At 44.8% G+C, this 60,948-nt stretch overlaps 1 protein-coding gene across 1 annotated transcript; it reads left to right on the top strand.

Annotated features, from left to right (window-relative positions):
• The first annotated feature begins 1,114 nt into the window (after positions 1-1,114).
• On the top strand, positions 1,115-49,123 carry Cfap91 (cilia and flagella associated protein 91). Its single transcript, XM_059277113.1, has 17 exons — positions 1,115-1,321; positions 5,053-5,129; positions 6,062-6,219; positions 7,119-7,202; positions 8,218-8,274; positions 13,287-13,468; positions 18,015-18,192; positions 22,789-22,946; positions 24,483-24,665; positions 25,522-25,664; positions 35,177-35,293; positions 36,995-37,063; positions 38,429-38,575; positions 41,328-41,549; positions 44,122-44,270; positions 44,885-44,976; positions 48,511-49,123. Exons 1-17 carry the CDS (start codon positions 1,204-1,206, stop codon positions 48,804-48,806), a joined length of 2,430 nt encoding a protein of 809 aa, XP_059133096.1. The 5' UTR covers positions 1,115-1,203; the 3' UTR covers positions 48,807-49,123.
• Positions 49,124-60,948: the final 11,825 nt, after the last annotated feature.

A 60,948-nucleotide genomic window follows, 5' to 3' on the forward strand; every position in this document is an offset into this window, starting at 1 on the left:
AGAACAAAATGAGGACTTAAAAATCTTTAATGGGACAAACCAACAATAACATCTTTCTTTGAGTCAACCACGTAAATTTGAATGTGTACTACATGATTAAACAAAAGAATTAGTATTAACTTTGTTATCTGTGATAATAGTAATTATTTTTTTAATCTATTATTTGGGCTAGAGAATATCTCAGTAGGGGAATGCTTGTAGCATATGTGAGACCCTAAATTCAATTCGCAACATACCGCCTTTAATCCCAGCACTCGGGAGGCAGAGCCAGGTGGATCTCTGTGAGTTCGAGGCCAGCCTGGGCTACAGAGTGAGTTCCAGGAAAGGCGCAAAGCTACACAGAAACCCTGTCTCAAAAAAAAACAACAACAAAACAACAAAAACAAAAACAAAAACAATTCGCAACACACAAAAATAATGAATTAATGAGTAAACAACATTATTAATTTGAGATGCTGGTTACTTTTAAGGTAAAGTGATAAATGAAATTTCTTTTAAAAAGAAGAATGGACCGTGGACAAAAGGTTCTGAGGACTCTGAATAGCTGACCCATTTTTGCCTCTTTAGGGCAGCAGCCTGGAGACAGATTTTTAATTACTGATGTCCTGGCCGACTCTGAAGCTGATATGCTTTTGGTTACTGAACCAAGGCCCAGCATTTAGGAGCTTGGATTCCTCGATCCTGTGGAAAGGGGCTTTCAGAAGGTTACGAGACCTCCCAGGGATCTCCGAAAAGAGACTGGTGGCTAAGGCCGTCAGTAGCAAATTGGTCTTGGTTTTCTAGAGTAGCCCTTTTCCCAGCACTTGACGTGGACCCTTTGCTGGGCGCAAGCGAGGCCAACCTCCCCCTCTTCCTAGCCCCACTTCTTTCCACGCCCGCGTTTCCCCTTTCTTTCGCTTCCTTCTTCCCAGTTCCCAGTTCCTCAGGTCGCCCTGCATCCCGCCTCTTCATCCTGCCAGGTCTGTCCGCCTTGCATCCCTACATCCATCCATTCTGCCCCTGCAACCTGCCTCTTCAAACTGCCCTTCTAGACCCCGCCCTCATCCCCACCCCACCCCTCCCAGCCCTGCCGCCCCGCCTCCTGAAACTCGCCCCGCCCCTTATCCCCGCGTGTGCATCTGAGGTTGCCATAGCTACGGCGCACCCAAGCTCCCAAGCCTCCCGTAGCTGGTGTTCTGCTGGCGGGAGGAAAGAGGCAGCACCATGAGCCGCACAGTGACCACCCAGGAGCCCAAGACCAAGCTTCAGGGGTTTCGGTACCGGTGCGAGGGGTCGAGGGCCAAGGGCAGCACCGCCAGTCGAGCGTACGATTTCCTGTACGGTAAGGGCTAGCCACTCCTCCGGGGAGGCTACAGTGACATGGTGGGGGTGTGGTGAGTGAAACAACAACAAGCAAGCAAACAAACAAACAAACAAAAACCTAGCTCCAGGACAAACCCTCTGTCCCCCACCCCATAGTTGCACGCAGGTGGCCGCACGATCTGCAGCGCCACAGATGCGCTCACCTTCTCCAAGCGACAGGAGGGGTCACCTTTGTTCTCCTGATAATTTATCCTCCTGAAACCTGGTCTGAGGTTTTGGATGCTCATTCAGAAAAGTATGAAATGACTTACAGAGCTAGAAAGTCAGGCAGCGTGCCCGCATTCAAACTGCATAAAATGTGCAGTGGAAATGATCTTCCTGCCTGGACAGCTCCAAATTCAGTGTTCTTGTTAAAGAGGTGCCAGTTTCTCCCCTGTTTGTTTTCAGAGGCCTTTTGTTTTCTTTCAACCTTTTTATCTATCAAAACATTGTTAATAGACCTGGTGAACTGATTCCCCCTGGGCTAATTAAGCTCCAGTTTATGTTCATGCCCTGATTTTCCACTTGTGGTCTATTTCTCCCGGCCTTAAGTTCTGGTCCATTCATGTTTGTAGGCTTCTCGAACCTATTCCTAGTGCTGGTACACAATGTTAGGTATGCAAGTGTTAACTAAATTATTGGATTTACTGCTACAATGATTGGAACCATGTAAGCACGATGTTTTCTTTTTCTGATTTTGCTCGCTGTACAACAAAGCTGTCGCCCGAACCTAACATTCTTTTCAACTATGTCCCTTTGGATTCCCATAAAACATCCATAAGACCCATTTTCCTTGGCCTGGGCTGTGTAGTGACTGCTCACATGATCTGCCCAGTGATCTACTCTGTCACACCTGGTTTCATCTCAGGAAATAAATCTAATAAATGTTTGGCCCAGGGTATTTGTTTCCCTTAGGGAAAAATCTACTTGGGAAATCAAATGTCTCTCTGAAAGCTGCTTATGAATTTAGTGTCATGTTGTTTGATTTCTTCTTAAAAAATAGGTTTTATTTGTTTATTTATTTATTTATTTAATGTGTATGAGTGTTTGCCTGCATGTATGTATGTGTACCACGTGTGTGCCTGATACTCTTAGAGGTCAGAAAAGGGCATCAGATCCCCTAGAACTGGAGTTACAGATGTGAGCCACCTCACGGGTGCTGGAATGGGAACTGAGCCTTCTGCTAGACTCCAGACTTGCAGCTAGACTAGCAACAAGTGCTCTTAATAGCTGAGCCATCTCTCAGGCCTCCCATGGCTTGATTTTAATAAATAATACACTCAGTCTCCAGTGCCCTTCATCATTAAAGATATACCCGGTGGTATATCTTTATACACTTATAGTATCAGGTTAATCAGTTATTGACCTTTGGAGAGATAACTTGGGTCCACCATCGACCCAGAGTCTTTATAAATCTAAGGGATAAATTCTAAAGATGACTGATATTATTTATTTCTTATTAGAGAGCGATATTTTCTTGCCATGTCTATAATTCTCAAGAGGGCATGCTGTTTGCATCCTTCCAGTATACTGAACAAGGAAAATGGTTCTTAATTTATCTATCCTCCGTGTGTGTGTGTGTGTGTGTGTGTGTGTGTGTGTGTGTGTGTGTGTGTTGGGAGAGAGGTAGAAATCAAGACTGGAAGCCTTCCTCAGTTGATCTCCACCTTATTTTTTAAGGCAAGGTCTCACGGGACCTAGAGCTCACAGATTCTGCTGGGTTGCCCCGGGGATCCTCCCGGCCCCACCTCCCCAGTTCTGGGTTACAAGCACACAGGCTACTGTGCTGGCTTTTTATGTGAGTGCTGGGATCTGAACTCGCATCCTCATGCTTGTGCCCTAAGCACTTTGCTGAGTGAACTGTCTTCTCTGCATGGCTAAATTTGTTCTTTTGACTGGAAATGGGAATAGTGTTCATATACAAGATTCCTCCTCTTGAAGTATTTTTTAGGTGACCCAGACCCCAAAAGAAATCCATTCAGAGGAGAAAAAAAAGGAGTATGTAGGGTATTGTGTTTGAAATATGATCGGCTTTTTTGTTTGCATTCCAATTCCATAACCTGAATTGGAATTCCCAGGAAAGAAACACATGAAACAGATTCCCTGCTAGATGGGAGAGGGTAACAGGACCATCAGCTGCTACAGTTAAGTGATGTCTAAACTCTCTAATTTGCTTTCCAGTGAAGAAATTACAAGCCAGGCATACTGGCACTTTCCTCCAGCCCTTCCTTCCTGCTCAGAAGGCAGAGACAGGAAGATCTCCTGCATCCAGGAGTTCAAGGCTAGCCTGGACAGCATAGCAAGACTCGGTATTGAAAATGAGAGAGGGCCAGTGAGATAGCTCAGTATGTAAGGGTCTGATGACCTGGGTTTCCTTCATAGAAACTACACGGTTCAAGGAGAGAACTGGTTCCTGCAAGTTGTCCTTTTGTGTCTGCACATGAGCAGTGGCAAATAAACAAATGCAAAACAAATCATTTTCAAAATGTACAGCAGTGGCCCAAAGCTCAGGGAGCGACCCAACAGTATCTGATCGGATTGAGGCTCGCTCCCTGAGCGGGAACCTATCTCAGACGCTGCTCGGGCAGCCAAGACCCTGAGACCAGACAGGTCGTGAACCTAGGGGAAAATAAAATACTGCTGTTCTGCTAAAGGAATGTAGCAAATTACTCTTAATGACATTCTGCTATCCTCACATATCAGTGTTTTGTCCAACCATCATCAGAGACGTTACCTCCTGCAGCAGAAGGAAATAAACACAGAGACCCACAAAGGGACAATATGCAGAGAATAAGAGACCTTGGAACACTCCGTCCTACATGGGATGTCTGCATCCAATCCCTCTCCTCAGGGAATTCTGAGGAAGAGGAGGTAGAAAGATTGTGAGAGCCAGAGGGGATGGAGGACACCAAGAAAACACAGCAGGACTGACACTCACATGAAACCACAAGGACTGTGGTAGCATGTACAAGCATGCCTGGGTCCAAGCCAGACGGGGTCCCAGTGCTGAGAAGGGAAGTGGACACAAGCCCCCAACCCTCGCCCAGAAGCTGTCTCCACCTGATAACCACTCACAAAGGAAAAATTAGTTCTCGCCAACAGAGTCTCACTGGATATATAAACCACACCTAAGGGCAGGCCCCATGCCCAGCCGTAGATGGCCAACAAAAAATAAGTACAGTGGCATTTTTGGAAGTCCTTTGTCCCATAATGCTTTGGTAGGGCTTTTTGTTTTCCCTTACAGATCTTTTGCATATATATCATGGTTTCCATTTTTGTGTTTTTAATGGGATTTCTATGTAGTAAACAAATGTGTGTGTGTGTGTGTGTGTGCCTTTATATGTGTTTTTTGTGCTTTTTCTTTGGGTCTTTTTCTTCCATTTGTTTCATCTTATTCCAATTTGTTTGCTTTTATTTTATCTTATTTTACTCTATTATTATTTTTCAGATGCCTGTTTGTTTTCTAAAGAGAAAGAGAGAGAGAGAAAGAAAGGGTGTGGGTTTGAGTGGAAAGGGAGGAGGATCTGGAGGAGTTGGAAGAGGGAAAACCATAATCAGAATATATCGTATAAATAATCTATTTTCAATTAAAAATAGAAAAAAATAAATAAAAACGAGAGAGATACAAGGGAGAAATTCGCCTTCTTTCCTGGTATTCTCACTGGAGATGTAAACATGCTTTATTCTTCATCTCACTTTACTGCTTTACAGACCCGTTATTTATTGTGTCCAGTGAGCGAGACCATGCACAGGCGAATATCCAAGCCACCCTGGTTCGAAGCAGACTGGTAAGTCTAGTTTATCTACTAGCACAACCCGATCAATCTGAATCGTCTGGTTTGACTTCTGTACTAACCAGATGGATCCGTCAGGACTTTGGGTACTGTAGGAGTTACTGCACTATGATTACAGGGACCAGGCATGTTAATACATGTAGCTCATTGCCAGGCTTAAAAGTAAGAGTGAACAAAGAACCCATAAGCTGGGCTGGAGAGATGGTTCAGAGGTTAACAGTGCTTGCTGCCCTTGCAAGAGGATGGGAGTTCAGTTCCCAACAACCACGTGTGGTGACTCAACCACCTGTAACTGAGTGGCCCTGTAACTCCATTTCTGTGGGATAGGATGGTCATCTGGCCTCTGTGGACATCTGGATTCATGTACACACACACACACACACACACACACACACACCGAGAGAGAGAGAGAGAGAGAGAGAGAGAGAGAGAGAGAGAGAGACCCATAAGCTAAGTCAATGGAAATGAGGTATGCACCCATGTTAGGAAATTTAAGTAGCCGGGCGGTGGTGCTTTAATCCCAGCACTCGGGAGGCAGAGGCAGGTGGATCTCTATGAGTTCGAGGCCAGCCTGGACTACAGAGTGAGTTCCAGGAAAGGCGCAAAGCTACACAGAGAAACCCTGTCTCAAAAACCAAAAAAAAAAAAAAAAAAAAAAGAAAAGAAAGAAAGAAAGAAAATTTAAGTAGTGGTAAAGCATACACAGTACAGAATAATATAGTCCTGCACCCGCCACATAACTATTGTCGCCAGCTTTTTGGGTATCCTCTTAGAGATAGTCTGTGCAAGTACAAGTTACTCCTCCTCTCACGCTAGAGACATTGTTGTGTACTTTTGAAAAAGCCTACGACATAATTAAGTTGTATTAGAAAAGCTGACCATATAATTTTGACCTTTTCCTCTCTGCCTCACTTTCCTAACATTAGAGGAAAATTCCCAACTTTAGGTTCATGTTCAGTAACCTGTATCACTATCCACGATGTTCTATGTACTGGAGCAAGTCAGATCCCGTCCCATCGTTTATCAATCGAGAATGGAGGGGACAAGAAGCCAAACACAGAGACGTCCTCTGGCTCCATGCTGCGTAAGTACCAGGGGGTCCTGCTCCAAAACATATGCAGGTTTTTAATGAACATATTGATATTTTTAGAAATTGTAATTACTCTGCATGATTTGAAAACTTCTAGCTGTGATGTAAATCCCTCTTTCTAAAACAGGGCTGGTTAAGAAGCAAAAGCCATACATTTTATCCATATAAGTGTTATATTTATTAACCATATATTATTATATATTAATTTTATAATTATTTATAAAACATATACATATATTAAATAAATAAATTATAAGATATATGTTTATATGATAATATATATTATTAACCATATATGGGTATATTGTTTTATGTTTATATCTTTATTTACAAATGTTTATATTTATATAAATATGTATGTAAATATATTTACAATTAAACAATATTTATACATGTTATATATGTAGGCATGTGTGTTTATGGTATGTTAAAGGACAGCTCTCCATCAAAGACACGAATGGTCCAGTCTATTGTTCCTTTGGCTCACTTCAGAAATTACAAGTGATCTTTTTTGATGGAACCTAAACTATGGTTGTTTTTTTTTTCTTGTTTTTTGTTTTTGAGACTTACGAGTAAAGCACCTTCAAGAATAAATCTCTTGAAATCTTGATTATGTAAATGACTTGCAAGTAAGTCATGGTAAGTTAATAAATAATAATGTGTCCCAGACAGGGCATAGAATTAGTCTCTGAAACTCTGCTATTTCCATTAAAAGTGACTATTTTTGTATTTGGAATTTTATAAATCTACTCATTTCCCAACTCTGATTTCTTCTTCTTACCAGATCCAGTACTTCTCTCTGGTCTAAGACGACAGCTAGGTGCACTCTCTGTCACAACACCCAGAAACACGGCATGTAGAGACGATGAATGTATTTCTCTGCTTCATTTTAGAATGGATGCTTCTTTCCAGATGCCCAAGGAAGAGTACAAAGATCCAGAAGTTTCTGGAAGGAATCGCTATAAATTCTTTGACAGGTAGAAAGCAAAGGGTAATAAATGTTAGAGCCCGGAGGCTATTAGGAGCCGTCCTTAGGGTGGTGGCAGCAGTTACATTCTTAGATGGGTGCAGCCCACCAGCCATTGTGTTCAGTTCCTTACTTAAATGTTATCTAATCTTCACAACAGACATAAAGGGAGGACATATGAGTTACCCATGGCAACAAAGGATGTATAGTTGATACCAAAACATAGTCATCAAATGAAGTCAAATATAACATATATCTTGAAATCACAGTGTAGGAGAAATTGCTAAATGTGTCCAAATGGACACTACTTGTGAATGTTGCTCAAACCCAGTTAAAAGATTTTCTTTATTTCATTTGTAACTCCTACTCCTGTGACAATCATATACTCAAGGTGGACTAATCTAATCTAAAATGAGGATATCCTTGCCAATCTTGGGTTGGGAAATAATCTTGATACCACATCTGAATAAGCTTCCTTTCAAAGGTGAATTCCTGATCTACAGTGTCATATGTAAACATTTCCTGATGAAGATGTTCTGATACTGACTGGTTGGGCTGTTTTTTTGTTTGTTTGTTTGTTTTTGTTTTTTGAGAAATTTAATTTCTTATCTAAAATAGATGCAAATTCTTAGGCTCTTGGGAGGAGGGGGAAGCTTTAAATGAGGGCCTTGGTCATTTCAGAAGGTCTCAAGAGCTTGAGAAGTTGCCGGAGACTGATAGGTACTTGAGGCCCAAGTGCAGACATGTTTCTGAGCGCGTGGCTGCAGAGGAGATGGCAGCATTCAGACTGAGGATGCAGTCCCCAGCTGTACTCGATATTGCCTGGATCTCCTGGGCCAGATCTGCGAATTTGCATTTTAAATAAGAACATCTCCAGTGGTTTCCTATACACAAAACTTGGAATATTGCTAACTTCCTTTTAGTTTAGTCAAACTCATTGATTTTTTTAGGGAAGAAATATTAAAGTAAGAAGAAAGCTTGAGCCAGTATGAAACTCTCACGTGTGTTCCCCCTTTTTCTCCCAGGCCCTTCCTTCCATTTCTTCAACAGATGCCACTCAATGTTGTCTTAGCAACATCCAAGTAAGTGACTTTATTTCAAAACTCTCTCACCTCATCATTCACTTCATGTTTACTTCAGGAAGACAGTTCTCTAGATCAATACTTTGCAACCTATGAACCACTGACCACCATAGACAGGAGCCTTCCTGGTCCCGCCGGTGACTTTCTGGGTGCAAAGGTCTGAGCAATACTGTTCTATGACTTTTCTAGTGAGTCCTAGGTAACACTTAAAAAGAATAGAAATAGCCAAGCATCAGACATAGGCTGCTGTTTTATATACCCTCTGTTTAATAAAGATGAATGGCTATGTCTGTATGGATATAATGGTTATGACATAAAATATGTTTCTGATAATGAGTTATCTGTGCTGCTATAACCAATTGTCATAAACTAAGGAGTGAGTGATTTATAAGTAATAGAGATTCATTTCTCATGTTTTTGGAGGCTAGGAAGTCTAAGACCGGAGAACCAGCATTGAGTGTCTGGTGGAGCTCTGTGGTATGTCTTCCTATGGTGAAGGGGGGAAAGGCCATGCTCATACATACTGAGAAGCGGGAGGACAAAGGGCCCTAAGTCATTAACTCTAGTACATGGATAAGATTCCAATCCATCTGTGAAGGCTTACACTTCCCAAGAGACTCCACCTTTGAGTACCATCAAAACTGGAATTAAATTTTTCATCCGTAACACACACACACACACACACACACACACACACACACACACACACACGTGTCCTTTTTTGCTTCCCTGGAATACACACTTGTTGGTGTACAAAGGTTTATTTCACATAAAGGAGCGAGACACATTGAGAGCACAGCGCAAGGAACAAATGGCATTAATTTCAGGGCAAAACTGTGCCTACCAACACTGTCCCTCTCGCCTACGATGGCTACAGCGGTGTCAGCTCTTGTTGCCTGGAACTGGTACAGGAGAAGTGCAGGACAAGAAACAGCCACAGCGGCTCCTCTAAGATTCCAACACCAGAGCATCCAACCCTGAAGACCAGCCAGGACACAGCAAGGGCCAACCGGGGAGCCATGAGGAGTTGGGGGTGGGGGGAACGGTCTGAGTCCTGGTCAAGGCTGAGGAAGAGGTAGGAAGAGGCCACTCTTGTTTTACCTTCCCCTAAAGCCAACAGAAATGGCGGGAGACCATAGTTTGAAGAAAATCAGCAAGGAAATTGCACAGGAAGTTACTACAGGTGTTCTGTCTGAGAAGACTTCCTCTTTTGCATCCCTTTCCCGGACTCTCCTAAGAACAGCCTAGGCATCAGAAACCGTCCTCTGAAGAACTGAGACAGCCTTATCATACTCTAACCACATTGGATCAGATAGTTCAGATGTGCGGTTGTAACTCTCTTGTGATTGGGATAACATAAAGACACTTGGGCATGCTAGGAAAGCACGCTATTGCTGAGCTGTATCCCCATTTCCCCATTTAAGATAGTTTTGACACGTAGCTCTGGGTGTCCTTGAACTCATGAATCTCCTGCCTCAGCCTTCTGAGTGCCAGGATGACAGATAGGCACCATTACATAAAAATGAGAGGGGGGAAGGTGGGGAGGTGGAGTGGGAGGAGGGATGAGAGGGGGATCTGTGGTTGGTATGTAAAATGAATTTTAAAAAAAGAGTGGAAAAAATAGAAAACAGCACTCTGAGCACTGTTAAAAAAAAACAGAAAAAACAAAGGAAAGAAAAAGAGATTTTATGAGTCTCAGAAGAGGCTTTGGCCCTTTAAACAAGTTTGAGACTGTTACAGACTATGGGGACTTTTGAATTGGACCAAATGCATTCTGCATTATGTTATGGCTACAAGCCTAAGGGAGCCAGAAAGTGGAGTGAAGGTTTGAATAAAAAATGGCCCCCACAGGCCCATAGGGAGTGGCAAAAAAAAAAAAGAAAGAAAACATCAAAAAGTAATCTTACTGTTTATACCATTTAGTAGTGAGAGTGCCTTCTCATTTTCAATGAATCATGACATTTTGGGGTTGCTTTTGTATAAACTTCCATATACTTTGGGATGGTATAATACTTGTGTCCAGTTATTTTTGAAATAGACGTTAATAGAATAATTTTTGATGAAAACAGAAGAAGCTATAAACAGTATTAGATTACTATTTGAATAGCTACATAAATTCCATTAAATATATGTATTTATTTTTACATTTTAGACAGATAGTTTCTTAAGGCAATGTAGATCAGGCTGCCCCATGCTATGAACCCCAGCTCAGGACTAAGGCTAGCCTCAAACTCGTATTAATCATCATCACTCTGGAGGTTGAGGCAGAAAGATTGCCATAAGTTCAAGGCCAACCTGGGCTATATGAGACCTTGTCTCAAAAAAAAAAAATCCAAAACAAAAATCCAAAACAAATAAACTAGCCATTTTTGTTGGAATCTGTTTCCTTCTAACTTGTGAAGCTGGACCCTCTCCATCCTTTAAACCTTTACGTATGAGGAAGTTGTATTAAACAGTGTCTATTTCACCTTCCTCTGCTTTCTGTTGGGTGCATTATCTCTTCATGCATCTGATAGAAGTTCTCCTTTCTGATTTGTGGTCGTCCTTTACTTTTCTGTGGAACTGTTAATTGACTTATTGATTTCTAGGGGCTTCTTATATAGAGAGGATATCTAACATTCTATCATAAATGTTGCACATCCTATTTTCAAGTTTGCTATTTATATTTTAAAACTACGATATTTCAAGTCTGGAAGTTTGAGCTTATCCCTTATTTCTTTTACAAGCCATACATTGAAAGGCCTTGAACAAGGATGGTACACTTTTCAGACCTTTTTTGAAGTTTAACATCTACTTATCTGTCTGTTTCTCTGTCTATGTATGTGCGTGAGTGTGGGCACACGGGTGCCATGCCTGTCCGTGGATGTCAGAGGACAACTTCTGAGAGTCAGGTTCTCATTCTCTCTTGTTGAGGGGGGGTCTCTGTGCAGTGTGTTCCAGGAAATCCGAGGGAGGGTCTCTGTGTGCAGTGTGTTCCAGGCAATCCGAGAGAGGGTCTCTGTGCAGTGTGTTCCAGGAAATCCGAGGGAGGGTCTCTGTGCAGTGTGTTCCAGGAAATCCGAGAGAGGGTCTCTGTGTGCAGTGTGTTCCAGGAAATACGAGGGAGGGTGTCTGTGTGCAGTGTGTTCCAGGCTACCCGAGAGAGGGTCTCTGTGTGCAGTGTGTTCCAGGCTGTCCGAGGGAGGGTCTCTGTGCAGTGTGTTCCAGGCAATCTGAGAGAGGGTCTCTGTGTGCAGTGTGTTCCAGGCTGTCCGAGGGAGGGTCTCTGTGCAGTGTGTTCCAGGCTACCCGAGGGAGGGTCTCTGTACAGTGTGTTCCAGGCTACCCGAGGGAGGGTCTCTGTGCAGTGTGTTCCAGGCTACCCGAGGGAGGGTCTCTGTGCAGTGTGTTCCAGGCTACCCGAGGGAGGGTCTCTGTGCAGTGTGTTCCAGGCTACCCGAGAGAGGGTCTCTGTGCAGTGTGTTCCAGGCTACCCGAGGGAGGGTCTCTGTGTGCAGTGTGTTCCAGGCTACCCGAGAGAGGGTCTCTGTGCAGTGTGTTCCAGGCTACCCGAGGGAGGGTCTCTGTGTGCAGTGTGTTCCAGGCTACCCGAGGGAGGGTCTCTGTGTGCAGTGTGTTCCAGGCTACCCGAGGGAGGGTCTCTGTGTGCAGTGTGTTCCAGGCTACCCGAGGGAGGGTCTCTGTGTGCAGTGTGTTCCAGGCTAGCTGGCCCTTGAGCTCCCTGCTGCTCCTTTCTCTGTCTCTTATCTTACACTAGGAGTGCTGGGGTTACAGACACATGCCCCTGCAGTGGGCTCCAGGCATCAAATTCAAGTCATCAGACTTGCCCAGCGAACACTCTTATCCCCAAGCCACCTCCCTGACCCCAATATAAATATTTTTACTTGTGCAATTTTTTTGAGACAGCTTCTTACTATATAGCCAGATTTGGCCTCTAACTCATTATGTCCCTATCTCCCTAGTCCTGGATTATAGGTGTGTGCACCATACCTGGCTATGTATGCTAACAAAACAAAAGAAAAACACTTTTACTTATTTATTTTGAGTTTTTTGTTTTATTTTTGTTTTGTTTTGTTTTGAGACAGGGTTTCTCTGTGTAGTTTTGGTGTCTGTCCTGGATCTTGCCCTGTAGACCAGGCTGGCCTTGAACTCACAGAGATCCACCTGCCTCTGCCTCCTGAGTGCTGGGATTAAAGGCGTGCGCCACTGCCGCTCAGTGGGTGGCAGGGAGTGTTTTTATGTGAGTGTGGGAGCACACGTGTGACACTGGACAACATGTGGGAATCAGTTCTGCCCTTCCATCATGTGAGTTCCAGAGATCATACTCAGGTTATCAAGCTTGTTGGCACGCTCCTTTTCCCACTGAACTATCTCACTGGCCCCTCCTTATACTCTCTATCTAATACACACACACACACACACACACACACACACACGCACGCACGCACGCACGCACGCACGCACGCACGCGCGCTTTTGCAGTCTCGTTTTGGCAGTGTTGAAACAAAATCTGGAGTTGCCTGTTGTGGAAGGCATTTGCTCACCGCTGCACATGCTCACCCTGTTACTCCAGCCTTCATTCAGGAGTCACCGTCCACAAAGGCAAGTGGCTTCCAGTGCTCGCTTCCTTCCACGAGCATTCTCTCCTCCACGTGTCTATAGGGAAACAGCTAAGTCGGGATACACCTAAGAGCAGAGATGAAGCAGGGACGGTAGCAATGCTGAACAGGTCCAGGAGTGTGGATACAAGACCCCCACCCCAAAGCCATTTCTAGCTGTTTCCCACACAACCGCTTTCATGAGGAGATCCAGGTGTTTCTGTCCACTCACTGCCAACCAGGTTATTCTCTAAGAATTGTGGGGCACACTTAGTCATACTGGACTCTGTGCCTGTGAGCATTTATGGGGGGGGGGGGGATGGGCTTAATAAAGCTCAAAGACTTGTTTTTACCTGGTTCTGTAGTATTTCAGATGTTCACGTTGAGTTTCTGCCTTTAATTTTACCCTCCTAGGCTAGAACCATTTGTTTTTTCTCCTGAATCTTCCAAGTATGCCATCATCCCTTCAAAGTCTACTGTGGGCACTCAGACCGATTACCGGGATTCAGATGTGCAAACAGATCCGTACACTCCAGAATATGTCGTGTGTCAAGACACTATTCCTGAGCTCTTGACCCTGGCTAGCCTGACTTGGGGTGAGTTGGTAATTGTCACTGAATATTGCAGAGAGTAGTACATGACACTGTGTTCCTGGGAATGACGCATATTCAGGCAGTTCTGGTTTATACGGTGAAGTGATAACTCAAGTACTGGGAGAAAATATTTGCATATAAAATATTAGGGAGGGGCTGGTCTCCGTCTTCAGACTATACAGGACTGCAAACTATTCAACAGCAAGAAAACATAATCTTATTTAAAAAAGGGCAAGGAGCCCAAATAGACATTTCTCAAAAGAAAACAAGTGGCCAGAGATTTATTGAAAAACAAAGGTGGGTTCCAGAATGCAACCAGGTAGAAGAGAAAATGGGATAAGGGTCATCCAGCAGCAGCAAAACTGTTTTTATTTACAGACAGTGTTCATTCTGGCTCAGTGGTTACGAACACTGATCTTCCAAAGGACCTGGGTTCCACTCCCAAGACCTACACGGTATCTCACAATCATCTGTACCTTCAATTTCAGGGAACAGGACACCTTCTTCTGGCCACGCATGCAAGTGATGCATAGTCACACATGCAGGCAAAACGATACCCATGCACATAAAATAAAATGTGACATATTAAAAAAGAAAACTAATAAAAGGCCACTGTGGCAGTGCACACCTTTAATCTCAGCACTCAAAAAGCAGAGATAAGTAGACCTCTGTGAATTCCGGGCTAGCCAGTGTTACATAGTGAGACCCTGTCTCAAAACAACTCACTAAATATCAGAACTAAAAAGAATGATCCACAAGAGAGCTGATCATGAAATCAATGTGCAAAAAAGACCAGTAACGTCACTGCATGATCAGCATGTAATCAGAAAAGTTCTTGGGAAAGGTCACAGCATAACTGTAACTTGATCACTTAATGACTAGACATGCAAAGACTTTATTGAAAAAAATTAAAAATGGTCCTTTAGGCCTACAGAGGTGTGATTAAGGCAGAAGCAGACCACGCTTGTGAGTGGGAAACTCATGCTCAAACGGATATGATTTTCTTCCTTAATGAGCTATACCTTCAGGTAACTCTGACTGAGATCCCTGCTCCTACTCTAACTGTCCCTGTGGAAGTTAGCTCTCTGTATTCGTAAAGCCTGCAGGGGGTAACTGAGGTTGACTACAAGCCCTTTGGGAGAGAGTGGACCCAGCAGGAATACCCGGGAGGGTAGATTTAGCAGTTTCCAGGATTAAAGCAATCCTATTTTATGCTCTAGCTTCCAGATTGGAGCATTTCTTCTAAGAATCCTAGAGACGCTCACACTGGGCACAGTGAGAACTGATCAGGGGTGAGCTCACACTGGGCACACACAGTGAGACAGAGCAGGGGTGAGCTCACCCTGGGCACACACAGTGAGACAAGCAGGGGTGAGCTCACCCTGGGCACACACAGTGAGACCTGAGCAGGGGTGAGCTCACACTGGGCACACACAGTGAGACAGAGCAGGGGTGAGCTCACACTGGGCACAGTGAGACAGAGCAGGGGTGTTCATTGCAGCCTTGTGTAGATGTAGATGTAGACAATCCAGGTGTCCATCAGAGACGTACACTTAAACCGGATGAAGTCCTAGATCTGTGAGTGCAGTCAAGTGCCCTCACCACGGAGCTGAGTAAAGACAAGTTTCAGAATAATACATGTGTAATGGCTTTTCAGCCTTTGGCTAAGAGCAACCCTAGACTAACCCATGGATCATGCTTTGCATGTGACTGTTTTTAAAACCAGTTCATTTGTTTTCATGTAGTTCTTTTTGTTTCATCTCTGAATCAAATCTGGTCTCTGATTCCTGCCCTATCAGGGGAATAAACGTCAATCATAAGAACACAAAATAGACTACTGTCCTTGACCCCGACCTCCACTTCAGGCGACTTACTTCACCTTCTAGCCCCTTGGTTTCTTTATTTGCAAAACAGGAATCATTATACTTCTGTGATAGAGGTTTATTGAAGAGTAAATAAATTTGAACAGTTCTTGCTATATTGTAAGTGATTTAAAAGTGTAATTTATCACCGGGAGGTGGTAGTGCATGCCTTCAATCCCAGCACTCGGGAGGCAGAGGTAGGTTGATCTCTGTGAGTTTGAGGCCAGCCTGGTCTACAGAGTGAGTTCCAGGACAGCCAGGGTTATACAGTGAAGCCCTGTCTGGAAACAAAACAAAACAAGAAAATGTAACTTATCATTCCCTACAAAGATTCACAAAATGCCAAGATTGGGAAGAATACTCTAAAATTCCTTCTGTGTTTTTTTTGGGAGAGGGAAGTGGAGAACAGGGCTCGCTACGGTGATTAAAGAAATATTTAACTTTATTTTTAATTTTTTAATTTCTTCCATTATGAAAGGCAAAGATATTTGATATATACTACAGCTGCCTAATATGAATATGGCATTTTCATACTTTTTGTTTAAATTACTAAACAAAATCCTACGGAAATACTATATATATATATATATATATATATTATATGTTAAACATGGGACTATCCATTTCTTTTTTAAGCTGTTACCTTCTAAGAACATATTTTCCTTAGATTAAAAATTATAGTTATGTGGTTGTGGGAGGGCATGGGGGAGGGTGTGTGCATATGAGTGCAGGGGCCTGTGGAGCCAAAAGAGAGCATTGGATCCCTTGGAGCTGGAGTTAGAGGCTGTTGTGAGCTGCCTGATTTAGGTGCTGGGAGCCAGACTCTGGTCATCTGCAAGAACAGTGTGTACTCCTAACTGCTGAGCCTTCTTTCCAGGTCCTACTCATTTCTTTAAACGTATATATTTCTTCATACATTAAATGAATTGAAAGTATTTCCACTGATTAGTAAACAAGACTTGAAAGAAATAGAACAGAAAATTAAGAAGTAACTCATTGTATGTGGTAGAAACATATTTTTTCTTTAGACTTTTCTGGATAATTTTTTTTTTTTTTTTTTTTTTGGTTTTTCGAGACAGGGTTTCTCTGTGTAGCTTTGCGCCTTTCCTGGATCTCGCTCTGTAGACCAGGCTGGCCTTGAACTCACAGAGATCCACCTGCCTCTGCCTCCCGAGTGCTGGGATTAAAGGTGTGCGCCACCACTGCCCGGCTGGATAATTATTTTTAAAATGAAAAAAATATTAAACAGGAAACTCACTCGACACCTATTTCCTTTGGTAGTTTTTGGTCTTATGAAGGTAATGCACCAAGTCACAGCTGTGTTTAGATCCGCTAGCCACAGAATGTGCAACTGTATACCCAAAACCTGTGCCAGAGAAGGGTAGGTTGAGCTAGGTCTTGGCTTGTGTTTCTGAGCTGCTCAGGAGCTATAAATGCCTCCATTGGCCTTTGAACCCTTAAAGGTGGAGGTGAGGCATAGTCCTAGACTGTATATTCACGATAGGGGACAAAATGCAAGGAATCATATCAGCTAATGGTCATTTCTTCATCTGTTCTTTTTAAAAAGTATGTTTTTTTTTAACTTTCATTTAACAAATTCCCGGTCTCTGATCTATTTCCCCCTCTGCATTTAACATTTCCTAGAAATTGTATGTATTTTTATTTTAAATATGTGGATGTTTTGTCTGCATATATGTCTGTGCACCACGTGTGTACAGTGCCCGCAGAGGTGCCAGACCCTCTGGAACTGGAGTTACAGATGGTTTTGAGATGGATGCTGAGAACTGAACCTGTATCCTTTAGAAGATCAGCCAGTGTTCCTAACCACTGAGCCATCTCCCCAGCCCCCTCTGCATTTTAAAACATGGACTTGTCTAGTACAGGACATTCTAAGGTCTGATCATTTGTAGGCATCGACCATTCCCCCAGTGCTTTCCCTGAACATGTGCAGCCCACGCAATATTGCTGCTTGTTTTTACTCTTAGCCCTTTTACACTTTGGGGGCGCCACCCAGCTCCCCAGTAAATACACACGGAGCCTTATTATTACTTATAAATGCCCGACATTAGCTTGGCTTTTTTCTAGCCAGCTTTTCTTGAATTATCCCATCCACCTTTTGCCTCTGGGCTTTTATCTTTCTCTATTCTCTATACCTTTCATTCTTTCTTACTCCGTTGCTGGTTTTGTAGCTGGGTAGCTGGCCCCTTGAGTCCTCTCCTCCTTTTCTCATTCCTTGATCTTTTCTTCCCAAATTTCTCCTCCTATTTATTCTCTCTGCCTGCCAGCCCTGCCTATTCTTTCTCCTGCTTACCTATTGGCCGTTCAGCTCTTTATTGGACCAATCAGGTGTTTTAGACAGGCACAGTAACACAGCTTCACAGAGTTAAACAAATGCAACATAAAAGAATGCAACACATCTTTGCACCATTAAACAAATGTTCCATAGCATAAACAAAAGTAACACATCTTAAGATAATATTCGACAACCAAACAACTTCTGCCTCAGTAAGAGGAGGTATGGAAGGCACAGGTCACACAAGTTTTGAGGCACCCCCGGGAGCCTTTCCCAGTGACGTCATGCTGGAGCCTAGCCTTTGGATTCAGAGCAGGGCAGGAGGAAGGCAGACAGTGGTGGCTTGTGGGTGTGCCCTGTGTTCCTGAGCTGTGACACCCACCCTCCTCCGCAGGCCGAGGTCTCCCAGCGGGACAAGCCGAGGTGGAGATGATAGAACGGGCCCGGGAGAAGCGTGTGTGGGAAGCCACTCTGCCCCCACTCAACGACAGCTTCCAGATTGAGAAGAGGAGGAAGATGATGAACGCCATGGAGAGGAAGGAGTGGGCCTTCAGAGAGGGAGAGATTGAAAAGTAGGTTCTCTGGCTCCTGGACATTGGTGAGAGCAATGTTCTACACTTTATTATATTATTGTTGTTGTTATGATCATCATCATCATCATCATTATTATTATTTTGGTTTTTTGAGACAAGGTTTCTCTGCGTAGCCCTGGCTGACCTGGATCTCGCTCTGTAGACCAGGCTGTCCTTGAACCTGGAGATCTGCCTGCCTCTGCATCCCAAGTGCTGGGTGGCCACTTTACTTATTTATTTATTTTTAGCCTGGAAGCGTTTCCCCCAAATACCTGTTTAAAAATAATCCTCAACCTGTGCAGACAGGAAATGGGGCTTCTTGTTCTTTTGGGAGCAGTCACCCACTCATGGCGTGGCGCTCAGGCCTCTCCGTGTCCCACCAAACATCCTCCTAGCCGGCCCTCTCATTCCCACCCTCCAAGGTTTCATAGGATGCCTGAGTTCTAGCGGGAGCTGATTCCCACTGGAAAGGCAAATTGTGGAGACTTTGTCCATGAAGAGAAGAGCTTGTGTGGTGATGTACATCAATGACACTATGTCTAGGAACTTTTTCAGTTCTCAATCATTTTATGTTATGGTAGTGCTGCTGCTTGTAGCTAGAGTTTTCCTGCCCGGCCCACAGTCAGGACAAATTTCTCTCACCTGCCAGTCCCACAGCCTCTCAGACCCGACCAAGTAAACACAGAGACTTATATTGGTTACAAACTGTATGGCCGTGGCAGGCTTCTTACTAACTGTTTTTACAGCTTAAATTAATCCATTTCTATAAATCTATACCTTGCCACATGGCTCGTGGCTTACCGGCATCTTCACATGCTGTTTGTCATTGTGGCAGCTGGCAGTGTCTCTCTGACTCAGCCTTTCTCTTCCCAGCTTTATTCTCCTTGTCCCGCCTATACTTCCTGCCTGGCCACTGGCCAATCAGTGTTTTATTTATTGACCAATCAGCAACACACTTGACAAACAGACCACCCCACAGCAGCTGCTGCTGTTGATGATGATGAAGACGATGGTGATTGTTGTTATAATGCATCACATAAGGCCATTTCAACACATATATAATGTGCTTTGAGCACATTCTCTGGATGTGTTTTTGGCAGTGAGGTTGTGGTTGATGTCTAGAAACGATGAGAAATTATTAGGAACAAAGACTCCTTACCAAGCACGCAGGGAAAGCCCTTGCTGAGGCTGGCAAGCTGTTTCAGTTTATACTGAGGCCTGTACTACTCAACAGCAGAGCTATCAAAGCCCCTAACATACAAGAGCAGGGCCAAGAGAGGACTCAGTCTATTGCTGAATTTTTTTCTTCCAATTCCTTTTTTTTTTTTTTTTTCCTTTTTTGGTTTTTCGAGACAGGGTTTCTCTGTGTAGCTTTGCGCCTTTTCCTGGAACTCACTTGGTAGCCCAAGCTGGCCTCGAACTCACAGAGATCCGCCTGGCTCTGCCTCCCGAGTGCTGAGATTAAAGGCGTGCGCCACCACCGCCCGGCCCAATTCCTTTTTGATCAAGCCTGAATCAAGACTATGTGAAGTTTTGGTAAAAGCTGACAATTCATTGGAAGACAGTATGCGTGGCAGGCGTACTCAGCGTACTCTGTGGTCTGTAGACATCTAAATTGGTTGTTGGTCTTTGGAGAGGAATGTATCTTGTAAGAAGGCACATATTTAGAATATTTCTGGCCAGGGTGATCGATCACCTCAGAAGGCAATTTAAAACTGAGTCCAATTTTAATAAACGTGCTCCCCCCCCCCACACACCTCCCGTGTGCAGGGGCTCTGCCCTATGAGATGGTGAAGCCGGGTAAATGCATGGTTTCTGGGCCCCGGCGGAGCTGCTTGTGGCCTGTTGGGGCTGAGGGTGAAGAGGGGCCAGAGGATGAGGTAAGAGTCTGTTCCCGTGTCCCCCTCCCCTAGGCAGGCACTAGGCAATGTGCTGGGCTGTGTGCTAATGCTTGTAGAACCCAGCCGAGGGAAGAGCTCTTGGAGATGGGAGACTTGGGAGAGGAGGCATCTGAGAATGTTGTAGGGAGAGCAAGAAGCCATTAATGTCCATGATGATGAAGAGGAAAGGTGTGCAAACTTTGTGGAGACCTCCAGATCCCCATAGTGACTCGGACACTTAATATTAATTATGAAAGCTTAGCCTTAGCTTAGGCTTTCCCCCACTAGTTCTTATAGCTTCAATTAACCTGTCCTTTGTAATCTACATTCTCCCATGTGGCTTGGTTACCTCCGTTCTGTACCGTATGTCTGACATCTTCAGAGTCTGTGGCAAAATCCATGCCTAGATTCCTCCTCCTCTTCCTCTCTCGCCTGGAAATCCTGCCTAGCCTCTTCTGCCCAGCTATTGGCCATTCAGCTCTTTATTAAACCAATCAGAAGGCTCATCCAAAGCCTACTCAATCAGGAGGTTAGACTCATCAGTCCATGTTGGAGCAAACCTCCCAGATAGTTGTGTTTCACACTTAAGCTTGAGAAGCTAGCGGGCACTTACTCATTTAGCGCCCACAACAACCTCGTGGGGGAGGTACTATTATCTCCATTTTGCAACGGAAGAAATCGAAGAAAGAGGAAAATGGAGAGGTGACTCTGGTACCACCTGGTGCAGCCACTGCCTGCTTCACAGTGGGATGTGTTCTGAGAGATGTGCCGCTAAGTGAGCCCATTGCTCGTGAATCTCAGAGTGCACTTTGTTAACCTGGGCAGTTATTGCTCACTCAGTGCGGCCCTTCGATGCGATTAAAGACGTGATATGTATGAGGTGTACGAGGCTTGCTGCCAGCATAACATGGCATAAAGTCTTACACTAAACTTTCCAAATAACACAGTAAAAATAATAATAAAAGCCCAGTCTGGAGGTTTAGGCCTGTAATGTCAGCAGTCAGCATGCTGTGAGGCAGGGAGAATCAGGAGTTCAAGACCACCTGGGATGGCGTATTGAGTTTGAGGTCATCCTGGGCTACATGAGGCCCTGTCTCTAAATAAATTAATTAATTAAATAACAATAAACAAGCAGAGTACATCTGCCAGCCTCCATAGTGGATTGTTAACCATTACCAAGTGCTGTACCTTATTGTATTTGCTGCGCTTTCACGGGGCTGGCTGCCCAGGACGTCTGTTTACAGTAGCATCACCATAAATGGGAACAGCATGTTCAGCTATGGCGTCTCAGCAACTACACACACATCACTAGGTGATGTGACTTGTGCAGCTTCTTTACAATGTTATGGGACCCAGTATATAAGACCCACTGTTGGTCCCAGTTCATCGTGTAGCCTGTGACTATATATCCTTCGCTCTAGGAAGCAGGGAGACTGTTCCCGGGTGGCTTCACGTTAAAAGCATCTGCCTCTCTAAAACCATGTGTCACCTGGCTCCACCCTCCTCCTTGCACTTAGAGAAGGTCTGACACGTGCCTGTCCTCTCTCTGCCCTTGGCCTTTTCTGAGATGGAATTTCCCTATGTAGTCCAGGCTGGCTTTGAACTTGTGTCCTCCTGCTCAGCCTTCCACATGCTGGTGTGCATACCACTCCAGGCTCCCCAAGGCCTTTTGAACCGTTTCAGCTCCCTGGTTGAGGCTGGACCTCCCCTTTCTCAGTGTGGCAAACCCCACACCAGCTTCCCCCCCCCCCCCACTTCTCCCCTGCTTGTCCCCCGCCCGGCCTGGAACTGATCTTGTGTGGTAGCGTTGGCTTGTGAGCCTGTCTGCCAGCAGTGTGTCTTGTCTGTCTGTCGTTGTCCTCCTACCTGGCACACGGTGGGCACCTCATAAACACTGGACAGATGAGTGCGCAATTAAGTGAATGGATTTCCAAGTGGGAGTGAGACGTGTGCAGAGCTCAGTTTGGACCAGGAAAAGCTTGACAGCCATTTGGAGCAGAGACCGGAAGGAGGGAGACCATCAGCTGGGAGGGCAGGTTAGGAGAGAGAGGTGGAATGAAGCAAGAAGCTTCTAGAAGAGGAAAGATCTGCAGAGGGGAGGCCGGTGGGAGGCAGGGGTAGATGGAATGAGCCGGGTTTGTTGTTTGGTTTGTTTTGAGATCAGCGGAGACAGCAGGGGGTCTAAGTAGGCCAATGGTGGTTCTGAAGTAGCTGGGGCACAGACTTCACCATCACCTGCACGGGGTTGGATTTGTAAGCAAGGTAGCCAGAGAACACGCGAGCAGAGAACACGGATTTTAAAAGGTCAATGGCGGAGTTCCACTATGTGGGGGGACCAGCCCTGTCTCAAGATCGCTTACTACCCCAGCTTCCTTCACTCCCTCTCTTAACTCTTAGCCTAGAACCGTCGACAAATGTCGTGTTCTGTAGGTTCGGCTGTCTAGAGAGCCAGTCTCTCACCCCATCGGCCTGCTCTGCTCTTTGTGTGCTTTTCATCTTCCGGATTGTGCACATGCACGCACCCCCTTCCCCGCGCTCCCACTGCGTAGAGATCTGCCGCGGGAGTGTCTGCCCCTGGATTTCAACTCACTTGTCCCATTTTGGCCACAGTGGTCTTTTTAAAGCACATGGATATGATGCTCACAGGAAGGGCCTGCTGTGGCCCTCAACTAGACCTCCCGGTTTGAGACGGTAATACTCTACAACCCACCCCAAGATTGCAGGAGCTGCGTCTGGAGGTTCTGAAGCAGCTGCTGAAGAGGCGTGAGGAGAACCAGAATGAGGTGGACCTGAGGCACCTGAACGCCCAGTGGTGTAAACTGCAGGAGGCGAAGGAGGCCAGGGTGGCGCAGATCCGGCGCACACACGTATCAAGTAACACGTGGCGCGAGCCGGCCAGGGTGGGGACTAGGCTTTGGGGCTTCGACCGAGTCTCACTGAGCTATGATGGGGTTCTGATTTGGTCCTAGTGTATCACATAGGCAAGGGAGAGAGAGGAGTTACTTTTGAAAGGTGGGCAATGGACAACCGCTAAGAAAGTCAGGTGACCGTGTTCTAACAAGTAGTTGAGTATGGCACACGTACATACGCCAGTGTTGATCTTAGGTTCCTACATTCCTAGCCCAAGTCTCTGCTTAGAAAGTCTATGGATTGACTGGTTGTTTTTTAAATTCTTGCCCCCTAAGATATTTTAGTCTTCCTTCTTCCTAATTGCTTCTCTCCAAGAAATTTTTAATGCCACAGATATATTTATGCTTCTATGTCCACTAATTATACATTTTCATTTTGTGCGTAAAAACAAGAAATATTCACTTTATTATTTGTTCAGGGCAAGATTAAGGATGACTACACAAGAGGCCGAGGAGATGGCTCAGTGACTAAGCACACTTGCTGTGCAAACACAAAGACATGAGTTCAGATCCCCAGCACCCCTGTGAAAAATTAGGTGTGGCCATGTGTTCAGATGTTGACATTTTTTCTTTTCAATACATGACCTAGTTAGTGATGGACTCGAGTACGTTTTAAAGATAAATAGTCGAATGCAAACTATTTCACAAATTCTAGCACTCCACGTCACATAAAAAGCCCTGCGGATGAACCCTAAGCAGCAGGTAACAGGTGCAAGGCAGCAGTGGGCCTGGGCCCTCCTGCAGTATAACCCTTCACTCTTGTAACAGGGCTTCCTTGTTAGCACTGGCCTAGGAAGAGCTGGGAAGGGGATGGCTCTATGGGGAGACGTGAAGGAAGAGCACATGAATGTGAACATGTGACTCCCCAGATGAGTGTTTGGATATGCACAAACGCACCTTCTCCCTCGTGTGACTCCCCAGATGAGTGTTTGGATATGCACAAACACACCTTCTCCCTCGTGTGACTCCCCAGATGAGTGTTTGGATATGCACAAACGCACCTTCTCCCTCCACCCACCAAGCACATGGATATGATGCTCACAGGAAGGGCCTGCTTCTGAAACTCTAGTGTTAGCCAGCGTGAACCTGCAATACTCCCTCTGCTAAGAGTTGGGCTGATCTAGCAGTCCACATAACACTTATTTTCTATTTACTTTGGGTTACTTTCAGTTACTGCAACTTCTATTGACTGCTTCTTCTTAGCCCAGAGCTTGTCATCATCAAAGGGATGTGTGGGGGGCGGGAGGGGGGTGCATGTGCACATGCGTGACTCCACGTTGAGGACACTAGCTGCTGATTAAGCTTCTGCCACCCTTGCCTGTCCGAGCCACACAGGTGGCAGACCTGTTTCTACCGCTGCATTCTGGCTGTCCTGGGCCATGGTAAAATTCCGTCAGCTCCATATCCTCCTGGTGAATCAACCTAGAGTTGCTTTACTCTTCGGCATTTATAATTCAGAGCAGGATCTGGGAGAGAATCGTGACAGTGTTTTTTATTTCAGCCCTGAGGAAACTTGCAGGAAGAGGAAGGAACATAGAAGGGAAGCTGAAGAGGAGAGACATCATTAGAGAGTATTCTGATTTTGCGTCTCAGGTCTACGGACCTTTGTCTCGCCTTGGCCGTTTCCCAGACAACAACTCGGAGGACTTTGTAGTCAGAAACCACTACCTCAACACCTATGAAGGTAAACAAACCTATGAAGGTAAACAATAGAATACTTTAAAAAGCACCAACAAACAGGCTTCATCTGCTTGTCAACATAGCTTCAGAGGAGGTAATAAAAACTCAGACTCAAAGAAAAGAAAATCCCTGTAGAATGATTTAACAAAGAGCAAATTCAGTTAGCCCCTGAACATGGTAGCTAGGGGTAGTAGCAAATGTCTGTGGTTCCAACCCCTCAGAGCTGGAGACAGACAGACTTTCTTAGCAAGATTTCTACCTAAAAGCAAATGCCAGCAATCAAGTTTTAAATTTTTTTTATTTAAAAACAAACCTTTACACCAGGTTTATGAAACAAACAAGATATTTATAATGAGATTAAATATGTCAAAAATCTAAAAGACAGGGCAGAGTCACCAGATAGTTAATTCATAAAGAATTCTGTGCCTCTTATGAAGCCCAAGAGACTTGTTTAAATTTTTATAAGTTCAGCTCACAAACCAACACACCATCTAGCCAAGATCATGAGTTAGAAGTCAAACTCTTGAACCTAGAGCCCTGGTTGGTGTCTCCAGAGCAAAATACCATGGGTTGGTGAACATCCACTGTAGAATGGGGGTATCATCGCTCATAAAGCTGTATAGACTTGCTGCTGGCAACTGGTTACACTTTCTATAGGATACATTTTTATTTCAGAATAGTTTCTCACTGTACCATCCAAGTCACTGAGAATAGGCGCTAACTCCACATACTTCACACTTTAGAAATAGTTCATCCTCTTAAGAGAGACGGCACCTTCCAAAGCTCCCAGACCTCACAGGACACTCTCAGCACATTAAATGTAAGCACTGGACACTAATACCCCACGCTTCCTGCCGCAGGGTTAATGGAACTTGAATCATGTCTCCCCGATTTTGTGACACAACCAAGATTCAAAGCTCCAAAGCCCAGAGTCATTACCACCAAGGCCGGCTTTCTGAAGAGGACCGCGCGGATGGACTACGAGCTGGCAGAGGTTCACAAGGTATAGTGGGACTCTGAAGACCAGACGTTTCCACTCACTCCGACTTCTGCAGAGGAATGCTGCACCCTGAATTGCCTCTCGTCATGGGCAGCAGTGACTATGCATCCGAAACACAACCCGCATTCTTTCTCCTCTCTAGACTTCCTCTCTCAGAGGTCCCCCGCGGTGGCCTGATCTAATGTGCAAGTCCACCTTCACTTCAAACTGTGACAGGCCTTTCTAGGGGTCAGCTTCCTCTATCCAGAAGTTCTTACTTTCTAAAAGGGTTTCCACTTGGGCTCTGTATAGGGTAAAATCTGAAACCATGAAGGCTAGCAAATTCTAGTATTAGGAATTACTTTGTTAAGAGCCTTAACAGGCTCTGTTTTCTTCCTTTTATGTTTGCTGTGAGGGCACCATGAAGAAGAGGAGATGTGACTGATTTCTTTTCCATCTAGTTTAAAAGTCAACTAAGCAAGAAAGTTTGATGGCCATCAAATGCCAGCATCAGAATCCCATGGAGAGCTTGTTAAAATGTGCTGCTAGGCTCTAGGGTCCTCTCAACATCTGCTCCCCCCCCCCCCCAAGCCCGCAAGAGTTTCTGCTCAGTAGATCTGGGCGAGGCTGTGGAGATGGGCGGTCTTCACAAGTCTCCTGGTGATGCTTTGCTGTTGCTGTAGACCCAGGAGCCGCACTTTGGAATCCCAGGTTTATGACATCCTCCTGTCCACAGACCTTTGCTTGCTCCATTGATTCCTGTACCACATAACAATCTATGGGAATCCAAACTCAACAGGAAAAAAAATAGGACCTTGAGGACTGGGGGGATGGCTCAGTTTGTAAAGAACTTGCTGGGCAAGCATGAGAACCGAAGTTCAACCCCCAGCACCCAGGTAAGAAAGCTGGGTGTGGTCACGCGTAGTTAGTTATAATCCCATCCCTGAGAAAACAGACCCGGCATCCCTGGCACTCATTGGCCAGCTAGCCTGGTGTAATCAGCAAGCTCCAGGTCCCACTGAGAGATCATGAAAAAACCAAGGAGGAACCTCTCAAGGAACAACACTTGAGTTTGACCTCTGATCTCCACACACATGAGCATGCACATCTACCCACACATACACATAAGAACACAAACACATGTGAACACACTCACATGCACTTTGAAAGAGCTTAGGACCTTGATAATGATCGCATATACTTCTTCCCCTACCACCTCCATCTGCGTTCGCCTTTCCTGAACACTGTGCTCGCCAGTCTCATTTTCTGTGAGAATTTCTTCCCTGTACTTTGTATTGTGTTACAGAAATTCTCTTTCCCTCCTGATTGGCTAAAGCTTTTGATCATGTGCTTACGTTACTTTATCCGATACTCAACGATGTTTTCAGAGCAATGTTTTACATATCCTAATCTGTCCTGCATCAATGGCTGACCTTGCTTTGATCAAGACACATCGCTCATTTTAACACATTGTTGGATCTGGTTTAATGTTGTGCTTCTCTACTGGAGGGTGAGATGGCTCCCTTATTCTTCCTTCCAACTTGTCCACATGTGGCACCAGAGTTGAACAGGTCTCCTGAAGTGACCTGGGAGCATCCTTTCTTCCTTCTCCTCTGAGAAGAATTTAAACAAGACTGAGATGATCTGTCCCATCAGTGTGGAAGGATGTACGAACACAGCCATGTAGGAGTGGTATCTTCATGGAAAAGAACTTGACCTGGGCTTCAATCTCTTGACAGAATGTACAGCTCCTTTGCATCATTGTGGTGAATTATATTATTCAGAATCTCATTTTATCTGTTCAACTTTTTGACACGATCACTGCTCATATTGCTTTTATAATATTTTGTTTTATATATAACCATGTCCATTTTTTCATTCGTAACATTGTTTTATCTTAACTCTTTTTTCTTAATCTTTTTAACTGGAGTGGGACTCATTTTCTCGGAACTATTTTTCCAAACAATGAATTCTCAGGTTTAGATAGATATTCACACCGCTTTCTCCTCTCGTATTTATTATATTTCTTTCTCTTTGAGTTGTTCTGTGATTATTTTCCTACACTAGGAGAACTGAATGTGTAGATTATCAATTTCAATAATTCAACAATTTATGTAAGTAATTATGTAATAATTCAACAATTTATGTAACTAAACATTTCCCTTCAAAATACTGGGGTTTTTTTTTTACATCTCATTAGTTTTGATATGTGATGTCTGCCATTCTTAATTTCTAGTATCCAATGTGTCTCTGATCCTGTATTCGATGTGTTATAAAATTTCCCAGTATGTAGGAATTTTAACTGAGTTTCTGGTAAGCTTCTAGCTTACGGGCACTGTGGTTAGAGTCCAGAGTCACTTTGGTACCGACACTTTGAAGTTAGTGAGGCTTTGGGACTGAAGGTGTGTGAGTCAGGGCACATAACATCCAGCATGGACAAGGCCCTGCTTGTCCTCAGCGGTGCCCAGAGGGTGAGGCAGAGAGCGAGGAGAAGGGCAGGGAAAGGAGGGAGAGACTAGAATGTCATCATTCTTATAAATCGATACATGCCCATCTTCAGATAACATCTGTTTTTATACTGTGCCTCTCCGATGTGTGGGACAGATTGTTTCCAAGGCCCCCTCCATCCCTGGGACATAACTGTCATTCAGCTCACTGGCACTGTGCTTTAAACACACAATACAATTTCACTCTCTTGATTTCTTTGATACGAGGCTCACGCAGCCCAGGTAGGCCTTGAATAACTGTGTAGCTGAGGAAGAACTTGAACTCTTGATTCTCCTGCCTCCACTTTCCAAGTTCAGGGATTATAGGTGTATGCCAACACACTTGCCACGTTTTTACCTTTTTTGCTTTAAAAAAAAAGTTTTCTCTTTGATTGATGAAAAAGAAAACACAAACAAACAAACAAACAACAACAACAACAACAAAAACAGGGACCCAGGAGATGGCTCAGCAGATGAAGGTACTTGCTGAGGAATCCTGGTAGCCTGAGTTCAATCCTCAGAAAGGCTGAAGGAGAGAACTGATTCCACAAAGTAGTCCTCTGACCTCCACATGTGCACATGGCACACACACACACACACACACACACACACACACACACACACACGTGCACACCATGATGACGCCGAATATTTTAAAAATTAAGAAAGAACAAAACAAAAGATTTTCTTTTTATTTTACCTTTGTTTGTTCCTCCTTTGCCACACTTCCTATCTTTTATAGATGTGTAAGTCTCTGACACCTGTCATGTTTTCCTGCCTTAAGAATTTGATCGTTTTAGGCGTGGTCTGCCAGCAGTGAGCTCCAGGGTTTGTGTCCAAGGTCTTTCTCCTCTGCTTTCAGCTGGGGGAGGCAGGTAAAAATTCACGCACAATAAAGTCCACCCTTTAAAGTGTACAGTTCAGTGGCTGTTAGCGCGTCCACAAGGTTGTGTCTGTCATCACTATCCATCATCCCCCAGAAACAAACCCCATACCTCTTAGCAGTCACTGCCAGTCCTTCTCTCTCACTCCCTGGCCATCTCTGTTCTTCTTTCTCTTTATGAAGTGTCTGTTCTGAATATACCGTACAAAGAGAGTCCCACAGTAAATAGCATCTCTTGACTAGCTCCATTCATCTAGCCTTGTGTTCTTGAGGTCCACTCATACCTAGCACAGTTCCAGGTCCTCATTCTTTTTTATGACTGCATAATATTCCATTGTGTGGATATGCCACATTCTACTTCTCCACTCTTAAGCTGATAAACATTTTATTCTTTCTACTATTCATACTGTAGACTTCTGTGTTCTAGTTTTAGATAGACATGCTGTTTTTGGTTCTTTTGGATGTATCTCTAGGAGTAGGATCATAGGTCAACAGCAATTGTTTTACTTTTTGAGGAACTTCTTGATTTTTCTTTTTTCTTTCTTTCTTTCTTTCTTTCTTTCTTTCTTTCTTTCTTTCTTTTTTTTTTTTTTTTTTCCGAGACAGGGTTTCTCTGTGTAGTTTTGGAGCCTGTTTTGGATCTCGCTCTGTAGATCAGGGTGGCCTTGAACTCACAGAGATCCACCTGCCTCTGCCTCCCGAGTGCTGTGATTAAAGCCGCCCGGCCAACTACACTATTTTTATCTCAGTGGCAGTGTGTGCGGGATCATTTCTGTACATCCTTCCTGCCTCTTGTTGCCTGTTTTTTTCTAGCCATTTCAATAGGAGGGAGATGGTGTCTCCGTGTGGTCTTGGTTTGCATTTCCCTGACAATTGATGGCACTAAGGATCTTTTAAGGCACCTGTTGGTAATTTGTATGTCTTTTTAAATCATGTCTGTTTGAATATCTTGTCCACTTTAACGGCTAGTTGTCCTTTTATTACTGAATTTAAAAATATTCTAGAGACTAGACCTTCATCATTTTGAAATTGTCCTCCCATTCTGTGGGTTATCTTTTCACCTCCAGACAGTGTCCTTCAAAGCGCAAAGGTTGTTTGGTTGGTTGTTCGGCCTTTTCACTTTTAAAAGAAATTTATCTTATTGTTTTAAGAGAGTGTGTGGCGTGGTTTGTATGTGTGTGTGTGTGTGTGTGTGTGTGTGTGTGTGTGTGTGTGTGTGTATGTGTGCATCAATGCAGGTGCTCAAGGCGGCCAGAAGAGGGTATTAGACACCCTGGAGCTGGAGTTACACGTGGTTGTGAGCCGCCTAATGTGGGTGCTGGGAACCAAACTCTGGTCCTCTGCCAAGAACAGCACATGGGCTTAACTCCTGGGCCAAGTTTCCAGCCTGAATCTCATCCCACCCTGTACAGAACTCCACCTTCGGCCTTTGTCTCTCCTTCACCATCTGATCGATTGCAACTTCTAGCTGGAAATCTGCGGTCATCTCGTCATTGGAGGAAAGGTGGTGATTCCCATACCCTCCGGTGTCTTTCAGGGGCTTCTCTGTTTGGGGCTTTCTTCAATTTAAGGAGGCTATGTCTGCACTTTTGTTTTTATTTGAGGTGTTTATCTTATTTGCTGTTCCTTAAGTTTCCTAGCTCCCTAGCAGGGTCCTTAGAATAATTCTGGAAAGTTTCAGCCAGTACTGCTTAAAATATTTCTTTTGTTCCTCCCTCCCTCCCTCCGTCCCTCCCTCCCTCTCTCCCTCCCTCCCTCCGTCCCTCTCTTTTTTCCTCTTTGCTCTCCTCTCCTCTTCCTCCCTTTTCTTCATCTTCCTTTCCTTTTTCAGACAGGGCCCATGTAGCCCAGGCTGGCCTCAAACTCACTGTGTCGCTGAGAATGAGTTTAAACGTCAGATCTCCCTGTCTCTACCTCCTGTGAGCTGCGTCATGGCCGTGAGCCACACTGCTGCTTCTGTGTAGTGCTGGAATTGAACCACCCGGAGCTTCAGCAAGCCCTCTGTCAAGGAATGCCCAGCTCCTCCACTCTTTTCTTAGGATCTGGTATAACATTTGTTATGCATTTTGCTCTTATCTCACAATTCCTAGATGTTCTCTTCTGTTGGTTTTCTTATTACAGTTCACACTGGGATACTTCTGTTGAACACTTTCAAGTTATTCGATTCTTTGGCTGTGTTAAGTTAGTTTAGAGCCTGTTAAAAGCATTTTCCATTCTGTTACTGCATTTTGCTCTTCTAACTATGCACTGTGGTTCCGTTTTAACGTTTCCCTCTCTCTTGGCATTGCTTTTCTGTCCTTGTGAGTTGTCTTTTTCCCACATAAGTTTCCTTAGCAAATGAATCAGAGATATTTGTAAATCTCTGATGATTCCAACATGTGCATGCATGAGTCTTGTTGGTTTGTCCATTTGGATAGACTGTGTTCTTTCTTGCTTTTTAGTATACTTTCTAGGATACAGCCTAAAAGTGACAGCCTAACATCTGGCACCAGATAATAAGAACTAAAAAAGTAGGTCCCATTGTAGCGTTCTATTAATCCTGCTGGGAGGAGCTGGACCATGTTTCCTGTCTGATGGATCTGCAGGTATTGGAAGGGTTGCATTATTGTGGTATCCTTGTTTCTGTTTTTCCTCTTGGGTTTGGAGTGAGGTGCATTTACATGGAACCTCCTGGTTTGGAATATCGGGTTCTAGAGACTCATCAACATCAGGTTGTCAGGGAAGCATCTTCCCAAGGCTAAACTATTTGGAGAATCCAGGATTATATGAAGGAGGGGTGATGAACATCTTTCAAAGGTTCTTTGTGAGCTATGCCAGAGGATCCATGGAGGAGAAATGCCCAGAATGGCCTGAAATAATTGCTACAGTATATTTTCAAGCCATTCTTGGTTAAAAAAAAAAAATTAAGTTGGAGAAGCACATGTAGGTGGACAGATGAGTTGGCTCAGCAAGTAAAGGCACTTACTACCGGATCTGACCCGAGTCCCATCCCCAAGACCCACAGGGTGGAAGCAGAGAGCCAACTCCTGAAAGTTGTCATTTGATCTGCACATACACGTGTACACGTACACGCTCACACACTAACACTAGACAAACAATTTTTAAATATATCTGTAGTGAGATAAAGTTTCCCTGTGTGGCTCAGGCTAGTGTGGGCCTCATGACTCTCCTACTTCAGCCTCCCAAGCACTGAGATTGCAGGAATGAGCCGCCATGCCCAGTCTCATTGGAGTGTGGTGTAGGCCCAAGGTAGATGTTGGGTATCTTTCTCAGTTGCTCACCACCTTGTTGAGTTTTGAGATAGTGTCCTTCACTGGACCTAAGCCCCAGGCATCCTCCTGTCTCTGCCTCCCCAGGGTTAGGCTTACAGGCACACGCTGCTATGTTAGCCTGCTTAAATAGATTCTTAGAAGTCAGAAGAGGGTCCTCGTACTTGCTCAACAAGGACGTCACTGACTGAGCCACTTCCCCAGCCCCGTATAGGCATCTTTTAAAGCTTTTGTTTCTTTTTGGTGCTGGAGGTCGAACTTAGGCCTCAAGCATGCCAGACTAACATCTATCACCGAGCTCAGCCCCAGCCCTGAACATCCTTATAGAAGTTATAAATACATAAAACATCCTTATAGAAATTATAAAAGGGTCAGGTGATGGTGGCTCATGCCTTTAATCCCAGCACTTAGGAGGCAGAGCCAGGTGGATCTCTGTGAGTTCGAGGCCAGTCTGGTCTACAGAGCGAGATCCAGGACAGGCACTAAAACTACATAGAGAAACCCTGTCTCAAAAAAAAAAAAAAAAAAAAAAAAGACCAAAAAAAAAAAAAAAAACCCAAAAAAAGAAAAAAAAGAGAAAAGAAAAAAAAAGTTATAAAATATGTCTGCTCTTGTTTTTGTTTTTGTTTTTTTAAACTTGGTGTCTTGGATATCTATCTGCATGACTATTACCAGCTATCTTACCATTTTTTTAACACTTTAAAGATGGATTGTTGTATGTGGTCAAAATATGGAATCAGCCCCCTTACTAGTAGATATTTAGGCTGTTTGTAGATCTTTTAGCACTGAACCCAAAGCTTTGGTGACTCCTGCCTGCACCATTTGGTAGATGTGTGAACACATCTGATGTTCTTAGACACGGAATTGCTATATGCTGTACAGACTTCTCTTTGGGCCACCAGCTCACAAATAATGACACACAGAGACTTATTATTAATTATGAAGGCTCAGCCTATAGCTTAGGCTTGTTCCTAACTAGCTCTTATAATATAAATTAACCCATATTTTTGTTAATCTATGTTCTACCACGTGGCTTTTACCTCTATTCCATTCTGTGTCCATCTCATTCTGCATCTGGCTGGCTTCTCTACCTCTCTTCTTCCCAGAGTCTTCTCTGTGCCTGGAAGTCCTGCCTGTACCTCCTGCCTAGCTATTGGCCATTTAGCTCTTTATTAAACCAATCCAAAGGTGCCATAAGCAAAGACACATCTTCACAGTATACAAAAAGATTATTCCACAACAGTGTGCATTTATCATTTTGATGAATATTGCCAAATTTTCTTATATAAATATCTGTTTCTGCCATACATATAAATGCCCATTTTCCCCCATCCTTACCAACCTGGGTTTTGTGATTTCATGTGGTATGGCCCTGGGCTCTGCTCTCTGAGTTCCCCAGCTATCCCCAGCTATCTGCATGTTAATATCTGCCCACGGCTGCCCAGAACTGACGTCAATTGCTGACAGTTTTGTTTTGGACAAATCCAGAGTTTCTACCACCTATTGCAGTTAGGAGATGCTAAATTTCACTTATGCTTTCTAAAATTTCACTAGTTTCAACTTTTAGTGGTGTGTGTGTGTGTGTGTGTGTGTGTGTGTGTTTAAACATTACTTGCCTGTGTTTTTATGAAAAACATCCTGTAAAAATGATTTTATGACAAAAATGAACTAATGTATAGGATTTAAATCATAACAGGAGAACTTTTAAATTTAAAGATTTCCCCGTGGCTAAAATGGAATTGCTGAAATAAACCTTATGTATAATTTTGACAGGGTTTTTGGTGATACAAAAAGGGAGAAACATGAAAAAAATACAGAACACACGTTCTACCACCAGAAAATGAGTTAATTTTTTTTTAAATTCACACTTCCAGGCCAAAGGGAAGGTCCCTCTCCGCTTAGAGACAGAAGCCATTCAATGTTCTCCAGCTCCTCTGCAACAGCAAAACATACTAAACATTTAACCACTCCCTACACAGGAGAATCTCCTAGTTTTTAATATTTATTTAAACACAATAAATTAGTGATGTGTGAAAGCAGAAGCTTGGACTTGCACATGTGTGCACACAGGACAGAACCTTTTAAAAATAAAAATATAAAAAATCCCACAGATCTCTAATGGAGAGATTAGATTGTACCTATTTTTGTACCAAAAATAGGTAGGGGCTGAAGAGACGGCTCAGCAATTAAGAGAGCTTACTGCTCTTGGAAAGGACCCAGATTTGGTTTGCCAAGGACCAGGGTTCAGTTCCCAGCACCTACATGGTGCTCACAATCACCGTAACTCCAGGTGTGAGGGATCTGACTCTCACTTTTGACCTCTGAAGGCTTCTGACTCTCACTTTTGACCTCTGAAGGCTTCTGACTCTCACTTTTGACCTCTGAAGGCTTCTGCACGCGCGCGCGCGCGCGCGCGCGCGCGCGCACACACACACACACACACAAGTGAATATATGTACACTCAGGTATGCACACATACTCATAAAATAAAGTCTATTTAAAAATAGATGCCACGTTTATTCAGTGGTTAATGTATTCTAATTTGTTTCTTTTATGTGCATTGGTGTTCTGCCTGCATGTATGTCTGTATGAGATGTCAGATCTTGGAGTTACAGACAGTTGTGAGCTGTCATGTGGGTGCTGGGAATTGAACCCAGGTCCTCTGGAAGAACAACAGTACTCTTAACCACTGAGCCATCTCTCCAGCACCCAGGTTAATGTATTCTTAGCAACGTCATAGCACGTGGTGGGGGAATACATGTGCCCCAGGCAGAACTTTCTCAGCTAACCTTGAATCCAGGCATGGGGATCCAGATTGATATCCAGATCTACAGTCTAAATCCGGCACTGGGGGAAGGTGGAAAAATAAGGGATGACGTTGGCTGGCACTTCTTTCAGGCGCTGCTGGATAAGAAGAATAAAGTCCTAGAAGGAAGGAAACCCCTGCGACTCCTGCAAAAGAACCCCCTCCCCCAGACTCGGCTCCCAACCCCCACGCTGGAGATGAGTTCCTCGGTAAGTCGGAAACTCACTTGACACACTGAGTTCAGGACTGCAGTCAGTTCGCGCTTAGGGTAGTTTGGGTTGGAAACGAAAAGGAGCTAACAGTGTTAGTGTCTCAAGCTCTGATTTAAAATCAGTTCCCTCTCTTTTAAATTTCTATTGAGATTCATTTAATTTTTTTATTTTATGCGTACGGGCATTTTGCCTGCACAAGTCTGTGCACCACATGCATGCATTGACCACGGAGGCCATTGAGGACATTGGATTTACTCTGGAACTGGAGTTACAGATGGTTGTGAGCTACCATATGGATGCTGAAAATGGAAACCCATCTCTTCACCCACCCACCCCCCAGTTCCCTCTTAATTTGTATGTATCAAACATCTAACTCATACAAATATAATCCATGTGAAATCTAAACTTTTCAGTTTTCTCAAGAGTAAAAACACCAAGGATAAAAAGTAGCTATGGGCCGGGCGGTGGTGGCGCACGCCTTTAATCCCAGCACTGGGGAGGCAGAGCCAGGCGAATCTCTGTGAGTTCGAGGCCAGCCTGGGCTACCAAGTGAGTTCCAGGAGAGGCGCAAAGCTACACAGAGAAACCCTGTCTCGAAAAACCAAAAAAAAAAAAAAAAAAAAAAAAAAAAAAAAAAAAAAAAAAAAGTAGCTATGAAAAGGTAATCCCCATGTATATTACAAAAAAACGAGGAGGAGGGGGGAGGGGATGAGGGGTGGGGGGGAGACAGAGAAGGAGATAGCCTGGCTTGGCGGCACACCCCTGTAATCTCAGCACTGCAGCCCAAGGCAACAGGATCATTCAGATGGCTGCTGTGCCTCCTCAGAGAAGGATGTCGACAAGTGGGTGAGAAATCTCCAGAGCCTATCGCTTTCCTTGGTGGGGACCCCGAAAACAGACGGACTGGACTACTCCACACAGCTGAGCCACGAAAGGCTCCCTCTCCAGACTCTGTGCACACCTCTCGTTACTCATAACCCTCCACCATTGCCCTGGTACTTGCCTGTACACGGAGCGGCCTTGATTAGATTTCCAGGTTTATTTTCGCTGCTTTGGACACACCATTCTGCTCATGTATATAATGTAGTTTGATCAGGACTTCCGGTTCTCTCTGCTCTACTTCCTCCGTTATTCTCCAACATGATGTCCTCCCAGTTCACGTGTGCTCTGTTTTAAACCCACCGAGTCTGGTATGTGCACGGGCACAGGGCCGTGGACTGGAGCCCTCCCCTCTCCTAGCACTGGAACTAGGGTATAAATTGATTTCTGTAGCGGATGACTCTTGCCCACTGTAGTCTGATTTTGCCAGTTCAGCTAACTCACATGAAAAGCACCCTGCTCTAGCTACTTCCTTCATCCCTCATAAGTGACCATGAAAATCCCGGTGTTAAAGGACATCATTAGCGGCACTTGTGGCTTCAGAATGATGTTGTTGGGAGTGGCTATCTTGGCAGTCCCGTCATTTCTTTCTTTTAGGCTCTCGTGATGATGTATTATTCATAATTAAAATGATGACTTTTGACGATACAGTAGGTAATATCTACGACCCTGTGTGTTGGACAACAGCAGACCCACACCTTAGCCCTCTTTCCGTTCTTTTGGCATCGACCGAAGTCTCAGGCTTGAACTAGGTCCCCCAAAGTGTTTGCCGCTCGAGCTGCTGCTGTCCTCACCCCAATTCTCCCTCTGTCTCTTCAGGAAGGAGACATAGAAATGGCCGTGATCCACTTGCAGAAGTTACTCCGGGGCAGAGTTGTGCAGAACATGGTGCGTAGGTCAGACCCCCGGCCAGCCTTTCTCCAGCGAACAGTGGAGACTGCGTCTGTCTGGCTGCCCAGGCGAATCCCCTCCCACACCTCGCTCTCCTGTTCCCCGGTACTCTGGAATTAACTCCCTCTCCCTTCTAGTGCCGTCCTTGTCCCTCTGGGCCACACACAGTCAAGACGAGGGGAATCACCTGCCGTCCTGTGCCACGGTTGGAACTCAGGCTGTGCGAACTCTTTTTTCCTTCTGCGGAATTGCTGACTCCCCAGATTTGCTTATCTGAATTTTGACTGTTAGAGCATTGCAAACCAAGAAGGATTCCCTAATTTTCTATAATGTCTTAAAACAATTTGTGTTTGCACAGAGTGGGCAATATCTGTGCTACAAACACAAAGTCGTTACAGTTTTGAGCTATATGCCCACGCTATATCCTGTGGGTATCCTCTCTTTTTTCCTACCAGAACTCTCATTTTAGAGGGAAGTAATTTGAGTCTGAGGGATGTTCCCTTAACAACCAACGGGCCCCGTGCTGGTCCTGACTTTAAGCTTTGGCCGGATGATCTCGGCCACCGCAGCAGGCACACCTCACTTGAAAGCCCTTTTTCTCGGTTTTCCCTCCTGAGGGCTTCAGTTCTTGAGAGACTCCACTGTGCAGGGCAAGGTGAACGCCTGTGATGAGCACTGGGCTTCCCTCTCCTCGCCTTAATCCAGACAGTCTTGCAGTTCCCTTCAGAGGGCAGATTGTGTGCTACGAGCCAAGGGACTAGTTCATCAGAAAAGCAAACCGGCCTAGAATAGTACCATCGCAGGTTGTTGGGTTTTGTTTTTTTGTTTTTGTTTTTGTTTTTTGGGGGGGGAGTTTTGTTTTTTATTTTGATTTTTGGAGACAGGGTTTCTCTGTTTAGCTTTGGTGCCTGTCCTGGATCTTGCTCTGTAGACCAGGCTGGCCTCGAACTCACAGAGATCCACCTGCCTCTGCCTCCCAAGTGCTGGGATTAAAGGCCAGCGTCACCACCACCCAGCCCTGTTTGTTTGTCTGTTAGTTTGTTTTTTAAGGAGACATAGGAATTGAGCGGCAGACTCTAGTTTTGCTGTAGTTGCTACCTTGTCTGTGGGAGGTGGATCAACGTGCACGCGCACGCACGCACACACACACACACACACACACACACACACACACACACCATGCACGCGCTCCTGCACCCATCCACAGAGGGCACATGGGGGAGTGGTTCTCGTTGGTGAACAGTGGACACAGAACTTGCTGCTCACACGTGCCTCCCAGCTCACTGCCTGGCCCTGGCAGTCTTGGCACAAGGTAACAGGCAAATCTTTTTTTTTCCTTTTGTCTCTTTTGCTTTGGCGCAGATGTTCGAGGGCAAGGAGAAGCGGTTGGAGTTGATCCTGGAGTTGCGCACCAGCCACGCCCTGCAGGAGGATGAGAAGCTAGTGAAGAAAGCCGAGAAGCAAGTGACCCTGGCCCTGCAGCGGCAGAGGAACCTGCATGAGAACAAGGTTCTGTCCTCTGTGACTTGCTGTGCCTTCCCCTCAGTGGTTCCTGTCCTCAGCAGCGCTGTAATAACGTTCCGTGAGAAGATTCTAAAATTCCTCCACAGCCCCGGCCCACAGCATTCTGCAGCAGTCCACAACGAGTGAGGTGTGCCCTCGCTGAATCGAAAGGACACTCCGGTCTTAAAAACTAGAAAGAAACCTCAAAACCAAACCAAACAAAGTCGCTTTTCCCAACTCTAAGATTTACCCTTTCGATTGTTCTTAAACATTGAGTAGTGCTGCTGAACTCCCTTACACCTGGGTTAGTGGGCTGAGTAAATGAATAATAATAATAACAACAACAGTAACATGAAGAAAAGTACAACGTGAGATTTCTTATAAAGCATTAACATTTACTGCAGAATTTTGGAGCCACGGGTGAATTGCTCTTGCTGGGTTGAGCTACCCGTTAAATATGCCACTGTCTCGTGATGTTTGGAGACTTTGCCAGGCTCTCCTGCTCTGCCATCTGACATAAACGACAGCATGCATCCCTCTGTGCTTGCTCTCAAGTGTTTCCAACTCCACTGTAGTCATTTACTCCTGTTCCCAGGTGTCCATAAACCAAACCTAAAAATGCATCAGTTTGTACAGTTTAAAGCAGTAGTACCTACGGCAACATTGTTTGACCTGCTTTTAGTAAACACACACGACTCTCATGCTGTATGGGAATTAAGAACAAATAATAACCAACTTGGGAATGACAACAGCTTTACTTTTTGTTTGTTTTGTTTTTTTAATTTTGTTTTGTTTTGTTTTTCCAGATATGGTTTCTCTGTGTAGCTTTGGAGCCTGTCCTGGAACTTGCTCTGTAGACCAGGCTGGCCTCGAACTCACAGAGATCGCCTACCTCTGCCTCCCGAGGGCTGGGATTTAAGGCGTGCACCACCACCGCTGCCGCCCAGCCAGCTTTACTTGTTTATATGACAGCAATGCCGTTGGTGCTCGGTGGGCTTTGGGGAGCAGGTGCAAGTCCACCTAAAAGGAGATCTGAGGAAAGATGAGGAGGATGTGGAGTGTCTCAGTCTGGTGGTCCTGGAGTCTTGGCGATGTTTGGACAGGGCGTGGAAATCCAGTGAAAAAGTAGATCCTGAGGTGCGGTGGGAAAAATGCTCTCCTTGGCCCTTTGAGGCACGTGGAGCTAAGCCAACTGTGAAGCAGACATTCACGTCAGCTAAGCTAGGTGGAAAGGTCTCTTGAGAAAGTGCCACTCCTCCGAAGACTACTTAACTTTGTCCTATCAAGGTACCCAGTTCAGGGGTCTCGGGGAGGGTGTGTTCCACATGTTCCATTTCTGTGAGAAACTGTTCAGGAAACACAACTCCACTTTGTGATGAATTAATGATACGGCTGCAGCAGTGATGCCCTTCTAAGCACTTTTACTTTCAAATTGCATTTCCTTACCTGAGCATGCCTGGCTATGTTTCCTGGCAAAGGACTGAAGCTGGGCATGAAAAGGCAGCTGTGGAGCTTAGGTTAACACCTGCCCCTTACCCTGGAAGTGAGAGCGCTTAGGTCCACGACGACAGGGAGAGAACCCGTCTTCTCTGGGCTGAGCATCCACTTGCTGATACATGAAGGAGCAGTGAGTGACATGCCCTAGCTTTACCCTTTTCAGTTCTCCTGTTTAAAAACAAAAAACAAGGCGGGCGGTGGTGGCGCACGCCTTTAATCCCAGCACTCGGGAGGCAGAGCCAGGCGGATCTCTGTGAGTTCGAGGCCAACCTGGTCTACAGAGTGAGTTCCAGGACAGGCACCAAAACAACACAGAGAAACCCTGTCTCGAAAAGCCAAAAAAAAAAAAAAAAAGCGTTGAACTTCAGGGCTTTGAAAGTATGTGTGGGTGAGGATGGGGATGAGGGAGCTGACTAACAACTGCCCTTGACAGACAGCCTCAGCCAGTGACCTCATTGCCCCCCACCCCAACCCGAGACTATTCCTTCCCTTTAGACACAAACCAGAGTGGGCACAGAGCAGAGTGGTTAGTGTTAAAGATGCACTCGGTGGGAAGAAGGGAGATGTTCCCTTATGCTCAGGAGAGGGCAGGGAAACACATCTTAAACACATTTCTTGTGTGAAAGCCAGGACATGGATATCCCTACATCAGTGCGGCTTACTCCTGGCCGAGCACTCCACGGGCCCCTTATTGTACCTCAGTGATACACGGACATTTAAGCTCTATCCTGTGCTGTTTCAAAGATGATTGCTAATAGCTCTGAAGCTATTAAAAGTCTACAAAGTACCAAGGTTTTCCACTTTCATGCTATTCAACATTTTAAAACTCTTCGAGCTTATAGAAGACCAGACATTTAAAAATTAAAAGTGCTCATGGGTGAATTTCTAGGAGTTTCTATTTTATTAAATTGAATACACTGTTATCTTCTTGTTTTCCTTCATGTCTGACTTTCTGCATAAAATTGAAAAAAAAAAATTACATTGAGTGTGTCACTGAGAGAATGAGTCAGTAAATCCTCTTCATGACTTGAGAGCTGCGAGCCATGGGGACTGACTGGGCAATCTGCTTTCTCAGATCTAAGTCTGTAAAATTACATTTTCCAATAAGTGCCCAGGGGTGGGGCCGCTGGGGCATGGCATTCATTCCCGGTGAAGGCTGTCCTAACAAGAGGTGGTCTTGCTCGGTCATTCTGAGTCACCCGGCACTTGATAGTCACCGTTCTGAGCGGAGCTCATCCTCACGGCCTGTATTGTTTTTAAGGTGTCGGTCATTGAAAACCATTTGGGTGACTTGGAAGGAAGAGTGCTGGCAGACATGCTTGACTTTCTGTCCAAAGAGCTGGTGCGATTGCAGGAGGAGCGGAGGATCCACGCCTTCGCCATGCTGGCTGAGCGCCAACGGCGCATGCGGGAGGCGGAGGAGAGCGGTCGGCGCCAGGTTGAGCAAAGGCGTCTGCAGCAGGAGGACCAGATATTTATGGAGGCAAGTGGGGCGGCAGCCCCGGTGTCGGTAAACTCCCTAGACTCCAGGGCCCAGGGGGAGCCAGGTTTAACCAAAGACATCTCATACTGTGATGTCTCCCGAAATCACACGGACAGCTCATGACATAAAATAGGATTTGTGTTTTGTCTTCATTTTATTTAGCAAATATGCTGTTTCCACTCCATATATTGTGGGTACTCTGGAGGGAAGTCACAGGCACAGCCCTGCTCTCCAGCAATTTAAATGACATAGAACATGTGCACAATTACAGAAAGTCCATGAAGGGGGCAAGTGAGGCCAAGAATAAAGTCCTCTTTAAGGAATTATGGCCAGAGGGAGACACAGGGAGAAATCAAGAATAATGACGAGTCCATGGCTTATGCAACTGGAAGCTGTTGCTACTCCTTTGGGAGGTAGGAAGCAGAGAGAATGATGGGTCAGAGGTCAGAAGTACAATCAGGAATTCAGCTGAAGCTTAGTTTGGGACTGCCGAGTGGAAAAGGCAGAATTTTCCGTCACATCTGGGAAGGACACAAAAGGGTTAACGTTTTTCGACCTGCCTTAAGGATTGCTTTGTGCAAGCACATATGTCCTCATGCGTACATGGCCGGTATTGAACCCCCCCTCATCTCTGCTTTATAACCCAGCTATCTAATGTTCGATGTCTTTATAGCTTGCTTCCTGAATAAACGCTCAGCTTCATGAGAGCAAGCATGCCGTGTGTTCACATTGTGCTTTCTGCACCATCAACATGGGCCCTGACATACTAGACATTCCACATGCATGTCTTGGTTGATAATGTACTGAACTGCCATTAAGATGCTAACACCAGGAAGGCATGGGGCTTAAGGTTGACTTTGAGGTTCAAGGCACATAAAGAGTAACTATCACATACTTAGGTTGGGCTCCTGGGCCCTCTAAGAAACAGGTCCTGAATAGTTGCTGAGTCCTGGGTATTATCTCAGATGCAAAGAAAAATTCAGACATAAAAATGTTTTTGCTTCCACGAGACTGACAATTTGTTGAGACATATACATACATGCAAAATACATACATACAAAGCTTAACGTGTCATTGTTGATGCTCTTGATACTTCCTGGGTGTGTATACATGGGCATGTGCGTGTGCATGTGGATGAAACAACCAAAGCTAATTGGTTTTGCCTGAGATTCCATAGTTAGAGAGCAAAATTCTAAAGCTGAGTAAGCGCTGACTAGGACCGTCGTGAAAGCAGAAAGAGGCTGTGGTCAGGAGGGACCCAGTGGCCTACTTAGGTACCAGCAGCAACTGTATGGATACTAGTTTCGTCCTAATTCATTATACTGTATATTTATGTGCTCTGATTCGATCTCATGATTTCAAGAAATCTTCAAGAAGAAATTAAGGGCCATTATGACAATTCAGTAAATCCTTCAGTGACCTGGGACCCTTCCACCTTCTGCCCTGCAGCCTCTAATATGGCCCCTGTGGCAACTTAATGTGACAATTGTCACCACAGGTTTCGTGTCCATGAAATAAAACATAAAAAGAGAGAAAAGGGGAAGCAAAGTCTTTCCTTTGTAAGAATCTTTTCGAAAAGTTGGGCCTATCAGCTCAGCACTTATTCTCTTGGTCGGACCTTGGTTGTTGTGGCCATGACTAGAACCTACAGGAACTAGGAAATGTAGTCCTTGAGTACCTGTTTGCCTAGCTGAAATCCAGAGATTCTGTTATTTAAGATAAAAGACAGAAAGGGTATTGGGAAATACCCCCTAGCCTCTGCTGCAGTTGGGTGGCTTGGCCAAGTCACATGGCTGATAAGGACAACCAGGATCCAAACCAAGTTATTGATCATCACTGTTTTGTGGTGCTTTTTACCAACATCCCAGTAAGATCCACAGTTGTGAGATGGCCTAACTGGATTGGGCTGCCCAGAAAGCACAGGTAGAGGAATGAGAAACAGACTAGTGACTTCATGAAAGAAATGGATGAACCATGAGATCATCAAGCAATGGTGTGTGTGTGTGGTGTAGACGAATTTCTAAACAGTCTTATTCAATAAGGAACGCAGAGCCAAATACAGGGGTAATAGCCGAAGAGATCAGAGAAACAGCGAAGAGCCACGACTAGCCTTAGCTTACCACCTCATCCTCGCTTCCCCAGAGAGAGCTTCTTCCTGACTAAACTGTGCTTTTACTGCCTTCCTGTTCTGCCTTCTCATTGGCTCTAAGCCCAGCCACATGACTTCCTTGTCACTGCCTGTCTATACAGACCTCCAGGTCTCTATGGTTGGTACTGGGATTAAAGGCGTGTGTTACCACACTTGGCTGTGTCCTTGACTACACAGAGACTCTGCCTGCCATGTGATTGGATTAAGGGCGTGTACTACCATCGCCTGACTTCTGTTTATGGCTCGCTATATGACCTCTGATCTCCAGGCAAACTTTATTTATTAGCCTACAAATAACATATCACATTTCAGCACAAATAAAATACCACCACAGTGTGTTTTTTGTCTTGTTTACAATGGACATTCTTAAGCACTATATTAAATAGATATATTATTAATTAAATATATGTTTAATTTCGGCAGCTGATCAAGGTTCACCAAAGTACTGTAACCTCCTATCTGGAAGACATCATACTGAACACGGAAGAGAAAACTGCGGAAGAACAGGCCAGAGCAGAAATTGAGAGGATCGCTGAGGAGATCAATGACATTGCTTATGAAATGGAAAACCGGTATGCAGCGTGACAAGACTGTGAAACGGATGACGACATAACTCTTGCTGTCCAGGTGTAATCTTTCAGACACTTAAGGCCCCACTAGCAATAGAGAAGCCATGCTTTAGTGCCCATTGCTTTGCCAGCATAACTCACTGGAATGCTGCATGCCCATACCTCTCTGTGGGAGGAGCACTGGGTATTGAATTCTCTGTTTCCCTCTATTCTGGCTTATTCCCATCCTATACATCATTACAATACCCAGAACATAAAAGCAAAGTATATATATATATATATATTTGACATTATTTGGACAAATATATATATATATATATATATATTTGACATTATTTGGACTTAATCCCAAAGTATTTTAGACTTCCAAGCATTTGCTGAATAACATATGCTTCATAGCAGGCTGGATAGGGTCAAATTCTAATTTCTTTATGAAGCCAAACGAGCTTGTCAGGAATGTGCTCTTTCAGATCATCCAATCAAGGGAAAGGTGGCATTTAGGAGTTGCGTTTAGGAGGCCACACAGGTCTCGGTACCTATCAGCAGCCTGAGCAGAGAAACCAGGGGTTTGTGTTTTATTCATCTGCTCGTTTGCTTGATTTGTTGTTGTTTTCTAGTCGAACGTATCTTCAGTCAGAGGAGATTGTTGCCGAGTTGGTGTACAGTTTTCTCATCCCAGAGGTACAAAAGGACTTCGTCAAAGAGAAAGGTAAGGGGTGGGATTCTAGACAAAGGTGTGGGGTTTCTGAAGAAGCAGTGGGTTCTTGGCTGCAGAACCTAATCACCTCCAGCAGGGGGCAGGATCCGCGCCAGTCAGATTGGCAGAACGCCAATCTTCACTGTCTTTGACCGGAAGTTCTCAGGTTCCCGGGGAGCTGTATTCCATGACCCTCAGTTGCAGCCTTCTGCAGACAGAGAGCAGAAACGATGGGTGCTGAAAAGCAGGGGTGCCCCAAGGGTCTGAGGACACTTTGCTGTTTCCTGGGTCACTGATAGTGCTTCTGCTAGGGTGACATCTCAGTATAACAGTTTCAATTTGTCCTTTGTCGAAAACGGCACGTTTTAAAATAATGGTGCTTTTAGTCAATAGAAAAGGAAAGAATACATCTTAAAAGGAAAAGGAATCGGGGCTAGAGAGATGGGTTTGTTAGTGGTTAAGGGCACATACTGCTCTTCCTGAGGACCTGGGTTTGATTCCCAGCACCCATATCAGGTGGCTTACAACTTCCTGTAACCCCAGGGGCAGGGGGATCTGACACCTCTGACCTCTGTGGGGACTTGCATTCATATGGACATCCCCCTCCCACATATACATAATTAAAATAATAAAAATAAAAATTTTAAAAAGAAGAAGAAAAAGATTCTTCCAGAACCCTCAAACTGTTGGGGCCAGATCTGATCCCAGAGAGGGGTGTCATCAGGACGAGACCATAAAATAACGACACACAAGCCTTTAGTTTGTAGAAACCTCTGGAGAGATTGAAGCAGAAAAGCGTAATATTTGCTTGATTATGGACAAAGGGCTAGTGAGATTCTAATGCATTAGGTCAGAGAATGTTGATATTTTTGCTTACACATGGTAGCATACTTTTAAAACAGGTACTCTCTAGCACTCGGTCTTAGTCTGTTTACAGTGTCTTTTGTATCTTTCTTATTTTATTGCAATCAGTGTATTTATACACATCTTGGCTACGATCCTTAGATTCCCATCAGAGTAAGTGTTGGACAGCTGAGTGTGTGTATTTCATGTTTTCACAAAACCACCTAATGGCCACACAAAAGATGACTTTGCTCCCACCATGCATTACAGTGTCCATAGCGACAGAGTTAAATATTCAGACCAAGTAATATATATTATAGTATAAAAGGGCTGCTATGTGTTCAAGATCCTTGAGAATTAATGGTAAATATTAAGCCTTCTTCAGAGCCACCTTCCCTAAGGGAATTGAAAGAGATGGAAGAAAAAAAAAGGGCTTAACATTTATTAGTTTGTAATTCCCTCCCAGCAGCAGGAGCAGAAAACCTTGGGAACCATGGGTCCCAGCACCCATGTTGGGTGGCTTACAACCCCCTGTAACTCCAGCTCTGGGGGATCTGACAATTCTGGACTTTGAGGGAACCTGCATTCATGAGCACACACCTATAACACATACATATAAAAATTTTAAAGATGAAATGATTAAAAAAAAACTTTCTCAACTCTCCTTCTGGACCTAAGGGGAAAGGTTTGGGGAGGGTTATTGAATGTAGGGGAACTCGGAGGGAATAGTCAGTGGGCAGGTTGGGTGAGTCCTCAGCCTTTTTACATAATATTTATTTATTTATATTTTATGTTCATTTCCCTCTACATATAGGCAAAGAATGAACACTTGGAATTTTTATTTCTTATTTATTTATTTATTTATTTATTTATTTTTGAGACAGGGTTTCACTATGTAGCTCTGGCTGTCCTGGAACTCTCTATATAGACCATGCTAGCCTTAAACTCACAGAGATCCACCTGCCTCTGACTCCTGAGTGCTGGGATTAAAGGCATGCGCCACCACACCTGGCTTTGTTTCTCTTTTCAACTAAGAGAACCATATGTCTTACACACACTCTCTACCCAAGACTAAGATATATTCATAGGCCATTTGGAGTTATCTTATTCTTTTAAAGATTTATGATTTAAGATTTATGATTATCTCTCTCTTTCTGTGTGTGTGTGTGTGTGTGTGTGTGTGTGTGTGTGTGTGTGTGTCTGTCTGTCTGTCTGTCTGTCTGTGTGTACAGAAGCAAGAAGAATGTATCAGATCTCCTGGAGGATATAGGTGGCTGTGGCCGCCTGATGTAGGCACCAAACTTTGATCCTCTGGAAGAGCAGCAAGCACTCTTACCAGCTGAACCCTCTCCCAGCCCAGTTATCGTACTGTGCATGCCAAGGTCAGGGTAGCTCATTAAGTGTTAGAAACTGCACAGTATCTTAATCTCTTATAACAGTTATAGGCGCATTCTCATTTTTCAGCCAAGAAAATCAGTAATTGGAAACAAATAATTTGCAGGTTGACTCATGACCGATGTAGCCCCCAACCCCTGTTTTTTCAACCATGTACTGTGCAAAGTAACTGATACCCAAATAGCAAAGAATACCTAGTACTTTTTAATTTTCCTTTTGGGGAAAGGGTCTCATACATTATATAGCCCAGGCTGGCCCTGAATTAGCAATCTTGTTGCCTTAGCCTCTTTAGTGCTAGGATTACAGGCATGTGCCACCATGTCTAGCCTATGGTACTTCTTACTGTCCTTAACTAGCTAGCTGTGTGGTGTGGGATAGATTATCTAATTAATTTCCTTGTGTCTACACCCTTCTAAAAATGAGACTGCTAATAATATTCTCTTTTAAGGTTGTGGTTGAATTAAGTGAGTGATCACATGTCAACTGTTTAAAACTCTCTAGCACAAATTAAGGACAAGTGCAGATTGCTAACATCTCCATCATTATCAACATCCCAAGGGCTTCAGCATTGGCTGTTGCCTGTATTAAAGCTGAGGAATACATGTCCATAGGATTCACACCTAGGACTGCCTTCTAAGCTCATAGTCTCAGATGTTCCCACTCACTGTCAGTAGATCTGTTGTTTCTGGGCCTTGGAGAGACAGAAGAAAGACACAAAAGTGTAGCTGAGGAAAGATGTTCATGCCCTGGCCCCACCATGAGAATGAGAAAGGAATGGTCCAGAGCCAAGATGTACCCATCAAAGGCATGCCCCCAATGACCTACTTCCTCTACTAAGCCCCACCTCCTAATGGTCCATGCAAATGTGACTCAATAGATTCTTTGCTACATAAACTTTATTATTTTTTAAAAAAACCTTTTATGATTAAAAACATCACACACCAAAATTAACCAGAGCCAAAGTCTATACAGTCAATGAACTTCTATAAGGTCAGGTTTGGCATTTGGATTAACTCATTGGCAAAATTAGAATCTTGATAACCCAATTATTTCTCAAAAGTGCCACAGCTGATGACGAAGCTTTCAGTGGAAGAACATTTCAAATTCAAAAGATAACAAGTCTGGTTTACTTTTAGAAAATGTCCTTCTAAAACACTTAATGGATCATTTTTATTGAGTACAGTTAACCCAAAGCAGAAAATGTGTGTTTTGAAAGTTAACAGGTTTTTTTTTTCACTCCTATCTTAAAAACACTGAGAAATGGTTTCAAGCAGAAAAGTAAAACCTTTTCCTGTCACTTTGGTCCAGTGAGGAATGCCCAAAGGAAGCACATTCTGGCAGCTCATGACATCATTCACAGCAACACGGAAGCTATGATCCATAGAAATGCCACCATCTACCAGCAGATGGAGACCCTTCAGCAAAAGCGGTATGAGGACTCAGTCTCAACTACAGAACAGAGTCCAAGTGATATAACAAGTTCACAACAGAGTCCAAGTGATATACCAAGTTCACAGCAGAGTCCAAGTGACATGCCCAGTACACAGCAGAGTCCAAGTGGCATGCCCAATGCAGAACAGACTCCAAGTGAGGAAGACGTCTAGGTGAACCTGACTCTTCCATTGGGAAGGAAGCCCAGGAGGAGAGGCAGCTCCATTCAGCTTTAGGCGCTACTCAACCAAGTATGACATGAATGGACGGTCTGTTGTTCAAAACAAAAAAACATGAAGCACTTTTATCAAAACTGACTCATCTCATCTAGGTTATGTTGCCTATTGTTGAGTTTATTAGAAAGTTAGAGTTGGTTCTATAGCAATTGGATTCTTGTGATCTAAAAAGTAAGACTGTAGGGTTTTTTTGGGGGGGGCGTCCTTTTATCGTATAAGTGTACTCTATCACAAATAAAGCATCATGGAATGTGTGAGCATTATTTGCAAAGCTTGTTCTCACAGAGATGAACAAGGGGCCCCATAGTGCATTGTGCTCCCTGTAAGCACAGACACAGCATGATGCAGAACCTGTTAAGTTCAACCCAAACATCTGCCGTGCACTCTGGGAGGTGGTGTCCGGCTCAAATAAGTGTACATATGCATAAAACTAAGATGGTCCATATTTGACATGGGTCTACTCAGTGGGATATAAGACAGGAACACACTGGGTAAGCACAGGACCTGCCTGGTATACAAGCCTCACATCCCAGAGGCTAGAATCTCTTCTGATGATTTTGTTGGCTTAGCTTCCAGAGGCCCCCAAACAGATCTCCCCACTTAGAAAAGTTAGAATTTTGAGAAAGGTTCACAGCTGTGGTTCCCTGGTGGGCACTAGTGTATGTTTGCAAGTCATCCCAGTACAGCTGTGTTTTACCAGTTGGGGCCATTTTTCCCTTAAGTAGTTAGTTGCTTGGTAACACAGTTGACATACAGCACATTACCTACCAGGTTCCTAGGAGAACAGAGCTGAAGAGGCAGCCCACGGAGAGGAGAGTCCTGCATGACCCATGGTTGGTATATACAATATTTGTCAATAAGAAAGATAAGACAACATTGTAAAAGATGTTGGCAGTAAGCCAAAGAGAAACAGCAAGAGATCGGAAACAGTGCTCATGACCTCCGGGGTCTGCATGTCACCTTTGTCCAAACAAACTTTGCATAGAACACGTTCTTCAAGGACGAGAAGGCAGGGTGCAGAGAAAGGCTTCCTCCTAGAGAAGCGACCATGGTCCAAGGACGCTCCAAGTACTTATGAAAATACCACACTGGAACCAGTTTTGTAGACTAACACACAACAATGAGAGAATACTATTCTTCATACACAGGCCTGCCCCTGATTTTTGTGAGAGTCAAGAGTAAGAATTGAAAATATTTATTTTTTTACAAATTATTTAAATATATATAAATATAAAGATTTAAATATTTACAAACCAGTCTAACACACTATTAGATAACTTGTGTTCTACTCCACCCACTTTAAGATAACTTTAAAAAGGGGGTGGGTAGGCAAAAATGTGTGTGTGATTCGAATAGAAACCAAGCTGTACGTGGATTCTGCTTCAAGCATCTGCCTCGAGTTCTGACCTCCGTTTGCTGGAAGAGTAAGTTAACCCTTTCCTGTTCTCCCCTGTGTGTCTTCTGGTCATTGTGTTTATTATAGCAACAGAAAGAAAAGTAAGGACATGTGTCCTCCAAAGGAGAAGGTCCCTCTGAGTCTATCCCCTGGGGTCCTCTGTGCTCCGGAGTTCAGCTTAGACCACACACACCCAAGAAGGATGTTAAGAGATTTGGAGAAAGACCACTGGGCAGGCTGATAAAATCCAGTCTTCCTTCAGCTTTATCTGGATTTACACCACCGGTATGTCATGCATTTGGTTGGCTCTCTGGGTTTTTTTTTTATTTATACTTTTGTTTATGTTTTTATAATTTTTTTACCAAGGACCCTGACTGCCTAGGCTTGCCTCTGGTGCACGCCTCAGGAGCTAATGGTTCTTGTTGTAGCAGAAGGTGATAGGAGTCAGGGCTCAGTTTCTCCTCCTTCCCAGCCATGCCTGAGAGTGACTTGGGCTCCCACCAGGGCCCAGGCTGGGGGTCTCAGGAACCACCTGTACAGGGTGTTTTAACTGGCTTCCAAATCAAGCCCTACCTGTCTGAACACCGAGGCTTGGCTGCCCTGAAGCCTCCGTATGCCCTCTAGAGCCTGACACAGCATATCCAGAGGAAGAGAGACCAGACAACCCTTCAGACTGAAGAAGAGCATTTCTTCCCTTGGGTAGGTTCCAAACTCGTTCTGGATTCCCTGTGTCTGCCGTAAATAACTTGCCATTTTTTTTTTAATATGAGATGTAAATCCAGACCTTTGTGTGCCAGAAGAGCTTTGAGAGATGATAAAAGCTGTAATAATTTACCTATGGCTCCAGGACTTCTGGCCTGTTGCCCAGCCTCAGCTGGAATCCTGCCCATTCTCCTCAGCTACGAAAGTGCCAGACAGTACCCAAAGACCTACCTCTGATCTTGGAAATAAGTGTCCCCTTTCAGCCTTTCCAGCCACTTGGGCTGTGGTCCCCAGGTCCCTATAACCCCATGATACTGCCCTGCTACCCCAGCGCTCACTAGACAGGCTCCTTCTGGGGGGACTCCAATCCCTATTTCATTTATTCTAGGTCCCTGTTGAAGGCCAAGGCAACTTTGCAGGCAATGGAATTGATTAACAACAGCTTCCCAGCTCTGGAAGATTTGGGGGTGGGGGGAGAAAACATCACTCAAAACTTTCCAGCTGGGCCAGTACCCTGCTCCTATTCAGCCTTCTAGAAGGATCTGAGGGAAGAAAAAGCTCTCAGAAACTTCCCAGTGGCCCAGTTGCCTTCTCCTAGACAGCTTTCTGCCCCGAGGTTGGAACTACAAAATCACACCTGTCTTCTTTGTGGTCCGGTTTCTCCCTCCTTCCCACATCAACACGGCGGTGACATAGTTCAGTACTTTTCTCACTTCCGTGTAAAATGCTGTTGTCTAGGAAAGTGACTTAGAGAAAAAAAAAAGTGTTAGGAACTGTAGACTCAAAGACACTTTATTTCCAGTGGCAAACACCCTCAAAGAGGCAGACATTGGCCCAGAATTAGAGCAGACACTGAAAACACCCTTCCCCTTATACGTTTTACAGTGAAGACAACTATGAAAAAAGTGAGGGTATACAACAAGAGTAAATACGGTAATCTGGCCATTGCTAGTTCAGGTGCTGGACTTGGGACTTAGGAGTGCCAACTGGGGCCTCTCACTACATTGGACCTGGGGTGAAATGTGGGCAAGAAAAAGTGTAGTTCCTATGCCCGGGGACGCCATAGCCTGAAAGCCGAGAAGGAGAAGCTGCCCATTGTTAAAGCAAGAGGGTCAGCCTCTCCCTGGGAGCCCGACCTTGGCCCATAGGAAAGACTACAGGCTTAAGCCGAGACCTCTGTGTGTGACCAGGCAGCCACTGCAGGTGCGCTGAGCTCTGAGTAGATCCACCATTCCTGATTCTTCAAAGTGGACCCCAAGGGAGAAATCCAACAAAAGCAGTGGGCACCAAACAGGTATGATTTTGCTGTCTTTCTCTTCTGGGAGTCCAATGGCCCCTGTCTCTGTACAGAAGGTTTAGGGGTTGAGGTCTGAGGTCAGCGACGACGTGATGGAATATGGAGCCTGGAGGGGACCTTGTTCTTCCCTCTCCTCCTCCCTTGGTTAAATAAAGCACGGAAACAGTTGCTGAGTGTGGAGCCCAGACGCCCTTCTACCTGGCCCGCATTTGCGTTGCAGAGGAATCATGGAAACAGAAGTCTTCCTTCTGTATGTGCTATCAGGCATCAGACGGGCAGCCAACCCCCTCTGTGACAGGGTTGGAGTCCCTGACCTAGAAAACACCACTGCTGAAGACTGTGAGAACTGGGAACAATGAACTCAGGCTCCTGGAGCCTGACAGGTTAATGTTGGCAGCCCCCAGGGCCAAGGACAGCAGCAGGAGTCACAAGGCTTCACATCCCCGTCGTCGGTGGTGTCTCAGCACCCACCATAACTCGGCACAGTGGCCAGCTTTGGACTACTGAGTTTCCTGCCCTGTAAGGAGCAACACTTTGCCCCTACATTAGAAGCACCCCTGTGTGTGCTCAGCACCCCCGGGCCCAATCTCTACCCCATAGAACAGCGAGAGATACTGCTCTAAGGCCCCTCCACACCTAGGGCTTCTTAGAAGACGCCTTCAAGGCCGCCGACCCTTCCCTCCGCGTTCAAGGTGTGGTGCTGTCCCTTGCACATGCATGGCTGTTTTTTTCATTGCTGCTGGGAAGGTGAATAACTACTGCCCAGATAAAAGGTGGCGGGATTAACTATGCTGAGATGAAATGTTTGGTCTCCAATGACGTGGCCAGAGTCTAAAGTATTCTGAGCAAGGCCTCTGAGGCTGTGGCTTACCCAGTTGGCAATAGGAAGACTATTTATTATACCACCAAATACCTGCTTAAAAATGCTTTAGTTCTGTGATGACCTTAATCTAAACTGACATCACCAAGTTATAACTCATGGGCCAAATCTGGCCCATCAGCAGTTTTTTTGTCAATAAAGTTTTATTGGAAAACAACGTCATGTGGCTGCTCTTGCCCTGTAACAGTGGAGGCAAATGGTCCTTGGCAGAAAACATTTGCCCACGAGTCTAAAGGCAATCAACTTGATGCTAAATGGTTGTGAAATAAATGTAACAGACCACCGCAAAACTAACTAGACTGTTTCTGTTGGTGGTCAGTGTTGAAATTGTGAGCTGATTAATGATTGCGTGCTCCTTGTAGTGTGAATTCAGCTAACTTCTCCTTTGGCCGTCCTGCCAATCCTAATCCTCAGCTGCCACCAAAGCAACTGGTATGGCACTTTTATGCCAGACCACGGTCTCTGCATTCACGTCTGTCTACATGGACTAACACGATTGTTGTCTTGTGAGTCTCATCCTGTTTCTCCAGTACACACGATGTAGAGATCTTCCACGGCCACATAAAACCCTAGCTCATTTATTTTAACTGCTGTGAGATGTTTCAGTGTATATTTTTAAATTGTTTATTGCCTGCATCGATTCAGCATGTATGTGTGTGCATGCACGCGTGCATGCCATGCATGTGGGAGGTCAGAGGCCAACTTGTGGGAGTCAGTTCTCTCCTTGCACTCTGTGGGTTCCAGGGAAGGAACTCGGGTCATCAGGCTTGATGGCAAGCAGTGTTTCACCGCATATGCTCACGGCTTTCGGTTCTTGCAACCTTCCTGCCGCCCTCTTCGGTGAAGATTCCCGAGCTGTGGAGTTCCATGGAGGTGTGATATTGCTGTTCATTTAGAGCTCAGCACTCCACTGGTTTTTTTTTTTCTTCTTTTTTTTTTTTTCTTCTTCTTCTTTTTTTTTTTTTTCCCCGAGACAGGGTTTCTCTATGTAGCTTTGGAGCCTGTCCTGGATCTCACTTTGTAGCTCAGGCTGGCCTCGAACTCACAGAGATCCGCCTGGCTCTGCCTCCCGAGTGCTGGGATTAAAGGCGTGCGCCACCACCGCCCGGCTTCCACTGTTTTATTATCTGTATTTTGACCAGTTGTGAGTCTCTGTATCAATCATCAACTGCAAGAGAGAACCTTCTCTGATAAAGGTTGGAAGAGACACTAATCTATGGGTATAAAGATAAGAATGTAGGGTGCAGTTTAATACTATGTCTATTTAGCAGAATACTAATCTTGGGTTCCCCTCTAGAGCCTATGACCTAGACAACCATGGGGTTGTGGCCCAGTTAATGTACTTGGTATGAATTCTGCCTTGTGATGTGGACATTAAATCCAATCAGAAAGTTGTTGTTTACTCCTGTGACATTCCTGCCACGATTGCGCCAATGGACATGTATCGCCAGGCCAATCTTTATGGTTGCTTGCAGGGTTCAGTTGCAGGGTAGGACTGTGGATAACTTTTCTCCCCGGGTTGCATGCATAGAACCCCTCAGCACTGTGAAAGCTAGCCAATGGGAATGAAGTTTCCAGGTCAATACCAGCTTGATTTCCCCATGTCTTAGGACTCAAGTATGCAGCATCTGCAGCAATAGAGTCCTGCCATCGAGTTCTAGAGGGAAACCAAGGGCAACGACAGTGGTTTGTAATGTTTGGGAGGGGTCTGAGAAACTACATTGACAGCTTGAATAGAGGTAGCCCGTACCTAGCTCTGGGCTTTTTATTTTATAGCCTGTGGTGTCTGGGGAAGGCCATGACAGGGTAGCTCCATCTAAACTCCTTTAATCGACGCATCTATTTTAGGAAGCTTCCATAGCATTTGTTCCCACGTGCCTTTTTCAAAGGTCTTTAGTGTCAGTTAGCCTTCCCCATACTCCCTCCTCTACCCATCTTGCACCCCATTTAACCCTTCCTGTTCCATTATTCCCATTTCCTCTTTATACCACTTTGTTCTAACCTCCCTTCCTTGAAATCCCTCCTCCATGCCCCCTTACTAATTTTCTGCCTTCTATGGGTACTCTCACTTAAACACACACATCTAAAGAGTCAAAGCCAGCATCCACACACGAGAAAGAAAAGGTGGCATTTGTCTTTCTGGATCTGGGTTACCTCATTCAGAATGATTATTTCTAGCTCCATCCAAATACAGATTTCATTTTTCTTTACAGCTGAATACTATCTCCTTGTGTATGTATATAACACTTTCTATTCATCAGCTGATAGACACCTAAGCCATTTCCATTTTCTAGCCATTGTGAATAGAGTAGCAATCAATGTAGATTTTAATTTCCCTGATTATTATAAACTGAAGAGGGGCATTGTTTTCAAGATATTTAATTTTATAGCTATGAGTCTGTTCCTGAAAGTCCATATATACACCATGTGTACAGGAGCCTACAGAGATCAGTAGTACTGGGTGCCCTGGAACTGGGGTTACTAGTGGTTGTGAACTGCTACATGGATGCTGGGAAGCGAACTCTGGTCCTCTGCATGAGCAGAAAATGCTCTCAACCTCTGAGCCATCTCTCTAGGCCCAGCTGAGTATTCTTTTTATATAATTCGGGGCCATAGTGTTTCTTTTTCTTTTCTTTTTTTTAAACGTTTTCTTTATTTTTAATTTTTTCCCCTCAAGACAGGGTTTCTCTGTGTAGCCCCTCGCTGTCCTGGAACTCACTCTGTAGAGCAGGCTGGCCTCGAACTCAGAGATCCACCTACCTCTGCTTCCTGAGTTCTGGGATTACAGGCGTGTGCCACCACCACCCGGCCTGTGTTTCTTTTTCTTAAGTTGCCTATACATACCCTTAGCTCATCTTTTTTCATTTGTTCCTTTTTTTTTTTTAAGATTTATTTATTTATTATGTATACAGCATATATGACTGCAGGCCAGAAGAGGGCACCAGATCTCATTACAGATGGTTGTGAGCTACCATGTGGTTGCTGGGAATTGAACTCAGGACCTCTGGAAAAGCAGTCAGTGCTCTTAACCTCTGAGCCATCTCTCCACCCACCCACCCCCTTTGTTCTTTTTCTTTTTTTTTTTTTTTGAGACAGGGTCCTATGTAACCCAGGCTGGCCTCAAACTTGCTATGTAGCTAGGGCTAGCCTTGAACTCATGACCTTCCTCCCTCCACCTCCTAAATGCTGGCATCACAGGTGTGTGGCTCCATGCCCAGCCTTAGCTCATCTTGTATTGAGCCTTTCCCCTCATCTGCTGGTTATACTTGGAGCTAATGCTTTAGTGGCGGGTCCTAAGTATCCTCTGAGTCACTTGGTGATCTTGCAGCATCCATCCTTCTCCCAGCTTGACTTGATACAGGTGAACAGGCTTTCTGCTCTCTCTCTTGTGCTGTGAGGCTTGTTTCAGCCTCTGGGATTATGAAGCTATTTTAGCAAACTTTTATCACTTAAAAATAGGCTTGTAGTTGACATTTAAGTATTTCAATGGATTATTCTGGTGCCATTCATTTGAAGGTTCATCTTTTTCTGACTTGTTTGAAACGTTACCTTTGTCACAAAGTAAGATGTTTTGACTTCTTAGAGCCTCCCCCTGAGCCCACTCCACTATGGATTTCATATTTTCTAGTTTTTCTCCTGGAGATCTATTTGTTCTAGCTATTTAATCTGGTTACTGTATTGAATTCCCTTGAAGGTTGCAATAGACTCCTTCGAAATTTCTAGATAGACAGCCATATTTTCTATATTCAGTAAGAGTTATGTTCTTTCATTTCTTATATAGCTCAATTTACTCTTACTGCTTTTTCATGATCTTTATGTATAAAATGAACAACAGCCACGACAGAGAATAGTCTTGGGCTGATGTATTCAACCAAGTGGTCTGTACACTCTACTTCTTTGTTCAGTTTTTGAGATTTATTTTCATTTTATTTCTTTGGTTGTTTGCCTGCATGTGTGTCTGTGCAGCATGTGTGTGCCTGGTGACTTCGGAGGCAGAAGAGGCATTGAATTCCCCGGAACTGGCATTGCAGATTGTTGTGAGCTGCTCTGTGGCTTCTAGGAATCAAACCCAGGTGCCCTGGGAGAGCAGCCAGTCCTAACCGCTGAGCCGCCTTCTGTATACTACTGTACATAGAAAAGTAACATGGGCTCCTGTATACTACTGTACATAAAAAAGTAACATGGGCTCCTGTATACTACTGTACATAGAAAAGTAACATGGGCTCCTGTATACTACTGTACACAGAAATGTAACATGGGCTCCTGTATACTACTGTACATAGAAATGTAACATGGGCTCCTGTATACTACTGTACATAGAAATGTAACATGGGCTCCTGTATACTACTGTACATAGAAATGTAACATGGGCTCCTGTATACTATTGTACACAGAAATGTAACATTCTCGCCATGTTCCTAACTTTAATTTCATATTGTAAATTCATATCTCCCAGAACCTTCTCGGTGGGATTCTTTAAAGTTGTGGCTGACTCCATTTTCCTCTAGAGGATTTCAGTCCCCACTAGGACCACCATTCGCTTGAGGGTTACTGATCCCACAGGTAGTATAAATTGGAACTCAAGTCAGTTTGATTAGGGGCTTGACAGGAATTCTCAAAGCAAATATTTCTTTCTACCCCACCTGGAGGCAGACCAGAAAAAGCTGTTGTGTTGGCCTCTGTGGCATCACACTGAGGCAATAACCCCGAGGACACCCTGGTTCATGCTGAAGGCCATGACCTGACCCACCATGCCTCCTTCACCAACCTTCTGCCTCCTGTGTTCTGCTGCACCCCAGGCCCCAGGTCTGGAGGAAATAGCCCCTTCTGGACGGTACTGGTGAGAAATCCTGTCTTTTCACTTTAGTGAGAAGCTCGTCAGTGTGTAAAGGTCTCTGGAACGTGCCCTGTGGTGAGCTTCTTGTCTGTTCATCCTGGTTAGCCAAGAATTTTTCAATCCTAAGTGGGTGTCGCGTTCTAGCAAAAGCTTTTTAGCCTCTCCTAGTCTTTCGGTCTTCTTTGTGAAGAGGAGGAGGAGATCTCCTCAAGCCTCCCGAATTCGGAGTCGGGACGCTTCTATCATGACAGGTTAATGAGAGAATATTGAGGATGCTTCTGAGCATGTAGTTGGCACACATGTTCCACAGACAGAACGCATCTCTATAGAACGCAGCTCTCTCAAAGCCGCGGCTTGAAGCTCTGTCTTAGAGAATGATTCTAAGAAGCACTTCCCTGCAAACCATCACTCGGGAAGGCCGAGGCAGGGGTGGGGGTGGGGGAGGAGGCAAAGACAGGGGTGGGGGGAGGCAGAGGCAGGGGTGGGGGGAAGCAGAGGCAGGGATGAGGGAGAGGCAGAGATTGGGGGGGAGAGGCAGAGGCTGGTGTATGTGTGTGGCATGAGTTTGAGGCTATTGTGAGCTCCTAGACAGACCCTGTCTTCGATTAAAAAGAGTTTAAAAGCAAAGCCTAGGCATTGTTAGAGTAGGGACAAGGAGGGTGAGCTGTGCCAAGTCTGCAAACGGAATGAACTCAGGGAAGGAGCACTGGTCCCCAGAATCTGTAGGCCCTGCTGGTGACTCTGAGCTGAGGAAGTTTTGTGCAGAGTGTGTGTGAGTGTGTGTGTGTGTGTGTGTGTGTGTGTGTGTGTGTGTGGTTCATTCTGTACAGGAGGCAGAAGGGAGTGGAGGGGAGGACCTTTGGTCTCTGTGATTCCCTGTACTGGTTTTAATGAGCAGGAAAGGGCAGCATCTTCCTGGGTTGCAACTGCCTTCGGCTCCACAGTTTTCCGTACCTCAGGGAGAAATACTTTGATGGTCTTCATTTTCATCGTGAATGGACTCTCTCAGTTAAATGGATTATCCCAAGGTGCGTGGAAGCAGAAACAGCCCAACAGCCATTAGGACGTTCAGGAGGGAGACCCTCCATTTCCTCCTGAAAAAGAACAGAAATCCAGGGAAGGAACGACATCAGCTCGACATTTGCCGGGGTTGTGGTGATCTATCCTCAGCCTCAGAGCTACTCCAGGTGTGGGTGCAGGCCCTGGGATGTAAGTGAGCCTGTTTTGCACATGGGACCTTCCACATGGTCTGTTTGGAGGAGGCTGGGAAAAACATCTCGCTTCCTATGTGCTGCTCACCCACCTACCACACACACGTCCTGCACTCCCAGGGCATGTAGAGAATAGTTCCCCTCTGGCACATGAGACAAACAAATCTAAAACCATGGGTGTTGTGGCACTCACTACCCAGGCCCATAAGAGTTAGGCACTAAATCAGAGTTCACTGTGTCCTGTCAGATACTGCACAAGGGTACGCGGTGTACTTGTACCAATGACAGCCATGCCAGCTTTCCCCTCTGTCCAGGCAGAGCCACAAGCTCTGACCTCTCCTATCTGTTGACTCGAGTCCAGGAAGCACAAAGGCCGACTTTCTTTGATAGCAGCTGAGCTCTGTTTGAATGACTTGGAGTTTCTGTCTAAATGACCTCTGGAGGTCACCTCCATGCTAGGGATGTGTGTGTGTGGGGGGGGGGGGGTCGGTCTAACCATAAACAGCCTCAGAACCTCTCCGTTTTCCTCATTCCTTGCTCTGCCCATCTGGGGATAAACCTTGCTCTGCCCACTTCACAGACATCTCTACACGAAGTCACGATTTTGAAATCCTTTTGTAAACAGCGAAAGCCCGTGTAAATGTCAGTTAATACATTTACCCTGTGCTGGACCAAGCTGGTGGTTTTAGTGGTTTTACAAGCTGTGCTTCCCAACTTCAGTCTCCTAATATATTTATTCCTTTGCTTTTTTGTTTTGTTTTGTTTTCTTTACGCTCTGCACAGTTCTGACATACATACATACCTGCAACGGTGTGTCTCTGATAGTTTCTGTCCTAAGACGGTGGTTCCTTTGCCATTTTGTCTTCACCTTCAATTACACTGTTACTTCTCTCTCAAGTTGTATATAATCTCCATGACCTGGTCTTGAAGTTTACGGTCATGAATTATTGGGAGACCAGGGGACCTGCACAGCCTCCTCACGGGGAAGGGACTGTCTCTTTGTGTATTAGCTTTAAAACCTGGTTACAAAGTGAGTCGTTTTGCGTGTCTATTGAAAGCGGTTCTTATCAGAGTGATCATCTCTTGCACACCCTTTTTGCACACTGCTGATTTCGGCTTCTGTTAGCTGGATTTCTGAGGTCCTTCTTTGCCTTCCAGAACAGCAGGTAAGCCAGCACCATGAACATCACAGGGAACCTGTTAGTGCCCAGACACCAGCCAGAGGAGGAGAAGCTCCCAGGTGCCTGAGTGCTTATCAGAGCCAGAAGAGCACACCCTGGGAGTTAACCCAGCTCTGGATTACTATAAACAGTGGGGATAAGGAAACAGTCGTAAGAAGGAAGGTGGAAAATCCCAGCCCAGGCCGCAGCCTCACAGGGCTCCTGGCATAGTTCAAAATCCATGCCACTCAGATCTCGTCAGCTGGCTGGGGCTGGCGGCTGCCTGCAGAGGCCACAGGACTTTAACTCCAGCTGGGCATTCTTCCTGGCTGCTTCCTGGTCTCCCTGTCCTGCCTTTTCCCACCGTGTTCTGATCGACTCTGTGCACAAGGCAGGGTACTTAAGTACTTAAACCAGATTAATATCTACATTTTTTTCTTGTAAAAGTCTTTAAATGTTTGGTCAACATTTGTTTTGGATTTTCTTTTTTTCTTTTCTTTTTTTTTTTTACATTTTAAATAGGGTTAAATACTCATAAATTTTTATTAGAATAATTTTTTTTAGCAGTGCTAAGTTTGAATTCAGGGTCTCATCCA

This window comes from Peromyscus eremicus, chromosome 12, assembly GCF_949786415.1.
Source record: "Peromyscus eremicus chromosome 12, PerEre_H2_v1, whole genome shotgun sequence".
NCBI lineage: Eukaryota > Metazoa > Chordata > Mammalia > Rodentia > Cricetidae > Peromyscus > Peromyscus eremicus.

What these genes read in the sequence shown, in the direction of transcription:
- Cfap91 (XM_059277113.1), top strand. Translation starts at nt 1,204, where the DNA reads ATGAGCCGCACAGTGACCACCCAGGAGCCCAAGACCAAGCTTCAGGGG. An exon ending in AGAGAGGGAGAGATTGAAAA is followed by an intron (nt 18,193 to 22,788) that starts GTAGGTTCTCTG and finishes ACCCACCCCAAG; the next exon opens with ATTGCAGGAGCTGCGTCTGG. An exon ending in AGGACCAGATATTTATGGAG is followed by an intron (nt 41,550 to 44,121) that starts GCAAGTGGGGCG and finishes TAATTTCGGCAG; the next exon opens with CTGATCAAGGTTCACCAAAG.